This window comes from Mytilus edulis, unplaced genomic scaffold (genome assembly GCF_963676685.1).
Source record: "Mytilus edulis unplaced genomic scaffold, xbMytEdul2.2 SCAFFOLD_216, whole genome shotgun sequence".
Lineage (NCBI taxonomy): Eukaryota > Metazoa > Mollusca > Bivalvia > Mytilida > Mytilidae > Mytilus > Mytilus edulis.
In genome coordinates, this window is record NW_027268934.1 from 1 (window position 1) to 59,814 (window position 59,814).

Consider the following 59,814-nt stretch of genomic DNA (forward strand, 5'->3'; position numbering starts at 1 on the left):
TTGCTTTGTAAACTTGTGCTATAAATAAAAATTACCAATCCATTAAAAAATCCGTGAGCCCAATCTCATCCAGTGAAATAGATTATAGTCTGTTTTCGAAGTTATATGGAAGTAAGTTAGTAGTCCAGATAATTATGACGCAGTGCAAGGCATTTTTTCTAAGGAGAAGTGTAGAATGGGGGAATGGAACCAATAAATTGATCGGATCCGAAATGTTCTTCCCAGTAAAGGAGCACCTATTATTTTGTAGGTAATTATTATTAGTGTCGGTGGTCTCACAAGTAAATCAGAGTGAATATTGCATGCACATTAAAATTAGCAGAGAAGAGACAATTATCAACTTGTGTATTATTCATTTTCTCGCAGTTATTTACGGTAAATCAGCTATATAGACATAGGAAGATGTGGTGTATGTATATATATATATCCGAAAACAGGTGTTCGGTTCTAGTACTATAGTGGCTATATGTATATGACTTTTAAATAACAATTATCAATTATATCTGTATTCTGTGGCGGGTCGAAGGGGATGGAATCCGGGGTTGGCCTCCCCTAGCATTTTGTGAGCAATCATTGCATTTAAATGATAATCTCGGGAATCCTCTCAAGTTCCTATATACAAGGTGATAGGACGTTCCGTTGGAATAGGTTACCTGTGCATCAGGAAAAGTTTTAAGGCATAGCGTGAAAAGGTAACCTATTCCAACGGAACCGAACGTCCTATCACCTTGTATATAGGAACCTTAAAAATATGTGAATAGGTCGGGAAAAACTCTCTTTTGACACTTAGGTATTGCACTGTTGCATTACACACCAATCAAAACGCAAACAATATGGGAAAAGATAACATTTTAACCTACACAATATATGAATAAGGTATACACTTTTGAAATCTAAATTATATGAAAAGGGTGAGGTAACCGTAGAAAACCTGCGGCAACGACACCCCTTATTTAATGGAGACATGTAGTTGGAACCCCCTTTATCATGGCTGGATCCGCCCATGATTTTACATGTAAATCAAGCCCCGGGTATTTGTTGGCATAACGGTAACCACGAAAAGGGGGGGGGGCTAATTAAAAGCACGAGGAATTATAAATATACAATTCAACAGGGGTAGAGTGCATCGAGGAATGGGAATTAAAATTGTCTCTTCACGATGATCGAAAAAAGTATCTTGCACGTTATTTTCATCATCTTGTCTGAAACACTCTGAATAATGAGCTTCAAGGCGAAAACAAGGCATGTGAAATACTAATAACATACACTTCTTTTTTTATACGTTGTATGGACAAACCCATAAATCCCTCAACAAAAATTGCTTGATTCATGTCATATCAAATAAATTACAGCGCGGAAAGGTAACTTTAATTTAATATCAAAACTAAATTTTTGTTATATTTTTCAATAAATTTATAAATCTTAATTAGGCATGCGTTGCGTGAGTTCCATTTCATGAGACCTACACAGATTTCTATAAAACAAATCAAAAATTATAAATACAGTTTTTCAATTCTTTCCGGCATAGATAAAAAAAAATATGTATATAATCTATATACGATTTGGTTGAATTATTTCACTTCATTTTAATGATAAATCCTTTAGTTCTTAAATTCTTAATTAAAATGAATTTATCATTTTGATATCTAACGATAAACTTTTTAAATTGAAGTGACATGGTCAGTAACCTAATTAGTTGCATGGCTGATTACCATCTTACAGGTGACCCAGTAATTTTCCATATGACAGTAGCGTGTACCCTCGGGGTTATATCGGGGTGTGTATAACTTATTTTCTGGGGAACATCCTGTCCACGTGTAGTACTTAGCATATATTGCAACAGATGACATTAAACAAATTTTCTTTGTAGCATCGGAGGCAATTTCATGTTCGACCACACAAAATATTTCACAAAAAAGATATGATAAAATCAAAAGAAAAAGATAAAGAAATATTAACAAATAAAGGTGGAATTGAGTAAACGGGGATTCGTGTTTTTATGAGCTTATTTTCAGTGGACAACAACAAATGGAAGTTTTTAACGACCTTGTGTGACCTATAGTTGTTAATGTTTGTGTCATTTTGGTCTTTTGTGGATAGTTGTCTCATTGGCAATCATACCACATCTTTTTGACTGGCTATATACATGATATAATATATATAGCACTTACACGGTCGGTCCAGTGGACATATTTCATACTAGATAACTTATACAGTAATACTTTTTATATATATGAAAATTATTGTCCGATCTGATACACGTACCTATAATGTACAGAATTTTGAACTGCTTCAAATATATGGGGTCCGTAGAAACACCGCAAAGGACCTCCTTAGTGCACTAAGAACAAAAATGTGCACTAAGGACCTACTCCTTTCATAATTTTAAAGTATATTTTTTCTAATGTTTTCTCGACACGTGCCTCAAAAAGTTGATTGTCACCTTTAGTATAATCGATAGCAATTCATGTTCGCTCAACATTGACCCGTGAATAATCTACTAGTATACTGATTAAACATGTATATGGTATTTCAAATTGTTCTCTATTTTTTTTTCATTTGTTTGTTTTTGCCGTATTTATTCTGTCTGCTATATTTTTTACTTCTAAATTAATAGCGTATTTTCAACTCTTTTCAGTTTGGGATTTTTCATCCTTTTAATTTTAAAAAGACAAATAATTGTGAACACTTCACGGAAAAGTGAGGATTGATATTTGATTGCTTAACGTCCAGTTGCCAATACTTCATTCATTTTTCTAATGTTAAGAACTATGCCATTTATCAATATTTCGATTTGAGCGTTACTGATGAGTCTTGTGTAGACAAAACGCGCGTCTGGCGTACTAAATTATAATCCTGGTACTTTTGATAACTATCACAGCAATGTTTTTAAACATGTTTAGGAAAGGAACATATTTCTGATTCGATGTTTATATACAAATGCATTACAAGTATAAATATGTATAGGTTGATGTTTAGTCCCTTCGATGTTTTAGACTGTAAATAAATTATGACCAATTTATTTCTGACATCTTCTTCATTTTTAACTTTTGTGGATAGGTGTTTCATTGACAGCCGTACCACATCTCCTTTCGCTTATTTTTGTTGTATATATTTTTTAATTCACTTTCCTTGTCTTTTAAAATATAAAGTAAGTAAGTAAGTAAGTAAATTGTTTATTATAGTGACATGTGTAAATCAGCATAAATTTGTACAAAATATAATTACATATATAATACACCCGGCCCAATGGACCAATAAGTCACCTTTTACTGTTAGTTCAATATAAATGTTCTAATATCACGTGTCAATTGCCAATTTAAATTTAAATACAGATAATTATAGATTAAGAATTAACGATTGTAAAAGTTCATATATTATTCAACTAATGTTTGTGAAAAAGTTTAAGAATGTTAACTAGAGTAAACTGTTTGTTTTCTACGGAAAAGTGACGCTGCTAAGTATTTAGCTATTTTCCTTGGATGGTTCACCATGCATTAAAAATGTTAATTTTCCCTGCTCATCTAGTTGCGTAAAGTCAGGCACCATTAATATCTCGCTAAAAACAGTTTGTCTGATATCATTATAAAATGTGCAGTTTATAAGAAAATGCAGCTCACTTTCAACATTTTGAGAATTACAAAATCGGCATAGTCTGTTTTCTACTGGTTCCCCAATATATCTACCAGTCTCAATTCTGATCGGTAATAATCCGCATCTAAACTGGGCTAGCACAGATCGCGCGTGTTTCGTAAGATTTAGTTTTACATAAAAGTGCTCTAGTTCGAAGTTTGTTTTAAAGTTTAAGTAAGATCGTAGCTTTGGTTTATTTATCAAGGACTCTCTCCATATATCACTGTAATAAGTTCGTACAATTTGTTCAAAAGATTTTAAATCCACCATTGTTCTACTTTCGTAATAATGTAACATATTAAGTTTAGTGAAAATATTTTAAGTGTCACTACACCAATTGTTTGTGCAACGATCATAATCCATATTGAACACCACTTTCGTTAATCGGTCGTCTTCAAACGATAAAAGCCTATTCCAGTATCGAATAATGTTCACCCAATGCCGAAACTGACTTGGTATCCATCCAGTATCCCCATACAGTGCTAGAATTGGTGCAAATCTGTGAACGCCTAAGTAATATCGAATTGCTCTGTTCTGTACGTTGTCTATTGATTGGAACTTCCTATATATTTATTCCATTATTTTTATTTGATGCCGAAAATAAGAATACGAAGTTATTTGTTAAATGCTATAAATAAGCGAAGTAAAACAACCGTTAATAATTATGTATATGAGCATTATATCTATTTATAAAATATTTTAAATACAAGCAGACATACCATTTGTGACACCAATTTCATTTATTTCCAAATCTTAAAATCATACATTTCCGTTCGTTAGCGTTTCTTAATAATGGCAGAACGGGCTTAAGAGTCATATGATTAAGTTAACTAAATAATTTAGTTTTCCCACATCATTAGCGGATTTAGGGGGTTAAAGCGAGCCCCCCCCCCCCCCCCCCCCCCCACCCCCGGTTGAAAATCTTAACATATTTTTTGTATTAACCATTTCTTGTTTTAATGTTATCTTTACTATAATTTGAATATCTAGCACTGAATAGGGTGACACGTTGTCGCTACACTTCTTTAAATATACACAAGTCATAATAACATTGGCCAGAGGGTAACTTGATAATTAGAGGACCAAAGGATTTAATTAAGACAATCCAAGGCTGCTATCTCTATATTTTATTATTTTATTATATATATCTTTATTAGCCTCCCTTAGAGTGATACAACAATTGCAAAACGGGTAGATACGATCTGTAATCAAATAATTAACCTTATAAAATTAATACTTAAATTTTTTTATTTAGAGTAACCATATGCCGGATGAACAAAAAGTGTGCCATTTATTGAAAAACATATGGTTTGGTATAACATGAAAACTTCTCTAGTGTTTTAAACATTTCTCACATAACCCCTCCCCAAACCCCTACTTCAAGCTCTGGATCCGCGCCTGCCCATAGTGCTTATTACATTATAAAATAAAATGGTATTCATCTTCAATTGTTGAAATAAAGATGAATTGTTAAAAAAAAGCATTGACACCAGTTTAAAGTTATCGTTCATAGAAGACAGTTATGATTTATTCTATAATTCTCTTTTTAAAACGTAATATAATTTTACCTCTTGGAGTTTTTCTATATGTTACTTCTGTAATCGGATTTTGAAGAACCCCATGGACACCACATACTCTCAAATGTCTTTCAAGGAATAATGATAGTATGTAAACTCTTGTGTTGTTAGTAAGGAAATGAAATATCAAAAGCATTTGTTTCTCAATTTTTATCTCAAAATAGGGTTCTTTAAATAAAAAAAAGCTTGCATAGCAATTTCCTAAAAAACTAAATATATATAACAAAGGCAAAGTTTTAAAACACAAAATTTATTTTTTATTTTTCTTTCATAAACTTGAATTTATACCACGCTAAACCGTTAGGTTAACAACCATTGATTAATCAATAAGTAACGATCAAAAGACAATTGTTTATTGGATTAGGTTGATTGAACATGATGATTCGGGAATCTGCAATAAACCGTTGGTCACGTGGCGAGTGGCAGGCGTTGATTAAAAAGTCATTTAACTTCAAAATTACAAAGTCTATTGATACCTAACTTTATAGATTTGAGGTATTTAATCATATCCTCTTATATTCATGTTCGCTGTGATCTTAAAACATCGTTTTAGTGTCCTTAATGCAAAAACTTTCTTCTTAGTGCACTAAGAAGTCTTTTGCGGTATTTCTACACACCGAAATATATGGCCTTATTATTGGTAATATACCATATTAGTGTCACTAATGGCTTAACGTGTTACCAAATTAAAAAGAAGAAATAGGCTCAAAACCGCATTTTTAACTTTCAATCCCAAAATAGAGAAGAGGTCCGGTATACAGACTTATTAAAAAGTCCAGATGAGAAGTTTAACTTGCTTTTCTATTCCCGGCACTTTTAACTTAACGCATGCAAAAAAATAATTCAGTACCTGGTTACAGTTGCGCATTGACAAATTATAATCTTTCGATTAAATGATCTTCAATCTATATGGTCTTTATTTTAAAAGTTATAAAATCTAAATGTAAAGTGATATAAAATGTTCAATATAAATGAGTATTTTCGCTGTGAAATGAATCTAAGGTCGTCTAAAAGTGTATACATGTGTATTTGACCCGACTACTGACTACATAGTAAACTATTCATTATGTACCTATAAGGGGGGTCTGAGCGGGACTCGGGATTGTCGAGGCGTATTTTTTGTAAACGTGACACATGAAAGTCAAATTATGAGGGAGGGTAGGAGGGGTACTGATCCCGAAATCCCGAACTTAAAAACACGAAATCCCAAAATCCCGGGCTTAAAAAACACGAAATCCAGAGGTCCCGAAATTCGAAAAAAGAATTATCGTATCCCGAAAGGGTCAATCCCGAAATCCAGAGCTTAAAAACACCCGATCCCGCAGTCCCGATAAAGGTCCTATCCTCCCTCAAATTATTGTGCCGTGAAAACGCGAAATGAAGTTTAGCGGGACATGGGAAATTACAAAAATAGCAGAATTGTTCACTTACATAGTGTACGCGGGATGGCATCATGCGAGAATCTAAAAAAATAAGTAGTAACTAAGCGGGATCCGTGAACAGAACCCCCAATGAGACCCCCATTAGTTGTGGCTTATTTTGGTCTTTTTAGTTAGTTTCTTTCCCCTACATTACTTGACCGTTTTTGTAAAACAACAGCACCCGAGGTCTGACAGTTATTTACCAAGAAATGCACAAAATATTCAAAAAGAAGGCCTAGAAAATTTAAATATTGGTATGCACACATACTCCCCTATCAGCACAGACAATTATATTTTTGTAAAGGCGCCAAACTCGTTTCTAATATTTATAATAGAACCGAAAAGAAAATGGAAATGGAAATGGGGAATGTATCAAAGAGATAACAACATGACCAAAGAGCAGATAACAGCCATAGGTCACCGATGGGTCTTCATTGCAACGAGAAAATCCCGCAACCTGAGACTGGGGTGGATCTAGTCATATAAAGGAGGGGTTCCTAACCCAGGACAATTTTTTTGGGGGGGAGGAGGGGGGGGTGTGTCCAACTACATGTCCCCATTCAAATGCATTGATCGTCCAATAAAGAAAGGGGGTTCCAACATGTCCAACCTTCAGCCCCCCCCCCCCCCCCTGGATCCGTGCCTGTGAGGCATGCTTTAGCTTGCCATTAAACAAAAATGTATACTAGTTTCATGAGTGATAATGGACGTCATACTAAACTCTTCAATATAAAAAAAGAAACTAAAATAAAAATCATACAAAGGTCACAAAGGCCATAACTTCTGCCTCCTGAATTAGGAAAAGTGCAAAATGCAGTGAGGATAAAAGCCTTTACTGTAAATTCCTGAAATTACAATTATATAAATCATCTCACATCTTTGTGCATTTCTTGAAATTGGTCATATTAATAAATGCATGCAATATTTTCAGAAAATTTCAATATATAGGCTTTTAAAAGTCAATCTTGTGCATGATTATCAATGATTATACTCGCACAATTAACACATGTGGTTCTCAAAACTCAGAGGTGTCTATGCTATTTATGACAACATTTTAATCAAGTATAAATTTACAAAATATGTTTAGAACTATATGATTTTTAGGTTTTTAAGCATAGATATAGTAGGTCAGGATCTGCGAACTCTCACTGACTGACTGAGCACATGAATTCAACACTAGTTTTTTGGTGATGTTGGTGTTGCTTAGTGTTTTGTTTTGTTTTTCTTTTCTGCATCTTATGTTTTGCCTTGGCATTGTCAGTTTCTCTTTCATTGCCTTTGTTTTTTTTTGTTATGTTAAATAACAAGTCACAAGAGAGAAAAAACAAAAAAAATATGTGAAAAAATGGCTTAGTTCAGTATATATTAAGGACAGAGATAACAAATAGCTAAATAAGAAAAAAGAAAAAAGAAAATTCCTTTTCTATGTACAGTCAATTGTCTGATAATCTAGAAGATAGCCTGATTTGGTCTAATTCTCCTGAATTCTAGCAGGTACTTTATTCCAACTTTTTTAATTCAAACAAACCATGTCTTAGATAGTCTTGGAATTAGAATACATTAATCATAAAATTTTCATAATACTTTGGTGAATTATCTATTGATATAATCATGATAATTAAGCTCCTTTTTAATTTTTAGGGATTTTAAATTTTTAATTTAAAGTTAGGGATTTTATTCATAAAAGCGGGGATTTTTCTAGTACGTATACTATTAATAATGCTTTGAGCAATTTTCATGAAACTTGGTGAATTATTTTTGTATAACATAAACATGATAATTTTCCTTTTAATTTAAAAAAAAATCTGATTTATGTCATTGTACTATCATGACTTGGGATTAGGATAGTCTCAAGAATGCTTTCACAAATTTTTATGAAACTTTGGTGAATTGTTTTTATATCTTGACAAACTCCCTTTTTATTGTTATGACCCAAAGTGGAGGGGTCATAATGTTTAACACTTGTCAGATCGTTTGTCCGTCTGTCCCAAAGTTGTTTTTTGTTCTCTTACAGTACTTTAGTTTGCCTCAACCAAATTCAATTAAACTTTTACAAAAGCTTGTTATCACAATTCTCATATCAAGTTTGAATTTTGGTGATGTCAGTGTTACTGTACTAGAGTATCAGAGTTATGCCCCTTTAGAAATGGGGAAAATATGCTGAATTTTTGGTTTCCTGTTCTCTAAAATTTAGTTTGTCTCAACCAAATGTTATGAAATCAATACACAATGCTTATCATCACAAAATACAGATTAAGTTTGAATTTTGATAGTGTCTCTTTTACTAAATTCTATAGTTATGTTCTTTAAAAATGGAAAAAAAAGTTTCCCTCAACCAAATTTTATTAAACTTTAAAAAAATACTTTTTATCACAATTTTAATCAGATCAATTTCAAATTTTGGTAGTAAAACTTTTACCGTTCTTCAGTTATGTTCCTTTAAAACTTTGAATAATATGCAAGCTGGAGTATCATTCCCTATTTATCATGTATATTTTTTTATAAGATGCAGAGTTAAGGAACTTTAGTTGTTGCAAAGTTATTTTAAAATTGTCCATTTTCAAAAACTTTGAAAGGTTTTAGAAATTTATGGATTTGTTAAAAAAATCACAGCCTTAAACTTATAGTCACTTGAGATATATATCTATAAATGGAGCCAAATTATATACATGTTTTATGTCAATAAATACCACTGTTTGCGCATGTTTTGTTTTTTTTGGAGGGCAGGGGTCTTATTTGCACAGTGCTCATAGTTTTTTAGTCGATCATTAAAATTCATTTAAAGCTTAAAGACCAGCTATAAGGGCAAGAAGCTTATCAAGCACTCATGGTTTAGATTTTTATTAAACACACATTAATATACATAATGTACATTAAACAGAAAAAAATATTGATGCAAGATGTCATTCAACTTTTACTCTTTTATGTATAGGACAAGAACTATAGAAGATACAGAGAAATTATATACAGCAGAAATGATAGGCAATGTAAAATTTGCAGAAGCCAACTAAACCTAAATGGTAAGGCACCTTTTAATTTTAAAAAAGTTATTGAACTTGAAAGATGATTACTAGTATCATGATTACTATAAAAATTAAAAGATGTGGTATATTAAATATGAAAACTATCATGGCTTTGAGAAAGCAATTGTAGGCCTGTTACGACCTTCAATAATGAGAAAATCCATACCCTATACTATAGTCAAAGTAGGCAGCTATAAAAGACCTAAAGATGAAACATTGAAACAATCCAAACTGTAAAACTAATCATGGTAATTGCCTAGTTTATAACAAAATAAATTACAAAAAATAAATATGACCGGTATGAAACAACAACAACAACAACCACTAAATTTTAGTGTCAGACTAAACTGACAAAAGCTACAGGCTCTGAACTTTGGACAGGCACAATAGGAATATGGCAAGGTTATATAAAAATAAGATGTGGTATGATTGCCAATAAGACAACTCTCCACCAGACAACCAATGATGTAAATTTCCTGCAAACAGGGACTTGACTTCTGTAAATCAACTAATTTTTCGTGAATACTTTATTTGGCATTTTATACTTTCTAGTCTACATCGCAGTTATTTATTTTTCTCGAGTTCAAGTTTACTTAATGTATTTTAATAAGGAAAGATACACATGAAAAACATTTATTGCTGTTTCTCTCTCCATTTATAACATTTTATTTGTTTATTTTGTGTATTTATAGGTGATCAGACATCTTGGTTTTCATGATCAATAGGTCATTACTGAAGAGGAAACTTATAGTTGAAATTTATTTACATAGTGCATAATTGGATTAATTTGAAATGGAATGTGTGCTTTCCTGCAAAAAAGAAATAGGAAATTTCAACATTATCACATGATAATGACCATAAACAAAATGGAGTTCTATCATAGATACACAAAAACACTATTGCATAAAAGCAACAACATATCTTAATCAAAAGAAAGGAGAATGCTGAACAAATACTATTTTGTTGTTGAAAAAAGGAACACCAGTTTTATCCACTCATTTACATCGCTCCCTCATATCAAATATACAGAAGAAGATCATTGAAGAACAATTTGCAAAAATGATTTCTCTTAGAATTGAAGGGAATTGTTTAGTGAATGGAATAATGTATTCACTGAATTCTTACGTATTGGATTGAATAACTGTACACAAGCTGAAACAGAAGAAATTCTAATTTAAAATAACACGAAAAGTGTTTATTTTATTATTTAATCTGCAAATATATAAACAAATTCTTTAGAACACCACAAATGGTATGACATTCAAATTGGTTGCTTATTAATGTATCGCATTGAAACAATTACAAAGAAAATAGAAGCATTTGCTCCAAAAAAAATTATAAATCAAAGTTAAATTTATAAAAAAAGTATAAACAATACCTAGATCTAAACAGTCAGACTGTATTATTTTCAATGTCATTAAAATGTTGAGTCAAACATTTATTAAAGTTTTAAATATCATTTGCATCAATTATACAGTCTTGTTATTATTATATTCATACTGTTTGTATACATGGTGTAGTGAAGAAATGTTCAACAAGTAAAAATAAGGGAAAACATTTCCTTAAGGGAAATTTGATCTTCAGAAATTTCCTTAGAGGAAATTTGAAGAACAATGATTTCCCTAGAGGAAATTTGTTGTCTTGAATTTTCCTCCAAGGAAAAGTGTTTGTCAAAAATTTCCTCACAGGAAAAAGTATTTCCTCCAAGGAAAATTTGAAGCTACAAATTTCCTCACAGGAAAAAGTATTTCCTCCAAGGAAAATTTGAAGCTGCAAATTTCCTCAAAGGAAAAAGAATTTCCTCTAAGGAAAAAGAATTTCCTCTAAGGAAATAGAATTTCCTCAAAGGAAATAATTATGCAGCAAATTCCCTAAGGGAAATCTTTTTCCCTTGAGGAAAAAACAATTTCCCTTGAGGAAAAATCTTTTTCCTTCAGGGAAATTTGATTTCCCTTGAGGAAAAGTACTTTTCCTCTGAGGAAATTGTTGAAAAAAGGGGCATAACTTTTTCAACAGTGGTGCTAGATCCAAAAAATTTTAGGACAAATATCAGGGAACCAATACCAACCAAGTTATCAACTTTGTTTTGACTTAACTCCAAAAATTAAGGTGACAACTTTTGCACTCAGCGGAATTGCAAACTTGTCCCGGAGACTGTTAATCACTTAAAAAATCAACAACTTGTAAATCAACGCCGAAAACTGAAAATTCTAAAAAGTATTATAGCTCCCTAGTTCATGAATGAAGTTCAAATTCGCATATTGTACACAGGATAAGGTTAAAGTTGTTGGTGGCCCTTGTATTTCGGCATGATCTATTAAATTTAAGAAGCATGACTTTATTGCTTTTTCATTTTAATTGTAGTTGAAAATGATGTTAGGAAGAATAAGAACAACACCAGAGGTCAATTTTGATTACCTACAGAAGGACGAGAATAAATCTTTTGAAAAAAGAAATTCATAAAGGCAACAAAAACAAGACTGGCAACCAAAACAAGACTTACAACGAGCATAATCAACTTATTGAATTAGTGCAAAAAGAGTCAACCCAAAAACATGAGAAAAATGATTGTGATATAAGTATTGGTAGTGTTAAAGAACAATTTGAAAGTGATTTTTTTCCTCAAGAAACTGTTTTGATGAGTGACAAAATTATTGTATTGGAAGTTGACTTTAATAAAATGTTGTTTTTAATTGTCATTTGTTCTTTGGTTGTATTTTTCTTTACATGATGAAAACAATTAGGGTCATTAATAGTTTTTTCTATTTCAGTGATTGAACTAACATTCACCTGTTAGAATCAGTTATGCTACCTTTAGCTGTCCAATATTTTTAAGAAAGAATAGGGCTATTCTTAAAAATATTGGACAGCTAAAGGTAACATAATGGTTTCTTATAGGTAAATGATAGTCCAATCACTGACATAAAGAACAGGTAAAACAATAGAATGACGTCACAACAATGTTTTAATTATGTTGCCCCTTTTAAAAAGTAGCTCAACGTAAACAATAGACAAAAAGAAAGTACAGCTGAAGGTAAACAACATGTATTGCTACGTGAAGACTAAGACACAGAGTATTCGTATCATTTGATTTCTGCGTAGTAAAGACTACTCATATTTTCCGCTCATAGTTTCCGTGAATACCTTTACATGCGTGTTATGTTTCAAAATGGATAAAGTGATGAAACTATATTTTAACGAAAAAAAGAAGAAAGTAATGTCGTTATTAGATAATTAGTGATTGTGTTGTTTCAAACTTTGGATAAAATCATATGTGTATTCAGAATCTATTCAGCTACATTATTTCAGTGTGGATTACAAACGTGGATTACAAACTACAAAGAGGGTACAGTCAAAGCAGCTAATAATGGCAAGTTTTTTATATATTGTTTTTCAAACTGTAGTCCTTTCCTATAAGTTTCTTGTTTGTTATCGGGTTTAATGAGGTGAATGAGAAAAAAAGAATAGCATATGATCTCGATTTGTTTTTGAAAAATTTCTTTTATAAAACGATCACTGCGAACAAAGTGCGAATAGAACACACGATCGGTTTGTTTGACAGATAAAATGAAGTAATGTCTTCCTTTATTCTGCTTCCCATATTCATCGTCGTTCATAAGTGAAGTGTTGCTTTATACTCACATTTAAGCAATAATATCAGACTTAAAAAACAACAACTTGTAAATCAACACCGAAACCAGAAAATTATAAAAACTATTATAGTCCCCTAGTTCATGAAGGAAGTTCTAGATTCGCACTTTGTACACAGGATTAGGTTTAGGTTGTTCATGGCCCCTGTATTAAGGCATGGTCTATCAAATTTTAAAAGGATTACTTTATTGTTTGTTTTTTTTCATTTTAATTGTAGGTGAACATGATGTTAGGAAGAATAAAGGCATCACCCGAGGTCAATTTTAACAACATAAAGACGGACGAGGATAAATCTTTTGATTAAAAGAAATTCAGAAAAGAAACAAAAACAAGACTTAAGCCTCGGTCACACCGTACCGGATAGCACGAACGGACGCCTAACGGATGAAAATGAAAGTTGTCCGTTGACAAAATTGTTATCCGCTGGGAGTCCGTGATGTTCTGACCAAATAAAACGGACGCGTAACGAATACATAACAGACACAAACCGGATATGCAACGTACGAGAAACGGAAACGTACCGGACCGAACGGATGTCGAACGTACATCCAACGAACGAGTACCGCATAAAACGAACACCTAACGGAAGCGTACCGGATAAAACGGATGAACATTATATATATATACGGAAAAATTAAAGGCGACTATGATATTACTTGTAAATCGCATAAATATTCAAAATGTTTCTGTGTAACTGGTTTTGATTTGTTCTTCAAAATGCGGTCAAAGGGCAGTGTCTGGCCTGAATAAGAGCTGCTTGATTGCGAAGACGTGCCCTTACTCTAAGATCGATTGTAAATAATTAGAATTCGTGAACCTTAAGAAATCTAATTGGCATTTCTGACGCGAAAATTTCAATTGGCATTAATCCTTTTCAGATCCGTTCATCATCCGTTTTATCCGTTATACGTCCGGTAGAAGTCCGTTTCACATTCGTTCAACATCCGTTTTATCCGTTAGACGTCCGTTAGAAGTCCGTTGATGAATTTATCTGCCAGACCTCCGACGGACACGTAACGGATACAAAACGGAAACGAAACGGACGAGTACCGTACAAAACGGACGCCTACCGGTCGTTCAACGGATATTTCATCCGTTGGACGTCCGTTCAATGTTTTGAACATGCTAAAAATTTTCCACCGGACAGAACGGACGTCGACGGATAAAACGTACGCTAAACGGACATGCAACGGATATGGACGGACGTCTAACGGATAAGAACGCACGTCTAACGGACATGAACGGATTGAAAAAAGTTATCCGTTAGGCATTCGTTCGAGCTATCCGTTAAGGTGTGACCGAGGCTTTACAACGAGCATAATTAACGTATTGAACTATTGCTAACAGAGACAACCCCAAAAAAACACGAGAAAATGGCTGTGATATTGGAATTGATAAAGTATTGGTAGCGTAAAAAATTAATTTGAAAATGATTTCTTTGCTCAAGAAAACGTTTGATGAGTGACAAGATTATTGTATTTGAATAAAGGCAACAGTAGTATACCGCTGTTCAAAACTCATAAATCCATGGACAAAAAACAAAATCGGGATAACAAACTAAAACCGAGGGAAACGCATTAAATATAAGAGGAGAACAACGACATAACACTAAAATGTAACACACATAGACAAAATCCCACGAGAATAACAAATATAACATATATATATAACATCAAAACCAAATACATGAATTTGGGATAGACAAGTACCGTGACACGTCTTATCGCAATGTGAATTTACACTAAAAAATAAGAGAAAACAAACGACACAACGTTATAATGTAATACACACAGAAACGAACTATAATATAACAATGACCATATTCCTGACTTGGTACAGGGCATTTTTAAAGGAAAAAATGGTGGGTTGAACCTGGTTTTGTGGCATGCCAAACCTCGCACTTTTATGGCCATGTGAAATATAACATCAAAATGACAACACAGGACTACAATATAAATAAATTGGAGAACACAATTGACAAAGAATCACACGAATTTGAAGGTGACTTTAATAAAATGGTTTTTTTAATAGTGATTTGTTCTATAGTTGTTGCTTTTTTTTTTTTTACATGATGCAAACAATTGGGGTAATTAATAACAAGAACTATCTTTAAAAAAGATATCCGACGTATATTTAAATTTGAGTATATGTTTAAAACTATCATTTCGATAACCTTCAGAAGCACAAAGATACCATTTAGATAACGTTTTCTCTGTTTGTGTTCAGTATTCTCGGTCCTCGTATCTTTCTGTTTACATTCACCAAAACCCCGCGGAAATTGTTTGTACAACAAAGTTTACATTAAAAATTATATAATTGTCCCGAATAAACAGCTGTCACGGATGCAAAGAGCTATTGGAGAAACAATTATTTTGATAAAAATATAAATCTTTGTAAGATCTAGTTCAAATATTTATAGTTTTTCACTAACTTTCCATCACGATATAATTAACGAGACGTTTTTTCAAACACAACCAAATCACCCACCATGACAACATTTGTCCAATCACAGAAAGGATTTTCGAGCATGCGTATTCTGTTGCCATAGTTAAGCGTCCTTAAGTTCAAAGGGCACAAACCGAAACTATACCGACTACGTCGGAAAAAAAAATATTTCAGTGATTGGACTATCATTTACCTGTAAGAATCCGTTATGCTACCTTTAGCTGTCCAATATTTTTAAGAAAGAATAGGGCTATTCTTAAAAATATTGGACAGCTAAAGGTAACATAATGGTTTCTTATAGGTAAATGATAGTCCAATCACTGACATAAAGAACAGGTAAAACAATAGAATGACGTCACAACAATGTTTTAAGTGCATTGCCGTGGCTCCATTCGGTTGTAATATGATCACGTTGTTACACAACAAAAATATGAAAAATCTATCAAATTCATAAATTGCCAACATGGTTCTACGGCATAAATGTGCCATGTGTAGATACTTATTGGGTAGAATTTAAGGATGTTTGCAAAAAGTTCATTTTCGCAAACACCTTCTCTCAGAAAACATTTACATTATTCTGTATATTCAATGTTTGTGCAAGTCGAGTTACTCTGGTTTCTCTTCAAACCACGAATATATCTTTCGCCTTTTACTAAAGATATCCGTGGAGAGGAACAATTAATGAGTCTATAGACAATTTCTCTACACCCACTTAACGTGGGTAACATAAACAACATTAAATATGCAGCTTGGTCCCCCCTTTTCCTCGCTATTAATTTTTTTTTTTATCTCTCTCCATCAAATGTAGCATTACCTAGAACAAAGACCACATGTAAAAAAATATCAAAAACACTGACTATTATAGACTTATTTCTAGTTCGTGCTTAGAGGGGAAGTAAAGAAATTAGAAAGAAGCAGTTGCAGAAGTTTGTCATGCCCAATATAAAGAGAGTGATTTACGGAGATTTCTTTGCGTGCGCCATGCGCCATGACGCTACTCTTCTCTGTATCGTTTCAGTTTGAGTTTATTCACGGCAAAGTAGCGATTAGTTTAAGAGCATGTTTTTCCATCCAATAAATTGTTTTCTATAGCTTAGCGTGTTTTGACAAAGTGAAATACATGGTTTCATTACGCATACGTTGTATATTCGTTCTTATACTGTGTGTATGTGCATTGCCGTGGCTCCATTCGGTTGTAATATGATCACGTTGTTGCACAACAAAAATATGAAAAATCTATCAAATTCAAAAATTGCCAACATGGTTCTACGGCATAAATGTGCCATGTGTAGATACTTATTGGGTAGAATTTAAGGATGTTTGCAAAAAGTTCATTTTCGCAAACACCTTCTCTCAGAAAACATTTACATTATTTTGTATATTCAATGTTTGTGCAAGTCGAGTTACTCTGGTTTCTCTTCAAACCACGAATATATCTTTCGCCTTTTACTAAAGATATCCGTGGAGAGGAACAATTAATGAGTCTATAGACAATTTCTCTACACCCACTTTACGTGGGTAACATAAACAACATTAAATATGCAGCTTGGTCCCCCCTTTTCCTCGCTATTAATTTTTTTTTTTATCTCTCTCCATCAAATGTAGCATTACCTAGAAAAAAGACCACATGTAAAAAAATATCAAAAACACTGACTATTATAGACTTATTTCTAGTTCGTGCTTAGAGGGGAAGTAAAGAAATTAGAAAGAAGCAGTTGCAGAAGTTTGTCATGCCCAATATAAAAAGAGTGATTTACGGAGATTTCTTTGCGTGCGCCATGCGCCATGACGCTACTCTTCTCTGTATCGTTTCAGTTTGAGTTTATTCACGGCAAAGTAGCGATTAGTTTAAGAGCATGTTTTTCCATCCAATAAATTGTTTTCTATAGCTTAGCGTGTTTTGACAAAGTGAAATACATGGTTTCATTACGCATACGTTGTATATTCGTTCTTATACTGTGTGTATGTGCATTGCCGTGGCTCCATTCGGTTGTAATATGATCACGTTGTTACACAACAAAAATATGAAAAATCTATCAAATTCATAAATTGCCAACATGGTTCTACGGCATAAATGTGCCATGTGTAGATACTTATTGGGTAGAATTTAAGGATGTTTGCAAAAAGTTCATTTTCGCAAACACCTTCTCTCAGAAAACATTTACATTATTCTGTATATTCAATGTTTGTGCAAGTTGAGTTACTCTGGTTTCTCTTCAAACCACGAATATATCTTTCGCCTTTTACTTAAGATATCCGTGGAGAGGAACAATTAATGAGTCTATAGACAATTTCTCTACACCCACTTTACGTGGGTAACATAAACAACATTAAATATGCAGCTTGGTCCCCCCTTTTCCTCGCTATTAATTTTTTTTTTATCTCTCTCCATCAAATGTAGCATTACCTAGAACAAAGACCACATGTAAAAAAATATCAAAGACACTGACTATTATAGACTTATTTCTAGTTCGTGCTTAGAGGGGAAGTAAAGAAATTAGAAAGAAGCAGTTGCAGAAGTTTGTCATGCCCAATATAAAGAGAGTGATTTACGGAGATTTCTTTGCGTGCGCCATGCGCCATGACGCTACTCTTCTCTGTATCGTTTCAGTTTGAGTTTATTCACGGCAAAGTAGCGATTAGTTTAAGAGCATGTTTTTCCATCCAATAAATTGTTTTCTATAGCTTAGCGTGTTTTGACAAAGTGAAATACATGGTTTCATTACGCATACGTTGTATATTCGTTCTTATACTGTGTGTATGTGCATTGCCGTGGCTCCATTCGGTTGTAATATGATCACGTTGTTGCACAACAAAAATATGAAAAATCTATCAAATTCAAAAATTGCCAACATGGTTCTACGGCATAAATGTGCCATGTGTAGATACTTATTGGGTAGAATTTAAGGATGTTTGCAAAAAGTTCATTTTCGCAAACACCTTCTCTCAGAAAACATTTACATTATTTTGTATATTCAATGTTTGTGCAAGTCGAGTTACTCTGGTTTCTCTTCAAACCACGAATATATCTTTCGCCTTTTACTAAAGATATCCGTGGAGAGGAACAATTAATGAGTCTATAGACAATTTCTCTACACCCACTTTACGTGGGTAACATAAACAACATTAAATATGCAGCTTGGTCCCCCCTTTTCCTCGCTATTAATTTTTTTTTTATCTCTCTCCATCAAATGTAGCATTACCTAGAAAAAAGACCACAGGTAAAAAAATATCAAAAACACTGACTATTATAGACTTATTTCTAGTTCGTGCTTAGAGGGGAAGTAAAGAAATTAGAAAGAAGCAGTTGCAGAAGTTTGTCATGCCCAATATAAAAAGAGTGATTTACGGAGATTTCTTTGCGTGCGCCATGCGCCATGACGCTACTCTTCTCTGTATCGTTTCAGTTTGAGTTTATTCACGGCAAAGTAGCGATTAGTTTAAGAGCATGTTTTTCCATCCAATAAATTGTTTTCTATAGCTTAGCGTGTTTTGACAAAGTGAAATACATGGTTTCATTACGCATACGTTGTATATTCGTTCTTATACTGTGTGTATGTGCATTGCCGTGGCTCCATTCGGTTGTAATATGATCACGTTGTTACACAACAAAAATATGAAAAATCTATCAAATTCATAAATTGCCAACATGGTTCTACGGCATAAATGTGCCATGTGTAGATACTTATTGGGTAGAATTTAAGGATGTTTGCAAAAAGTTCATTTTCGCAAACACCTTCTCTCAGAAAACATTTACATTATTCTGTATATTCAATGTTTGTGCAAGTTGAGTTACTCTGGTTTCTCTTCAAACCACGAATATATCTTTCGCCTTTTACTTAAGATATCCGTGGAGAGGAACAATTAATGAGTCTATAGACAATTTCTCTACACCCACTTTACGTGGGTAACATAAACAACATTAAATATGCAGCTTGGTCCCCCCTTTTCCTCGCTATTAATTTTTTTTTTATCTCTCTCCATCAAATGTAGCATTACCTAGAACAAAGACCACATGTAAAAAAATATCAAAGACACTGACTATTAGACTTATTTCTAGTTCGTGCTTAGAGGGGAAGTAAAGAAATTAGAAAGAAGCAGTTGCAGAAGTTTGTCATGCCCAATATAAAGAGAGTGATTTACGGAGATTTCTTTGCGTGCGCCATGCGCCATGACGCTACTCTTCTCTGTATCGTTTCAGTTTGAGTTTATTCACGGCAAAGTAGCGATTAGTTTAAGAGCATGTTTTTCCATCCAATAAATTGTTTTCTATAGCTTAGCGTGTTTTGACAAAGTGAAATACATGGTTTCATTACGCATACGTTGTATATTCGTTCTTATACTGTGTGTATGTGCATTGCCGTGGCTCCATTCGGTTGTAATATGATCACGTTGTTACACAACAAAAATATGAAAAATCTATCAAATTCATAAATTGCCAACATGGTTCTACGGCATAAATGTGCCATGTGTAGATACTTATTGGGTAGAATTTAAGGATGTTTGCAAAAAGTTCATTTTCGCAAACACCTTCTCTCAGAAAACATTTACATTATTCTGTATATTCAATGTTTGTGCAAGTTGAGTTACTCTGGTTTCTCTTCAAACCACGAATATATCTTTCGCCTTTTACTTAAGATATCCGTGGAGAGGAACAATTAATGAGTCTATAGACAATTTCTCTACACCCACTTTACGTGGGTAACATAAACAACATTAAATATGCAGCTTGGTCCCCCCTTTTCCTCGCTATTAATTTTTTTTTTATCTCTCTCCATCAAATGTAGCATTACCTAGAACAAAGACCACATGTAAAAAAATATCAAAGACACTGACTATTATAGACTTATTTCTAGTTCGTGCTTAGAGGGGAAGTAAAGAAATTAGAAAGAAGCAGTTGCAGAAGTTTGTCATGCCCAATATAAAGAGAGTGATTTACGGAGATTTCTTTGCGTGCGCCATGCGCCATGACGCTACTCTTCTCTGTATCGTTTCAGTTTGAGTTTATTCACGGCAAAGTAGCGATTAGTTTAAGAGCATGTTTTTCCATCCAATAAATTGTTTTCTATAGCTTAGCGTGTTTTGACAAAGTGAAATACATGGTTTCATTATGCATACGTTGTATATTCGTTCTTATACTGTGTGTATGTGCATTGCCGTGGCTCCATTCGGTTGTAATATGATCACGTTGTTACACAACAAAAATATGAAAAATCTATCAAATTCATAAATTGCCAACATGGTTCTACGGCATAAATGTGCCATGTGTAGATACTTATTGGGTAGAATTTAAGGATGTTTGCAAAAAGTTCATTTTCGCAAACACCTTCTCTCAGAAAACATTTACATTATTCTGTATATTCAATGTTTGTGCAAGTCGAGTTACTCTGGTTTCTCTTCAAACCACGAATATATCTTTCGCCTTTTACTAAAGATATCCGTGGAGAGGAACAATTATCTTAGATGCTCGTAAAAAATAACAAGATTGTTATTGGCAGGAAATGGCCACATCATTTATTAACAGATATGATATGTACTATTATATGAAATACAATTTGTGATATGATATATGCACTATTATATGAAATGCAATTTGTGATATGATATATGTACTATTATATGAAATGCAATTTGTGATACATGTAGATCTTTGAACTAAAATTAACTGATAAAAATGCATATGTGTCTTTGAAAATGTTATATGATGATCGCCGAATATGTTTGAGGTGGCAGACCATATATGAAAAGGGGAAGTTCAAGATAAGCTATTAACCCTGGAAATCAGAGGCTAATGCTATCATACGATTACAATAAGTATGTAAACTGCAAATATGTTATCTAAGCGCAGCGAAATCTGCCATAAATCAAGCGACTAACCCTGGATATCAGAAGTTGTCGCTACCAACGCAAAGTTTACATGTTTGAATGTAGATTTCTTTCCAAGTTATTTATTCAATTTCTATATGCATGCAAGTCCACTCCTCGCCCAGGATTCGTCTTTTTTCTTGAATGACCGTCTCGTCATTAAAACTTTTGTACATCTTTCCACATTGAGTGATGGTTTAATCGATGTAGACAATACAATTCTGAAATAAACAAACAAAACAAAACAGCAGTATCTTCCGTAGGTATTGCATTCTACTAATTTGAGGGAGGGTGGGCGGGTTTTAGAAGATAAATCTATGGCTAAAAATGCGTCTGTTTTTCCTAAATGTCGACGTCAAAAGGAGGATTATGGGTAAATCAATCACTTGCAAATATCGATAATCCAACTAGAAACCAAATACTATTACTTGACGAAGTAGTATAACGACGGACAGTGGTATGAGGTGTCACACCACCAATTACTCCCTCAAATTTAGAACGTATGTGAAAGTAGGCCTACTCGGACAAAAAATAGTGCATTTGATGTCATTGTTTACTTAAAAACTACCCAACAAATTTGCAGAAATGAAACTTTTGGTGAAAGAGAAATATATTAAGACTATTTTGAGCCCAAATTTACTTGTCTATGAGTTGACATTAAAAATTGAGGATTAATGTGCTCCATAGTATACTAATTTAAGATTTCAAGAAAACCAGGGGTTATTTTTAGTGGTACATCCATTCGGAAGGTCTCTTCTTTCTTATATGGCTTTAAAGGTATGCTGAAAATTGGCATGAAGAAAGGTGATACCTGTACGATTCAGGACATACCTGGTTTGTAAGAGGTTAAACTTAAGATAAAAAAATTAGAAAGCTATGAAAATTGCAAAATTTGGTTGAACAGATAGGGACTTTTAATTGGTGGTCTGACACCTTTAAGCAAAATGCGGTGAAACATCAAAATCAGAAAACAATTGGTTTTTTTTGTCTTAACTGATCATTTGAGATAATAGTAGCCACATTTCAATCTTTTTTGGGGCAAAATGTCACATATTGCAAATTTAGAGCCTAAAACTTGAGTTTGTGCTATTTTTAGCTTTTCCCACCCTGACAATATGCTTTTATATAAAAAATGTCCTAAATAATGTTATAAATGCACAGAAAGTTATTCTGTGGTGTTAAACATTGAAACATAGGTTGTTTACTACCCCCAAACAAATTTTGTCATGCAGATTTAATGAAATTATTTGATTTTTACCCCTTATATCATTGCGTCATAATATGTACTTGGCAGATAGCATAGCCTAATGTAAACACTGCAGAAACTCACAAAAGTACCATTTATTATTCCAAATGAAATTTTTATATCTTAAATTTTATTAACTGATGTAAATAAACACAGTTAAATGACCATGACTGCACTTTTGATCAATTTGTAGTACTTTACTGACACCAGATGAAAAAAAGGGGGGTCAATATTCCTTGACACTTCAATACCTTGGATTTTTTACTAAATTCATTGCAAAAATTGTGGAAACTCTTTAAAGAAGTAGAACAAACAAGGAAAAATCAGAAAAAACTGATCTTGATATTGAAAGTTTATGTTCCTGTAGCCCAAAATGAAATTTTCAAGTATTTTCTATCAAAGTCATACATTACAGTCAGTTTAAATTGAGCTGTGAAAATTTTAATATAAGTCGCATAATGCTCAGATAGGCTGTTTTTAACTACATATTGACTAAGGATTAAGAATAAAGCAAAATAAAAGATTTCTAATCAACTTTTTTGTCTCTTTAAGCAAAATGCGGTGAAACATCAAAATCAGAAAACAATTGTTTTTTTTTGTCTTAACTGATCATTTGAGATAATAGTAGCCACATTTCAATCTTTTTGGGGGCAAAATGTCACATATTGCAAATTTAGAGCCTAAAACTTGAGTTTGTGCTATTTTTAGCTTTTCCCACCCTGACAATATGCTTTTATATAAAAAAATGTCCTAAATAATGTTATAAATGCACAGAAAGTTATTCTGTGGTGTTAAACATTGAAACATAGGTTGTTTACTACCCCCAAACAAATTTTGTCATGCAGATTTAATGAAATTATTTGATTTTTACCCCTTATATCATTGCGTCATAATATGTACTTGGCAGATAGCATAGCCTAATGTAAACAATGCAGAAACTCACAAAAGTACCATTTATTATTCCAAATGAAATTTTCATATCTTAAATTTTATTAACTGATGTAAATAAACACAGTTAAATGACCATGACTGCACTTTTGATCAATTTGTAGTACTTTACTGACACCAGATGAAAAAAAGGGGGGTCAATATTCCTTGACACTTCAATACCTTGGATTTTTTACTAAATTCATTGCAAAAATTGTGGAAACTCTTTAAAGAAGTAGAACAAACAAGGAAAAATCAGAAAAAACTGATCTTGATATTGAAAGTTTATGTTCCTGTAGCCCAAAATGAAATTTTCAAGTATTTTCTATCAAAGTCATACATTACAGTCAGTTTAAATTGAGCTGTGAAAATTTTAATATAAGTCGCATTATGCTCAGATAGGCTGTTTTTAACTACATATTGACTAAGGATTAAGAATAAAGCAAAATAAAAGATTTCTAATCAACTTTTTTGTCTCTTTAGGTGTCACACCACCAATTACTCCCTCAAATTTAGAACGTATGTGAAAGTAGGCCTACTCGGACAAAAAATAGTGCATTTGATGTCATTGTTTACTTAAACTACCCAACAAATTTGCAGAAATGAAACTTTTGGTGAAAGAGAAATATATTAAGACTATTTTGAGCCCAAATTTACTTGTCTATGAGTTGACATTAAAAATTGAGGATTAATGTGCTCCATAGTATACTAATTTAAGATTTCAAGAAAACCAGGGGTTATTTTTAGTGGTACATCCATTCGGAAGGTCTCTTCTTTCTTATATGGCTTTAAAGGTATGCTGAAAATTGGCATGAAGAAAGGTGATACCTGTACGATTCAGGACATACCTGGTTTGTAAGAGGTTAAACTTAAGATAAAAAAATTAGAAAGCTATGAAAATTGCAAAATTTGGTTGAACAGATAGGGACTTTTAATTGGTGGTCTGACACCTTTAAGCACTACCGATAACTGATTTAAAATTTAGATTTTAAATCCTATTATCTTAGATGCTCGTAAAAAATAACAAGATTGTTATTGGCAGGAAATGGCCACAGCATTTATTAACAGATATGATATGTACTATTATATGAAATACAATTTGTGATATGATATATGCACTATTATATGAAATGCAATTTGTGATATGATATATGTACTATTATATGAAATGCAATTTGTGATACATGTAGATCTTTGAACTAAAATTAACTGATAAAAATGCATATGTGTCTTTGAAAATGTTATATGATGATCGCCGAATATGTTTGAGGTGGCAGACCATATATGAAAAGGGGAAGTTCAAGATAAGCTATTAACCCTGGAAATCAGAGGCTAATGCTATCATACGATTACAATAAGTCTGTAAACTGCAAATATGTTATCTAAGCGCAGCGAAATCTGCCAAATTGGCGGTGCTGCGACAATTTTAGCCTACAGTTAAAATTTTCACAGAACCGTCAACCGCCAATAAAATTGGGGGGAGCTGCGCATAGCTGTGCCATTTCCAGCAAAATTTGATTAAAATAATTTCTGATAAATGAATATGCCATGGAATAAATTGTAAATTAAAATAAATTGTAAATTAACAAGCAACTATTTGTATTATTTATAAAACAGCCCAATAACGCCGATGTTTCGTTCAACTGTTCACTAAGATCATATATAGGCATTTGTTACTGACAACGAGTCAAAGCATGGAATAGTCGTCTGGAAAAGTAATGCTACCCGTCTTACTAGAAATTATTGTTTCTAGGGCTCCCTGTATTAAGTTCAGAAAAAAATGTTCTTCTCTTTGTAAAATACACCCCATCTTCTGATAGAGACTCGTGTTTAGCTTTTATGTAGCATCCATGCTTTGTCATGTGGACAACAATGGAGCTGTTTAACAGACGCCTGCACTTGTCCATACATTACAATTCCCATTGTTTGAAGACCGTCATTGCAGTCTGGGCAATAAAACTTGAGACCAAATCAAGTTGTATCAGGCAAATCAATATATAACCTTGACATAAATTGAACAAACTGATAATGCAAGTAACCTAGTTTGATATTTTATATATATCATTTCCCACTGTGCACTATAATATAGCTGAGAGGATCTTCAAATCTTCGCATTATATCAATGCGATTCTTCACCTTAGAGATAGTTAATCCATCGGTAAAAACAAACCTACCATCAAATGTTCGCTCTTCCCGGTCGTTGTTTTGCTTCCAAAAACACAATCTTAATAATTGACGACCAAACAATCCAAACCCTTATAGGAGAAACAGCAACATACACACAATTAAATGGGAATTCGTATAATTATGTAACGCAAATATGCACCCGCTTTCAAACGACCTAAATATTTTTATTGGATAATCCATCAACGACACATGCTATCTCCATATATATATATAGGAAGATGTGGTATGAGTGCCAAGAGACAAATCTCCATCCAAGTCACAATTTATAGAAGAAAACCATTATAGGTCCATACCTATGTTGAATGAGTTCGACGAACAACGAGAATATTTAATACCTAAAGCATGTATAGATATTTTGAGTATTGCAGAAAATTGGTATTTAGTCAAACTAGCTAACCATCAAAAGACAAAATAGCGGTCCACCTACTACAAGTCTATCTGGCAAATAGTAAAGCAATAAAAGCCACTGGACAAATTGCCTAAGTGCGCAGGAATGTGTATAGTTAACCTTCTACCAAACTGATCGGTCTTAGATGAAACCAAATGAATTTCTACATATTTCTTGTAAATTTTGACATCATTCTTGTTTAAAGCATGATATGTAGAACATGCATTGCTCATATTTTGAACTGTTAACTCCCGAACCAGGAAAAAACCGCCTGGAATAGCCTAGCTTTGTATGCAGAACTTCGTATACCTGATAATATTGACAAAATACGATGCAATATTTCTCTTAAAAAGTCAGCCTAGTGTCCCTCTGAAGCAACCTTGAACGCTCAAAACCATTGCTTACTATTAATTTTTACTAAAGTCTTCATAATCATTTAGCTTATTGTAAATGCTAAGCCCGAACAAGCCTGATCGATGTGTACGTATTGTTGAATAAGCAAACCTAATTTAACATATATGCAGTAAGAGCAACAATGTCCAGCAAGGAGCCATACTTTGGAAAGACCAAAATCTTTCCTGAAACTGTTTAACAAATTTAAAGCCCGGGTAAACTTTTCTGTACTATCACTACCGAATTGTTTATTTGAAAGCCTATTCCAGTTTCGAAATGACCATATGAAAGTTCATATTAGGAATGTCTGGTATAATAAAATTAATGCTTCCGGTCCCAATGAACGGGAACGGATCACCCGAAAAGGAGACAGAGAATCTGCACCTGCATTACTTGAGCCTGGAATATACAACGCTCGAATCTGAATATATTTACTCTTTAATAACAATACTAGAGGACGAATCAACATCCTTACTAACTTTGTTTTGATATTTGCTGTTAATTATCAAATATAGTGCTTGATTTTAATATATTCTTAATAAATAATAATAAAAAAAATGTTGCTAAATTGAGAGGATCAAATTAACATTTAACAATTTAATACGATTAAAAGTATCCGATCCCAGCTCTTGATTGATTTTCACATAATAATACGAATTTCCGTGCTTAAGACATTAAATTTATTTGCGGCGGTAGTTCATATGATAACCTTAAGCCAAAAGTAAACCCCTCAGTCGGAGCTAGGAATCTACACTTTTGTATAACCCCCAAGTTGCATTCTTTTAATTCAGTTGTGTTTAATGGAGTCCACCCTTTATCCAATAGATGATACATCAGTTTGGATTCGAAATCAATACAATCCAAATTCTATACAAAATTAAACATAAGATAAGTGTCACAAACATTCTCAATTTGATATCTCTTTAAGATCAATTGTAATTGCATTTGCTAAAAATTCACTTCATATTTTGCCCAGTATACGAGTTCGTATTGATGGGATACTGCAACGAGTTTCATACACGAGCCTTAAATCTCGGTCTAAACTGAGGTCTAATTTGCTTCAATCTTACATTTGCCTGCCTTCAGGACAACAGTCTTGTCTGGGGCACTGAATCATAAGTGGGTGCTGATCAAAGCATCTTAAACAAGAATGAGTATAAGCACCTGATTGATTCACGCATGAACTTTGTTAATTGAATGCGTAACATTTTAAGCACCCCATACTTATTGCCAATACCAATACTAGACGGAGGATACATATTGAGCAGCCATAAGTCAGGGTCAACGAAAGCCCAGGAACCAGCTGGATCCTGTGACATTCTGAGACAATATTGTTCATCGTACGACTTCCATCCTAGTGCGCACCGCTTAGCGCCTAGCCGTATACTATGCATGTACTTGAGTAAATCTTGAAAAACAGTCGAGTGAGCAGTAGTACAAAATATACTAATATAGACTAAAAAACGCATCTGTCCAGTTACACAATATACCTATCTGTGTATATTCCGGGGGAGGGGGAAGTAACTGTCTATCTTTTCGGGTATAACTGTGCCGACAGCACTTTCTAAATCATACCCTGATCTAACCAGAAAAAAAAAATTGAAAAAAAATCACTTGTTCGATCTAGACATGCTTAGAATTCGAAAATGTATACCCTGTTCTAGACACACTCGGAAACTGTATACCTTGTTCTGGACAGAGACCTATATTTTCTAGACTAGTTCAGAAATATAAAACCTGTCACCAAACAGTTTATTAAGTAAGCAAAAACATACTTGTGTCAATATCCAGTATCCAATCTGTCCTTTTTAAATCGATTGTTTAAAAATAAACCTGTTCCCGACAGCAGGGCATGAAAAAACAACCCTGTTCTTATCAGCAAGACATGAAAATAAGGGACCCTGTTTTTGCGTCACAATCGTACATACAAAAATATAGGGAGAACCCCCCCCCCCCCCCCCCCCCTCCTTTCTGGGGTATCAAAAGTTCATGTGAAATAACTACTTTCTAATTATCCCCACAAGAGGCCTGTGAATAAACTAGTGGTAAGGTCAGATCAACATATTCTCCTGAATTGTTTTAACTTATCGACAATTCTTTCAAGCTCATCATTGTCCTTAATACTACACGGAGATGAGTTTTGAAAAACTGGAAAATTACCTGATTATCATCAGCTGAAGTAGAATTAGCGGTCGTGAATACCGGAGCCATAGTCATATACATAACCTCTGAACTGTGTAAAGTTGTTGCTACTAGACCCTCTATAGATCTGTTGACACCGGAATCTCAATCAATGTTTGAACGCAAAAAAGTTTTCCTAGCCGATGTAGACCACATTGTCGCCTCTTCCTACCAGATACCCTAAGCAGTTTAAACTGAAAAAGACATGCTATGATAAATTATGTAAGAATTAAAACAATGCAAAAGAAACAAACAAAAACAACGAAAAAACGTTAAAAAAACCCATTACATCTGCTGATTCTGCTGTGGCCGATCGTGTCTCAAAGCACGAGGGAAAAAATGAATATAAGATTTGCAAATGGCCTATCCATCGTAAAACAAACACTATTTTTTATTTAGTATTCAATAATCCAGCCATCTTAATATTTTAACGTGCGTCTCTAATCAACCAAAAATATTGCTAAATTTAGATTTAGAAGTTTGCTCTAAATTTAAACTAAATTCAAATTGTCAAAATTGCATATCGGAAATAGAATTTAGAAATAATTCGATGAAAAGTAATCTATTTTCTTCTCGGAATGACGACAAAACCTGACCATGCCGTCTGCTAAGAATCATAATTTTGCCATGACCCTTCAACAATTGTATCCATCGAGTCAAAATAAACGACAATTAAATCCTTGATAAATATTATTTGAAACAGTTTTTAAAAAATTAAGGTTTTTAACAACTTATGTGTCAGATTGGTGTCGATTTTTTAGAAGATAAATCTATGGCTAAAAATGCGTCTGTTTTTCCTAAATGTCGACGTCAAAAGGAGGATTATGGCCACAGACCACAATTAATTCCTCTATCAGTTCTTTATAACCTTTTGCATCATTAAAAAAATTGCACCATGCACTTTTGTCCAATTTTTTGTGTGTGTAATGTATTGTCCTAGTCCAAATATATATCCAAAATTCAGAAAGATTGAAGCAATCACTTTTACAAATTTAGCCAATACACATCCATACCCCTATTGACAAGTCAAGAGATGTTCCGAAAACTGTAAATATCACCTTTTTGCACTTGACCTAATCACTCATTCCATATCAAAATCAGTTAAAATACAACCTCCAAAAATTTATTTGACCTCTCTTCTTTCATTTCCACCCAAAAAGATTTAAGGAATGAGTGAGGAAAGGAAAGAAAAAAAATTAAGGAAAAATACACTCTAATTAAAAGGAACTATATTCGTGGACAACGAAAAGCGGTGTCATTAATTGTGGTCTTGGGCCTATTAGGGGCCTAAAACTTGACCAATTCTAATAAAACTTGGCATGATTCAAGCTTAGTATATTATAAAACAGGTTACAAAGTTTCAAAGCCATATGATACCAAATAAAAAAAATGTGGCATTTTTTATATCTGAATTTTGGGTGCTGAATTGTGGCGTTGAATTGGAACAATTAAAACTATCAAATTTGAGCTTCTAAAAACCAAAAGATACCAAAACTAACACTTTTTAATGTCTCTATGTATAAGTTAACATCTATTTAAAGCAACAGAAAGCATATTTCATGTATCAGACTTATGCAAAATGGCCAGAAGTTAATTTTATATGAGCCTGTGCCAAAAAATAGAGGTTTTCAATTAGGGTGAGGCCTTATATCAAATGTAATATTTTTCACTTACCACAATTTTCTGAAGTTGTTAAGTTATCAAACAAACTTTAACAGGTTATAAATGTACTTTTGATGGAAATATAAGTTTCAAATAGCATAACGCATGTGGATAAAATGGTCTTTAGCAATGTTATGCTTAAAAAAACAGATTGCCAGTTTAGGCCGTTCCCCACATTTGCATATTTAAAAGCATATAAATGATATGGGAGATGGAGATATACTTCTTTTTGCTAAAATCTGTGCTCAGATATGATAAAACATGGAGCCTGGATGTAACAAGACTGTCACTTTCAACTATATATACAGACAGTATGGTCTGATGCAAAGTTTAATAACTTTACTGTTTAAAAACTGAATGAAATGTCAGCCTCAAAAGGCCAATATTTAAACCACTAGCTATCCAACAGAAGAAAGTAAAGGTAGTCTGTAAAACAGAAATGGTTAAGCAACCAGTAATAAGTGTTTTTGATGTAGGTTCAGTGCAATCTGTTTTGGAATACAACTTTTAAGTGCATAGAACTTCACATTCCACCTGCTGCGTATACTGACCGTTAGACTTAGACTATTAAAACAGCACATTTTGCACTCTTTTTATGTTTTTATCTACTTTTTTTTGTGTTCAGAGTTCACAAATAAGTTAAACAACTGAAATAAATACCACAAACACAAATAGATATCAGAAAAAAACTGTCAGAGAGAAATTAAGCATGCTGTTTTTGAAAAAATAGTGAAAAAAGTGAAAAAGCTACATTTTAGGCATTTAACCTGAAAAGTGACTTTTTCACAAAATTTCTATCAAATGAAAGTGAAAATCATTTCTTCTCATATAGTTTGACAAATCAATACCAATAGATCATTCAGAAAAGATGCCAAAGTAAAAATTCTAAATTTGCTGAAATGCACCTCTTAGGCCACAGACCACAATTAATTCCTCTATCAGTTCTTTATAACCTTTTGCATCATTAAAAAAATTGCACCATGCACTTTTGTCCAATTTTTTGTGTGTGTAATGTATTGTCCTAGTCCAAATATATATCCAAAATTCAGAAAGATTGAAGCAATCACTTTTACAAATTTAGCCAATACACATCCATACCCCTATTGACAAGTCAAGAGATGTTCCGAAAACTGTAAATATCACCTTTTTGCACTTGACCTAATCACTCATTCCATATCAAAATCAGTTAAAATACAACCTCCAAAAATTTATTTGACCTCTCTTCTTTCATTTCCACCCAAAAAGATTTAAGGAATGAGTGAGGAAAGGAAAGAAAAAAAATTAAGGAAAAATACACTCTAATTAAAAGGAACTATATTCGTGGACAACGAAAAGCGGTGTCATTAATTGTGGTCTTGGGCCTATTAGGGGCCTAAAACTTGACCAATTCTAATAAAACTTGGCATGATTCAAGCTTAGTATATTATAAAACAGGTTACAAAGTTTCAAAGCCATATGATACCAAATAAAAAAAATGTGGCATTTTTTATATCTGAATTTTGGGTGCTGAATTGTGGCGTTGAATTGGAACAATTAAAACTATCAAATTTGAGCTTCTAAAAACCAAAAGATACCAAAACTAACACTTTTTAATGTCTCTATGTATAAGTTAACATCTATTTAAAGCAACAGAAAGCATATTTCATGTATCAGACTTATGCAAAATGGCCAGAAGTTAATTTTATATGAGCCTGTGCCAAAAAATAGAGGTTTTCAATTAGGGTGAGGCCTTATATCAAATGTAATATTTTTCACTTACCACAATTTTCTGAAGTTGTTAAGTTATCAAACAAACTTTAACAGGTTATAAATGTACTTTTGATGGAAATATAAGTTTCAAATAGCATAACGCATGTGGATAAAATGGTCTTTAGCAATGTTATGCTTAAAAAAACAGATTGCCAGTTTAGGCCGTTCCCCACATTTGCATATTTAAAAGCATATAAATGATATGGGAGATGGAGATATACTTCTTTTTGCTAAAATCTGTGCTCAGATATGATAAAACATGGAGCCTGGATGTAACAAGACTGTCACTTTCAACTATATATACAGACAGTATGGTCTGATGCAAAGTTTAATAACTTTACTGTTTAAAAACTGAATGAAATGTCAGCCTCAAAAGGCCAATATTTAAACCACTAGCTATCCAACAGAAGAAAGTAAAGGTAGTCTGTAAAACAGAAATGGTTAAGCAACCAGTAATAAGTGTTTTTGATGTAGGTTCAGTGCAATCTGTTTTGGAATACAACTTTTAAGTGCATAGAACTTCACATTCCACCTGCTGCGTATACTGACCGTTAGACTTAGACTATTAAAACAGCACATTTTGCACTCTTTTTATGTTTTTATCTACTTTTTTTTGTGTTCAGAGTTCACAAATAAGTTAAACAACTGAAATAAATACCACAAACACAAATAGATATCAGAAAAAAACTGTCAGAGAGAAATTAAGCATGCTGTTTTTGAAAAAATAGTGAAAAAAGTGAAAAAGCTACATTTTAGGCATTTAACCTGAAAAGTGACTTTTTCACAAAATTTCTATCAAATGAAAGTGAAAATCATTTCTTCTCATATAGTTTGACAAATCAATACCAATAGATCATTCAGAAAAGATGCCAAAGTAAAAATTCTAAATTTGCTGAAATGCACCTCTTAGGCCACAGACCACAATTAATTCCTCTATCAGTTCTTTATAACCTTTTGCATCATTAAAAAAATTGCACCATGCACTTTTGTCCAATTTTTTGTGTGTGTAATGTATTGTCCTAGTCCAAATATATATCCAAAATTCAGAAAGATTGAAGCAATCACTTTTACAAATTTAGCCAATACACATCCATACCCCTATTGACAAGTCAAGAGATGTTCCGAAAACTGTAAATATCACCTTTTTGCACTTGACCTAATCACTCATTCCATATCAAAATCAGTTAAAATACAACCTCCAAAAATTTATTTGACCTCTCTTCTTTCATTTCCACCCAAAAAGATTTAAGGAATGAGTGAGGAAAGGAAAGAAAAAAAATTAAGGAAAAATACACTCTAATTAAAAGGAACTATATTCGTGGACAACGAAAAGCGGTGTCATTAATTGTGGTCTTGGGCCTATTAGGGGCCTAAAACTTGACCAATTCTAATAAAACTTGGCATGATTCAAGCTTAGTATATTATAAAACAGGTTACAAAGTTTCAAAGCCATATGATACCAAATAAAAAAAATGTGGCATTTTTTATATCTGAATTTTGGGTGCTGAATTGTGGCGTTGAATTGGAACAATTAAAACTATCAAATTTGAGCTTCTAAAAACCAAAAGATACCAAAACTAACACTTTTTAATGTCTCTATGTATAAGTTAACATCTATTTAAAGCAACAGAAAGCATATTTCATGTATCAGACTTATGCAAAATGGCCAGAAGTTAATTTTATATGAGCCTGTGCCAAAAAATAGAGGTTTTCAATTAGGGTGAGGCCTTATATCAAATGTAATATTTTTCACTTACCACAATTTTCTGAAGTTGTTAAGTTATCAAACAAACTTTAACAGGTTATAAATGTACTTTTGATGGAAATATAAGTTTCAAATAGCATAACGCATGTGGATAAAATGGTCTTTAGCAATGTTATGCTTAAAAAAACAGATTGCCAGTTTAGGCCGTTCCCCACATTTGCATATTTAAAAGCATATAAATGATATGGGAGATGGAGATATACTTCTTTTTGCTAAAATCTGTGCTCAGATATGATAAAACATGGAGCCTGGATGTAACAAGACTGTCACTTTCAACTATATATACAGACAGTATGGTCTGATGCAAAGTTTAATAACTTTACTGTTTAAAAACTGAATGAAATGTCAGCCTCAAAAGGCCAATATTTAAACCACTAGCTATCCAACAGAAGAAAGTAAAGGTAGTCTGTAAAACAGAAATGGTTAAGCAACCAGTAATAAGTGTTTTTGATGTAGGTTCAGTGCAATCTGTTTTGGAATACAACTTTTAAGTGCATAGAACTTCACATTCCACCTGCTGCGTATACTGACCGTTAGACTTAGACTATTAAAACAGCACATTTTGCACTCTTTTTATGTTTTTATCTACTTTTTTTTGTGTTCAGAGTTCACAAATAAGTTAAACAACTGAAATAAATACCACAAACACAAATAGATATCAGAAAAAAACTGTCAGAGAGAAATTAAGCATGCTGTTTTTGAAAAAATAGTGAAAAAAGTGAAAAAGCTACATTTTAGGCATTTAACCTGAAAAGTGACTTTTTCACAAAATTTCTATCAAATGAAAGTGAAAATCATTTCTTCTCATATAGTTTGACAAATCAATACCAATAGATCATTCAGAAAAGATGCCAAAGTAAAAATTCTAAATTTGCTGAAATGCACCTCTTAGGCCACAGACCACAATTAATTCCTCTATCAGTTCTTTATAACCTTTTGCATCATTAAAAAAATTGCACCATGCACTTTTGTCCAATTTTTTGTGTGTGTAATGTATTGTCCTAGTCCAAATATATATCCAAAATTCAGAAAGATTGAAGCAATCACTTTTACAAATTTAGCCAATACACATCCATACCCCTATTGACAAGTCAAGAGATGTTCCGAAAACTGTAAATATCACCTTTTTGCACTTGACCTAATCACTCATTCCATATCAAAATCAGTTAAAATACAACCTCCAAAAATTTATTTGACCTCTCTTCTTTCATTTCCACCCAAAAAGATTTAAGGAATGAGTGAGGAAAGGAAAGAAAAAAAATTAAGGAAAAATACACTCTAATTAAAAGGAACTATATTCGTGGACAACGAAAAGCGGTGTCATTAATTGTGGTCTTGGGCCTATTAGGGGCCTAAAACTTGACCAATTCTAATAAAACTTGGCATGATTCAAGCTTAGTATATTATAAAACAGGTTACAAAGTTTCAAAGCCATATGATACCAAATAAAAAAAATGTGGCATTTTTTATATCTGAATTTTGGGTGCTGAATTGTGGCGTTGAATTGGAACAATTAAAACTATCAAATTTGAGCTTCTAAAAACCAAAAGATACCAAAACTAACACTTTTTAATGTCTCTATGTATAAGTTAACATCTATTTAAAGCAACAGAAAGCATATTTCATGTATCAGACTTATGCAAAATGGCCAGAAGTTAATTTTATATGAGCCTGTGCCAAAAAATAGAGGTTTTCAATTAGGGTGAGGCCTTATATCAAATGTAATATTTTTCACTTACCACAATTTTCTGAAGTTGTTAAGTTATCAAACAAACTTTAACAGGTTATAAATGTACTTTTGATGGAAATATAAGTTTCAAATAGCATAACGCATGTGGATAAAATGGTCTTTAGCAATGTTATGCTTAAAAAAACAGATTGCCAGTTTAGGCCGTTCCCCACATTTGCATATTTAAAAGCATATAAATGATATGGGAGATGGAGATATACTTCTTTTTGCTAAAATCTGTGCTCAGATATGATAAAACATGGAGCCTGGATGTAACAAGACTGTCACTTTCAACTATATATACAGACAGTATGGTCTGATGCAAAGTTTAATAACTTTACTGTTTAAAAACTGAATGAAATGTCAGCCTCAAAAGGCCAATATTTAAACCACTAGCTATCCAACAGAAGAAAGTAAAGGTAGTCTGTAAAACAGAAATGGTTAAGCAACCAGTAATAAGTGTTTTTGATGTAGGTTCAGTGCAATCTGTTTTGGAATACAACTTTTAAGTGCATAGAACTTCACATTCCACCTGCTGCGTATACTGACCGTTAGACTTAGACTATTAAAACAGCACATTTTGCACTCTTTTTATGTTTTTATCTACTTTTTTTTGTGTTCAGAGTTCACAAATAAGTTAAACAACTGAAATAAATACCACAAACACAAATAGATATCAGAAAAAAACTGTCAGAGAGAAATTAAGCATGCTGTTTTTGAAAAAATAGTGAAAAAAGTGAAAAAGCTACATTTTAGGCATTTAACCTGAAAAGTGACTTTTTCACAAAATTTCTATCAAATGAAAGTGAAAATCATTTCTTCTCATATAGTTTGACAAATCAATACCAATAGATCATTCAGAAAAGATGCCAAAGTAAAAATTCTAAATTTGCTGAAATGCACCTCTTAGGGGCCTAAAACTTGACCAATTCTAATAAAACTTGGCATGATTCAAGCTTAGTATATTATAAAACAGGTTACAAAGTTTCAAAGCCATATGATACCAAATAAAAAAAATGTGGCATTTTTTATATCTGAATTTTGGGTGCTGAATTGTGGCGTTGAATTGGAACAATTAAAACTATCAAATTTGAGCTTCTAAAAACCAAAAGATACCAAAACTAACACTTTTTAATGTCTCTATGTATAAGTTAACATCTATTTAAAGCAACAGAAAGCATATTTCATGTATCAGACTTATGCAAAATGGCCAGAAGTTAATTTTATATGAGCCTGTGCCAAAAAATAGAGGTTTTCAATTAGGGTGAGGCCTTATATCAAATGTAATATTTTTCACTTACCACAATTTTCTGAAGTTGTTAAGTTATCAAACAAACTTTAACAGGTTATAAATGTACTTTTGATGGAAATATAAGTTTCAAATAGCATAACGCATGTGGATAAAATGGTCTTTAGCAATGTTATGCTTAAAAAAACAGATTGCCAGTTTAGGCCGTTCCCCACATTTGCATATTTAAAAGCATATAAATGATATGGGAGATGGAGATATACTTCTTTTTGCTAAAATCTGTGCTCAGATATGATAAAACATGGAGCCTGGATGTAACAAGACTGTCACTTTCAACTATATATACAGACAGTATGGTCTGATGCAAAGTTTAATAACTTTACTGTTTAAAAACTGAATGAAATGTCAGCCTCAAAAGGCCAATATTTAAACCACTAGCTATCCAACAGAAGAAAGTAAAGGTAGTCTGTAAAACAGAAATGGTTAAGCAACCAGTAATAAGTGTTTTTGATGTAGGTTCAGTGCAATCTGTTTTGGAATACAACTTTTAAGTGCATAGAACTTCACATTCCACCTGCTGCGTATACTGACCGTTAGACTTAGACTATTAAAACAGCACATTTTGCACTCTTTTTATGTTTTTATCTACTTTTTTTTGTGTTCAGAGTTCACAAATAAGTTAAACAACTGAAATAAATACCACAAACACAAATAGATATCAGAAAAAAACTGTCAGAGAGAAATTAAGCATGCTGTTTTTGAAAAAATAGTGAAAAAAGTGAAAAAGCTACATTTTAGGCATTTAACCTGAAAAGTGACTTTTTCACAAAATTTCTATCAAATGAAAGTGAAAATCATTTCTTCTCATATAGTTTGACAAATCAATACCAATAGATCATTCAGAAAAGATGCCAAAGTAAAAATTCTAAATTTGCTGAAATGCACCTCTTAGGCCACAGACCACAATTAATTCCTCTATCAGTTCTTTATAACCTTTTGCATCATTAAAAAAATTGCACCATGCACTTTTGTCCAATTTTTTGTGTGTGTAATGTATTGTCCTAGTCCAAATATATATCCAAAATTCAGAAAGATTGAAGCAATCACTTTTACAAATTTAGCCAATACACATCCATACCCCTATTGACAAGTCAAGAGATGTTCCGAAAACTGTAAATATCACCTTTTTGCACTTGACCTAATCACTCATTCCATATCAAAATCAGTTAAAATACAACCTCCAAAAATTTATTTGACCTCTCTTCTTTCATTTCCACCCAAAAAGATTTAAGGAATGAGTGAGGAAAGGAAAGAAAAAAAATTAAGGAAAAATACACTCTAATTAAAAGGAACTATATTCGTGGACAACGAAAAGCGGTGTCATTAATTGTGGTCTTGGGCCTATTAGGGGCCTAAAACTTGACCAATTCTAATAAAACTTGGCATGATTCAAGCTTAGTATATTATAAAACAGGTTACAAAGTTTCAAAGCCATATGATACCAAATAAAAAAAATGTGGCATTTTTTATATCTGAATTTTGGGTGCTGAATTGTGGCGTTGAATTGGAACAATTAAAACTATCAAATTTGAGCTTCTAAAAACCAAAAGATACCAAAACTAACACTTTTTAATGTCTCTATGTATAAGTTAACATCTATTTAAAGCAACAGAAAGCATATTTCATGTATCAGACTTATGCAAAATGGCCAGAAGTTAATTTTATATGAGCCTGTGCCAAAAAATAGAGGTTTTCAATTAGGGTGAGGCCTTATATCAAATGTAATATTTTTCACTTACCACAATTTTCTGAAGTTGTTAAGTTATCAAACAAACTTTAACAGGTTATAAATGTACTTTTGATGGAAATATAAGTTTCAAATAGCATAACGCATGTGGATAAAATGGTCTTTAGCAATGTTATGCTTAAAAAAACAGATTGCCAGTTTAGGCCGTTCCCCACATTTGCATATTTAAAAGCATATAAATGATATGGGAGATGGAGATATACTTCTTTTTGCTAAAATCTGTGCTCAGATATGATAAAACATGGAGCCTGGATGTAACAAGACTGTCACTTTCAACTATATATACAGACAGTATGGTCTGATGCAAAGTTTAATAACTTTACTGTTTAAAAACTGAATGAAATGTCAGCCTCAAAAGGCCAATATTTAAACCACTAGCTATCCAACAGAAGAAAGTAAAGGTAGTCTGTAAAACAGAAATGGTTAAGCAACCAGTAATAAGTGTTTTTGATGTAGGTTCAGTGCAATCTGTTTTGGAATACAACTTTTAAGTGCATAGAACTTCACATTCCACCTGCTGCGTATACTGACCGTTAGACTTAGACTATTAAAACAGCACATTTTGCACTCTTTTTATGTTTTTATCTACTTTTTTTTGTGTTCAGAGTTCACAAATAAGTTAAACAACTGAAATAAATACCACAAACACAAATAGATATCAGAAAAAAACTGTCAGAGAGAAATTAAGCATGCTGTTTTTGAAAAAATAGTGAAAAAAGTGAAAAAGCTACATTTTAGGCATTTAACCTGAAAAGTGACTTTTTCACAAAATTTCTATCAAATGAAAGTGAAAATCATTTCTTCTCATATAGTTTGACAAATCAATACCAATAGATCATTCAGAAAAGATGCCAAAGTAAAAATTCTAAATTTGCTGAAATGCACCTCTTAGGCCACAGACCACAATTAATTCCTCTATCAGTTCTTTATAACCTTTTGCATCATTAAAAAAATTGCACCATGCACTTTTGTCCAATTTTTTGTGTGTGTAATGTATTGTCCTAGTCCAAATATATATCCAAAATTCAGAAAGATTGAAGCAATCACTTTTACAAATTTAGCCAATACACATCCATACCCCTATTGACAAGTCAAGAGATGTTCCGAAAACTGTAAATATCACCTTTTTGCACTTGACCTAATCACTCATTCCATATCAAAATCAGTTAAAATACAACCTCCAAAAATTTATTTGACCTCTCTTCTTTCATTTCCACCCAAAAAGATTTAAGGAATGAGTGAGGAAAGGAAAGAAAAAAAATTAAGGAAAAATACACTCTAATTAAAAGGAACTATATTCGTGGACAACGAAAAGCGGTGTCATTAATTGTGGTCTTGGGCCTATTAGGGGCCTAAAACTTGACCAATTCTAATAAAACTTGGCATGATTCAAGCTTAGTATATTATAAAACAGGTTACAAAGTTTCAAAGCCATATGATACCAAATAAAAAAAATGTGGCATTTTTTATATCTGAATTTTGGGTGCTGAATTGTGGCGTTGAATTGGAACAATTAAAACTATCAAATTTGAGCTTCTAAAAACCAAAAGATACCAAAACTAACACTTTTTAATGTCTCTATGTATAAGTTAACATCTATTTAAAGCAACAGAAAGCATATTTCATGTATCAGACTTATGCAAAATGGCCAGAAGTTAATTTTATATGAGCCTGTGCCAAAAAATAGAGGTTTTCAATTAGGGTGAGGCCTTATATCAAATGTAATATTTTTCACTTACCACAATTTTCTGAAGTTGTTAAGTTATCAAACAAACTTTAACAGGTTATAAATGTACTTTTGATGGAAATATAAGTTTCAAATAGCATAACGCATGTGGATAAAATGGTCTTTAGCAATGTTATGCTTAAAAAAACAGATTGCCAGTTTAGGCCGTTCCCCACATTTGCATATTTAAAAGCATATAAATGATATGGGAGATGGAGATATACTTCTTTTTGCTAAAATCTGTGCTCAGATATGATAAAACATGGAGCCTGGATGTAACAAGACTGTCACTTTCAACTATATATACAGACAGTATGGTCTGATGCAAAGTTTAATAACTTTACTGTTTAAAAACTGAATGAAATGTCAGCCTCAAAAGGCCAATATTTAAACCACTAGCTATCCAACAGAAGAAAGTAAAGGTAGTCTGTAAAACAGAAATGGTTAAGCAACCAGTAATAAGTGTTTTTGATGTAGGTTCAGTGCAATCTGTTTTGGAATACAACTTTTAAGTGCATAGAACTTCACATTCCACCTGCTGCGTATACTGACCGTTAGACTTAGACTATTAAAACAGCACATTTTGCACTCTTTTTATGTTTTTATCTACTTTTTTTTGTGTTCAGAGTTCACAAATAAGTTAAACAACTGAAATAAATACCACAAACACAAATAGATATCAGAAAAAAACTGTCAGAGAGAAATTAAGCATGCTGTTTTTGAAAAAATAGTGAAAAAAGTGAAAAAGCTACATTTTAGGCATTTAACCTGAAAAGTGACTTTTTCACAAAATTTCTATCAAATGAAAGTGAAAATCATTTCTTCTCATATAGTTTGACAAATCAATACCAATAGATCATTCAGAAAAGATGCCAAAGTAAAAATTCTAAATTTGCTGAAATGCACCTCTTAGGCCACAGACCACAATTAATTCCTCTATCAGTTCTTTATAACCTTTTGCATCATTAAAAAAATTGCACCATGCACTTTTGTCCAATTTTTTGTGTGTGTAATGTATTGTCCTAGTCCAAATATATATCCAAAATTCAGAAAGATTGAAGCAATCACTTTTACAAATTTAGCCAATACACATCCATACCCCTATTGACAAGTCAAGAGATGTTCCGAAAACTGTAAATATCACCTTTTTGCACTTGACCTAATCACTCATTCCATATCAAAATCAGTTAAAATACAACCTCCAAAAATTTATTTGACCTCTCTTCTTTCATTTCCACCCAAAAAGATTTAAGGAATGAGTGAGGAAAGGAAAGAAAAAAAATTAAGGAAAAATACACTCTAATTAAAAGGAACTATATTCGTGGACAACGAAAAGCGGTGTCATTAATTGTGGTCTTGGGCCTATTAGGGGCCTAAAACTTGACCAATTCTAATAAAACTTGGCATGATTCAAGCTTAGTATATTATAAAACAGGTTACAAAGTTTCAAAGCCATATGATACCAAATAAAAAAAATGTGGCATTTTTTATATCTGAATTTTGGGTGCTGAATTGTGGCGTTGAATTGGAACAATTAAAACTATCAAATTTGAGCTTCTAAAAACCAAAAGATACCAAAACTAACACTTTTTAATGTCTCTATGTATAAGTTAACATCTATTTAAAGCAACAGAAAGCATATTTCATGTATCAGACTTATGCAAAATGGCCAGAAGTTAATTTTATATGAGCCTGTGCCAAAAAATAGAGGTTTTCAATTAGGGTGAGGCCTTATATCAAATGTAATATTTTTCACTTACCACAATTTTCTGAAGTTGTTAAGTTATCAAACAAACTTTAACAGGTTATAAATGTACTTTTGATGGAAATATAAGTTTCAAATAGCATAACGCATGTGGATAAAATGGTCTTTAGCAATGTTATGCTTAAAAAAACAGATTGCCAGTTTAGGCCGTTCCCCACATTTGCATATTTAAAAGCATATAAATGATATGGGAGATGGAGATATACTTCTTTTTGCTAAAATCTGTGCTCAGATATGATAAAACATGGAGCCTGGATGTAACAAGACTGTCACTTTCAACTATATATACAGACAGTATGGTCTGATGCAAAGTTTAATAACTTTACTGTTTAAAAACTGAATGAAATGTCAGCCTCAAAAGGCCAATATTTAAACCACTAGCTATCCAACAGAAGAAAGTAAAGGTAGTCTGTAAAACAGAAATGGTTAAGCAACCAGTAATAAGTGTTTTTGATGTAGGTTCAGTGCAATCTGTTTTGGAATACAACTTTTAAGTGCATAGAACTTCACATTCCACCTGCTGCGTATACTGACCGTTAGACTTAGACTATTAAAACAGCACATTTTGCACTCTTTTTATGTTTTTATCTACTTTTTTTTGTGTTCAGAGTTCACAAATAAGTTAAACAACTGAAATAAATACCACAAACACAAATAGATATCAGAAAAAAACTGTCAGAGAGAAATTAAGCATGCTGTTTTTGAAAAAATAGTGAAAAAAGTGAAAAAGCTACATTTTAGGCATTTAACCTGAAAAGTGACTTTTTCACAAAATTTCTATCAAATGAAAGTGAAAATCATTTCTTCTCATATAGTTTGACAAATCAATACCAATAGATCATTCAGAAAAGATGCCAAAGTAAAAATTCTAAATTTGCTGAAATGCACCTCTTAGGGGCCTAAAACTTGACCAATTCTAATAAAACTTGGCATGATTCAAGCTTAGTATATTATAAAACAGGTTACAAAGTTTCAAAGCCATATGATACCAAATAAAAAAAATGTGGCATTTTTTATATCTGAATTTTGGGTGCTGAATTGTGGCGTTGAATTGGAACAATTAAAACTATCAAATTTGAGCTTCTAAAAACCAAAAGATACCAAAACTAACACTTTTTAATGTCTCTATGTATAAGTTAACATCTATTTAAAGCAACAGAAAGCATATTTCATGTATCAGACTTATGCAAAATGGCCAGAAGTTAATTTTATATGAGCCTGTGCCAAAAAATAGAGGTTTTCAATTAGGGTGAGGCCTTATATCAAATGTAATATTTTTCACTTACCACAATTTTCTGAAGTTGTTAAGTTATCAAACAAACTTTAACAGGTTATAAATGTACTTTTGATGGAAATATAAGTTTCAAATAGCATAACGCATGTGGATAAAATGGTCTTTAGCAATGTTATGCTTAAAAAAACAGATTGCCAGTTTAGGCCGTTCCCCACATTTGCATATTTAAAAGCATATAAATGATATGGGAGATGGAGATATACTTCTTTTTGCTAAAATCTGTGCTCAGATATGATAAAACATGGAGCCTGGATGTAACAAGACTGTCACTTTCAACTATATATACAGACAGTATGGTCTGATGCAAAGTTTAATAACTTTACTGTTTAAAAACTGAATGAAATGTCAGCCTCAAAAGGCCAATATTTAAACCACTAGCTATCCAACAGAAGAAAGTAAAGGTAGTCTGTAAAACAGAAATGGTTAAGCAACCAGTAATAAGTGTTTTTGATGTAGGTTCAGTGCAATCTGTTTTGGAATACAACTTTTAAGTGCATAGAACTTCACATTCCACCTGCTGCGTATACTGACCGTTAGACTTAGACTATTAAAACAGCACATTTTGCATTCTTTTTATGTTTTTATCTACTTTTTTTTGTGTTCAGAGTTCACAAATAAGTTAAACAACTGAAATAAATACCACAAACACAAATAGATATCAGAAAAAAACTGTCAGAGAGAAATTAAGCATGCTGTTTTTGAAAAAATAGTGAAAAAAGTGAAAAAGCTACATTTTAGGCATTTAACCTGAAAAGTGACTTTTTCACAAAATTTCTATCAAATGAAAGTGAAAATCATTTCTTCTCATATAGTTTGACAAATCAATACCAATAGATCATTCAGAAAAGATGCCAAAGTAAAAATTCTAAATTTGCTGAAATGCACCTCTTAGGCCACAGACCACAATTAATTCCTCTATCAGTTCTTTATAACCTTTTGCATCATTAAAAAAATTGCACCATGCACTTTTGTCCAATTTTTTGTGTGTGTAATGTATTGTCCTAGTCCAAATATATATCCAAAATTCAGAAAGATTGAAGCAATCACTTTTACAAATTTAGCCAATACACATCCATACCCCTATTGACAAGTCAAGAGATGTTCCGAAAACTGTAAATATCACCTTTTTGCACTTGACCTAATCACTCATTCCATATCAAAATCAGTTAAAATACAACCTCCAAAAATTTATTTGACCTCTCTTCTTTCATTTCCACCCAAAAAGATTTAAGGAATGAGTGAGGAAAGGAAAGAAAAAAAATTAAGGAAAAATACACTCTAATTAAAAGGAACTATATTCGTGGACAACGAAAAGCGGTGTCATTAATTGTGGTCTTGGGCCTATTAGGGGCCTAAAACTTGACCAATTCTAATAAAACTTGGCATGATTCAAGCTTAGTATATTATAAAACAGGTTACAAAGTTTCAAAGCCATATGATACCAAATAAAAAAAATGTGGCATTTTTTATATCTGAATTTTGGGTGCTGAATTGTGGCGTTGAATTGGAACAATTAAAACTATCAAATTTGAGCTTCTAAAAACCAAAAGATACCAAAACTAACACTTTTTAATGTCTCTATGTATAAGTTAACATCTATTTAAAGCAACAGAAAGCATATTTCATGTATCAGACTTATGCAAAATGGCCAGAAGTTAATTTTATATGAGCCTGTGCCAAAAAATAGAGGTTTTCAATTAGGGTGAGGCCTTATATCAAATGTAATATTTTTCACTTACCACAATTTTCTGAAGTTGTTAAGTTATCAAACAAACTTTAACAGGTTATAAATGTACTTTTGATGGAAATATAAGTTTCAAATAGCATAACGCATGTGGATAAAATGGTCTTTAGCAATGTTATGCTTAAAAAAACAGATTGCCAGTTTAGGCCGTTCCCCACATTTGCATATTTAAAAGCATATAAATGATATGGGAGATGGAGATATACTTCTTTTTGCTAAAATCTGTGCTCAGATATGATAAAACATGGAGCCTGGATGTAACAAGACTGTCACTTTCAACTATATATACAGACAGTATGGTCTGATGCAAAGTTTAATAACTTTACTGTTTAAAAACTGAATGAAATGTCAGCCTCAAAAGGCCAATATTTAAACCACTAGCTATCCAACAGAAGAAAGTAAAGGTAGTCTGTAAAACAGAAATGGTTAAGCAACCAGTAATAAGTGTTTTTGATGTAGGTTCAGTGCAATCTGTTTTGGAATACAACTTTTAAGTGCATAGAACTTCACATTCCACCTGCTGCGTATACTGACCGTTAGACTTAGACTATTAAAACAGCACATTTTGCACTCTTTTTATGTTTTTATCTACTTTTTTTTGTGTTCAGAGTTCACAAATAAGTTAAACAACTGAAATAAATACCACAAACACAAATAGATATCAGAAAAAAACTGTCAGAGAGAAATTAAGCATGCTGTTTTTGAAAAAATAGTGAAAAAAGTGAAAAAGCTACATTTTAGGCATTTAACCTGAAAAGTGACTTTTTCACAAAATTTCTATCAAATGAAAGTGAAAATCATTTCTTCTCATATAGTTTGACAAATCAATACCAATAGATCATTCAGAAAAGATGCCAAAGTAAAAATTCTAAATTTGCTGAAATGCACCTCTTAGGCCACAGACCACAATTAATTCCTCTATCAGTTCTTTATAACCTTTTGCATCATTAAAAAAATTGCACCATGCACTTTTGTCCAATTTTTTGTGTGTGTAATGTATTGTCCTAGTCCAAATATATATCCAAAATTCAGAAAGATTGAAGCAATCACTTTTACAAATTTAGCCAATACACATCCATACCCCTATTGACAAGTCAAGAGATGTTCCGAAAACTGTAAATATCACCTTTTTGCACTTGACCTAATCACTCATTCCATATCAAAATCAGTTAAAATACAACCTCCAAAAATTTATTTGACCTCTCTTCTTTCATTTCCACCCAAAAAGATTTAAGGAATGAGTGAGGAAAGGAAAGAAAAAAAATTAAGGAAAAATACACTCTAATTAAAAGGAACTATATTCGTGGACAACGAAAAGCGGTGTCATTAATTGTGGTCTTGGGCCTATTAGGGGCCTAAAACTTGACCAATTCTAATAAAACTTGGCATGATTCAAGCTTAGTATATTATAAAACAGGTTACAAAGTTTCAAAGCCATATGATACCAAATAAAAAAAATGTGGCATTTTTTATATCTGAATTTTGGGTGCTGAATTGTGGCGTTGAATTGGAACAATTAAAACTATCAAATTTGAGCTTCTAAAAACCAAAAGATACCAAAACTAACACTTTTTAATGTCTCTATGTATAAGTTAACATCTATTTAAAGCAACAGAAAGCATATTTCATGTATCAGACTTATGCAAAATGGCCAGAAGTTAATTTTATATGAGCCTGTGCCAAAAAATAGAGGTTTTCAATTAGGGTGAGGCCTTATATCAAATGTAATATTTTTCACTTACCACAATTTTCTGAAGTTGTTAAGTTATCAAACAAACTTTAACAGGTTATAAATGTACTTTTGATGGAAATATAAGTTTCAAATAGCATAACGCATGTGGATAAAATGGTCTTTAGCAATGTTATGCTTAAAAAAACAGATTGCCAGTTTAGGCCGTTCCCCACATTTGCATATTTAAAAGCATATAAATGATATGGGAGATGGAGATATACTTCTTTTTGCTAAAATCTGTGCTCAGATATGATAAAACATGGAGCCTGGATGTAACAAGACTGTCACTTTCAACTATATATACAGACAGTATGGTCTGATGCAAAGTTTAATAACTTTACTGTTTAAAAACTGAATGAAATGTCAGCCTCAAAAGGCCAATATTTAAACCACTAGCTATCCAACAGAAGAAAGTAAAGGTAGTCTGTAAAACAGAAATGGTTAAGCAACCAGTAATAAGTGTTTTTGATGTAGGTTCAGTGCAATCTGTTTTGGAATACAACTTTTAAGTGCATAGAACTTCACATTCCACCTGCTGCGTATACTGACCGTTAGACTTAGACTATTAAAACAGCACATTTTGCACTCTTTTTATGTTTTTATCTACTTTTTTTTGTGTTCAGAGTTCACAAATAAGTTAAACAACTGAAATAAATACCACAAACACAAATAGATATCAGAAAAAAACTGTCAGAGAGAAATTAAGCATGCTGTTTTTGAAAAAATAGTGAAAAAAGTGAAAAAGCTACATTTTAGGCATTTAACCTGAAAAGTGACTTTTTCACAAAATTTCTATCAAATGAAAGTGAAAATCATTTCTTCTCATATAGTTTGACAAATCAATACCAATAGATCATTCAGAAAAGATGCCAAAGTAAAAATTCTAAATTTGCTGAAATGCACCTCTTAGGCCACAGACCACAATTAATTCCTCTATCAGTTCTTTATAACCTTTTGCATCATTAAAAAAATTGCACCATGCACTTTTGTCCAATTTTTTGTGTGTGTAATGTATTGTCCTAGTCCAAATATATATCCAAAATTCAGAAAGATTGAAGCAATCACTTTTACAAATTTAGCCAATACACATCCATACCCCTATTGACAAGTCAAGAGATGTTCCGAAAACTGTAAATATCACCTTTTTGCACTTGACCTAATCACTCATTCCATATCAAAATCAGTTAAAATACAACCTCCAAAAATTTATTTGACCTCTCTTCTTTCATTTCCACCCAAAAAGATTTAAGGAATGAGTGAGGAAAGGAAAGAAAAAAAATTAAGGAAAAATACACTCTAATTAAAAGGAACTATATTCGTGGACAACGAAAAGCGGTGTCATTAATTGTGGTCTTGGGCCTATTAGGGGCCTAAAACTTGACCAATTCTAATAAAACTTGGCATGATTCAAGCTTAGTATATTATAAAACAGGTTACAAAGTTTCAAAGCCATATGATACCAAATAAAAAAAATGTGGCATTTTTTATATCTGAATTTTGGGTGCTGAATTGTGGCGTTGAATTGGAACAATTAAAACTATCAAATTTGAGCTTCTAAAAACCAAAAGATACCAAAACTAACACTTTTTAATGTCTCTATGTATAAGTTAACATCTATTTAAAGCAACAGAAAGCATATTTCATGTATCAGACTTATGCAAAATGGCCAGAAGTTAATTTTATATGAGCCTGTGCCAAAAAATAGAGGTTTTCAATTAGGGTGAGGCCTTATATCAAATGTAATATTTTTCACTTACCACAATTTTCTGAAGTTGTTAAGTTATCAAACAAACTTTAACAGGTTATAAATGTACTTTTGATGGAAATATAAGTTTCAAATAGCATAACGCATGTGGATAAAATGGTCTTTAGCAATGTTATGCTTAAAAAAACAGATTGCCAGTTTAGGCCGTTCCCCACATTTGCATATTTAAAAGCATATAAATGATATGGGAGATGGAGATATACTTCTTTTTGCTAAAATCTGTGCTCAGATATGATAAAACATGGAGCCTGGATGTAACAAGACTGTCACTTTCAACTATATATACAGACAGTATGGTCTGATGCAAAGTTTAATAACTTTACTGTTTAAAAACTGAATGAAATGTCAGCCTCAAAAGGCCAATATTTAAACCACTAGCTATCCAACAGAAGAAAGTAAAGGTAGTCTGTAAAACAGAAATGGTTAAGCAACCAGTAATAAGTGTTTTTGATGTAGGTTCAGTGCAATCTGTTTTGGAATACAACTTTTAAGTGCATAGAACTTCACATTCCACCTGCTGCGTATACTGACCGTTAGACTTAGACTATTAAAACAGCACATTTTGCACTCTTTTTATGTTTTTATCTACTTTTTTTTGTGTTCAGAGTTCACAAATAAGTTAAACAACTGAAATAAATACCACAAACACAAATAGATATCAGAAAAAAACTGTCAGAGAGAAATTAAGCATGCTGTTTTTGAAAAAATAGTGAAAAAAGTGAAAAAGCTACATTTTAGGCATTTAACCTGAAAAGTGACTTTTTCACAAAATTTCTATCAAATGAAAGTGAAAATCATTTCTTCTCATATAGTTTGACAAATCAATACCAATAGATCATTCAGAAAAGATGCCAAAGTAAAAATTCTAAATTTGCTGAAATGCACCTCTTAGGCCACAGACCACAATTAATTCCTCTATCAGTTCTTTATAACCTTTTGCATCATTAAAAAAATTGCACCATGCACTTTTGTCCAATTTTTTGTGTGTGTAATGTATTGTCCTAGTCCAAATATATATCCAAAATTCAGAAAGATTGAAGCAATCACTTTTACAAATTTAGCCAATACACATCCATACCCCTATTGACAAGTCAAGAGATGTTCCGAAAACTGTAAATATCACCTTTTTGCACTTGACCTAATCACTCATTCCATATCAAAATCAGTTAAAATACAACCTCCAAAAATTTATTTGACCTCTCTTCTTTCATTTCCACCCAAAAAGATTTAAGGAATGAGTGAGGAAAGGAAAGAAAAAAAATTAAGGAAAAATACACTCTAATTAAAAGGAACTATATTCGTGGACAACGAAAAGCGGTGTCATTAATTGTGGTCTTGGGCCTATTAGGGGCCTAAAACTTGACCAATTCTAATAAAACTTGGCATGATTCAAGCTTAGTATATTATAAAACAGGTTACAAAGTTTCAAAGCCATATGATACCAAATAAAAAAAATGTGGCATTTTTTATATCTGAATTTTGGGTGCTGAATTGTGGCGTTGAATTGGAACAATTAAAACTATCAAATTTGAGCTTCTAAAAACCAAAAGATACCAAAACTAACACTTTTTAATGTCTCTATGTATAAGTTAACATCTATTTAAAGCAACAGAAAGCATATTTCATGTATCAGACTTATGCAAAATGGCCAGAAGTTAATTTTATATGAGCCTGTGCCAAAAAATAGAGGTTTTCAATTAGGGTGAGGCCTTATATCAAATGTAATATTTTTCACTTACCACAATTTTCTGAAGTTGTTAAGTTATCAAACAAACTTTAACAGGTTATAAATGTACTTTTGATGGAAATATAAGTTTCAAATAGCATAACGCATGTGGATAAAATGGTCTTTAGCAATGTTATGCTTAAAAAAACAGATTGCCAGTTTAGGCCGTTCCCCACATTTGCATATTTAAAAGCATATAAATGATATGGGAGATGGAGATATACTTCTTTTTGCTAAAATCTGTGCTCAGATATGATAAAACATGGAGCCTGGATGTAACAAGACTGTCACTTTCAACTATATATACAGACAGTATGGTCTGATGCAAAGTTTAATAACTTTACTGTTTAAAAACTGAATGAAATGTCAGCCTCAAAAGGCCAATATTTAAACCACTAGCTATCCAACAGAAGAAAGTAAAGGTAGTCTGTAAAACAGAAATGGTTAAGCAACCAGTAATAAGTGTTTTTGATGTAGGTTCAGTGCAATCTGTTTTGGAATACAACTTTTAAGTGCATAGAACTTCACATTCCACCTGCTGCGTATACTGACCGTTAGACTTAGACTATTAAAACAGCACATTTTGCACTCTTTTTATGTTTTTATCTACTTTTTTTTGTGTTCAGAGTTCACAAATAAGTTAAACAACTGAAATAAATACCACAAACACAAATAGATATCAGAAAAAAACTGTCAGAGAGAAATTAAGCATGCTGTTTTTGAAAAAATAGTGAAAAAAGTGAAAAAGCTACATTTTAGGCATTTAACCTGAAAAGTGACTTTTTCACAAAATTTCTATCAAATGAAAGTGAAAATCATTTCTTCTCATATAGTTTGACAAATCAATACCAATAGATCATTCAGAAAAGATGCCAAAGTAAAAATTCTAAATTTGCTGAAATGCACCTCTTAGGCCACAGACCACAATTAATTCCTCTATCAGTTCTTTATAACCTTTTGCATCATTAAAAAAATTGCACCATGCACTTTTGTCCAATTTTTTGTGTGTGTAATGTATTGTCCTAGTCCAAATATATATCCAAAATTCAGAAAGATTGAAGCAATCACTTTTACAAATTTAGCCAATACACATCCATACCCCTATTGACAAGTCAAGAGATGTTCCGAAAACTGTAAATATCACCTTTTTGCACTTGACCTAATCACTCATTCCATATCAAAATCAGTTAAAATACAACCTCCAAAAATTTATTTGACCTCTCTTCTTTCATTTCCACCCAAAAAGATTTAAGGAATGAGTGAGGAAAGGAAAGAAAAAAAATTAAGGAAAAATACACTCTAATTAAAAGGAACTATATTCGTGGACAACGAAAAGCGGTGTCATTAATTGTGGTCTTGGGCCTATTAGGGGCCTAAAACTTGACCAATTCTAATAAAACTTGGCATGATTCAAGCTTAGTATATTATAAAACAGGTTACAAAGTTTCAAAGCCATATGATACCAAATAAAAAAAATGTGGCATTTTTTATATCTGAATTTTGGGTGCTGAATTGTGGCGTTGAATTGGAACAATTAAAACTATCAAATTTGAGCTTCTAAAAACCAAAAGATACCAAAACTAACACTTTTTAATGTCTCTATGTATAAGTTAACATCTATTTAAAGCAACAGAAAGCATATTTCATGTATCAGACTTATGCAAAATGGCCAGAAGTTAATTTTATATGAGCCTGTGCCAAAAAATAGAGGTTTTCAATTAGGGTGAGGCCTTATATCAAATGTAATATTTTTCACTTACCACAATTTTCTGAAGTTGTTAAGTTATCAAACAAACTTTAACAGGTTATAAATGTACTTTTGATGGAAATATAAGTTTCAAATAGCATAACGCATGTGGATAAAATGGTCTTTAGCAATGTTATGCTTAAAAAAACAGATTGCCAGTTTAGGCCGTTCCCCACATTTGCATATTTAAAAGCATATAAATGATATGGGAGATGGAGATATACTTCTTTTTGCTAAAATCTGTGCTCAGATATGATAAAACATGGAGCCTGGATGTAACAAGACTGTCACTTTCAACTATATATACAGACAGTATGGTCTGATGCAAAGTTTAATAACTTTACTGTTTAAAAACTGAATGAAATGTCAGCCTCAAAAGGCCAATATTTAAACCACTAGCTATCCAACAGAAGAAAGTAAAGGTAGTCTGTAAAACAGAAATGGTTAAGCAACCAGTAATAAGTGTTTTTGATGTAGGTTCAGTGCAATCTGTTTTGGAATACAACTTTTAAGTGCATAGAACTTCACATTCCACCTGCTGCGTATACTGACCGTTAGACTTAGACTATTAAAACAGCACATTTTGCACTCTTTTTATGTTTTTATCTACTTTTTTTTGTGTTCAGAGTTCACAAATAAGTTAAACAACTGAAATAAATACCACAAACACAAATAGATATCAGAAAAAAACTGTCAGAGAGAAATTAAGCATGCTGTTTTTGAAAAAATAGTGAAAAAAGTGAAAAAGCTACATTTTAGGCATTTAACCTGAAAAGTGACTTTTTCACAAAATTTCTATCAAATGAAAGTGAAAATCATTTCTTCTCATATAGTTTGACAAATCAATACCAATAGATCATTCAGAAAAGATGCCAAAGTAAAAATTCTAAATTTGCTGAAATGCACCTCTTAGGCCACAGACCACAATTAATTCCTCTATCAGTTCTTTATAACCTTTTGCATCATTAAAAAAATTGCACCATGCACTTTTGTCCAATTTTTTGTGTGTGTAATGTATTGTCCTAGTCCAAATATATATCCAAAATTCAGAAAGATTGAAGCAATCACTTTTACAAATTTAGCCAATACACATCCATACCCCTATTGACAAGTCAAGAGATGTTCCGAAAACTGTAAATATCACCTTTTTGCACTTGACCTAATCACTCATTCCATATCAAAATCAGTTAAAATACAACCTCCAAAAATTTATTTGACCTCTCTTCTTTCATTTCCACCCAAAAAGATTTAAGGAATGAGTGAGGAAAGGAAAGAAAAAAAATTAAGGAAAAATACACTCTAATTAAAAGGAACTATATTCGTGGACAACGAAAAGCGGTGTCATTAATTGTGGTCTTGGGCCTATTAGGGGCCTAAAACTTGACCAATTCTAATAAAACTTGGCATGATTCAAGCTTAGTATATTATAAAACAGGTTACAAAGTTTCAAAGCCATATGATACCAAATAAAAAAAATGTGGCATTTTTTATATCTGAATTTTGGGTGCTGAATTGTGGCGTTGAATTGGAACAATTAAAACTATCAAATTTGAGCTTCTAAAAACCAAAAGATACCAAAACTAACACTTTTTAATGTCTCTATGTATAAGTTAACATCTATTTAAAGCAACAGAAAGCATATTTCATGTATCAGACTTATGCAAAATGGCCAGAAGTTAATTTTATATGAGCCTGTGCCAAAAAATAGAGGTTTTCAATTAGGGTGAGGCCTTATATCAAATGTAATATTTTTCACTTACCACAATTTTCTGAAGTTGTTAAGTTATCAAACAAACTTTAACAGGTTATAAATGTACTTTTGATGGAAATATAAGTTTCAAATAGCATAACGCATGTGGATAAAATGGTCTTTAGCAATGTTATGCTTAAAAAAACAGATTGCCAGTTTAGGCCGTTCCCCACATTTGCATATTTAAAAGCATATAAATGATATGGGAGATGGAGATATACTTCTTTTTGCTAAAATCTGTGCTCAGATATGATAAAACATGGAGCCTGGATGTAACAAGACTGTCACTTTCAACTATATATACAGACAGTATGGTCTGATGCAAAGTTTAATAACTTTACTGTTTAAAAACTGAATGAAATGTCAGCCTCAAAAGGCCAATATTTAAACCACTAGCTATCCAACAGAAGAAAGTAAAGGTAGTCTGTAAAACAGAAATGGTTAAGCAACCAGTAATAAGTGTTTTTGATGTAGGTTCAGTGCAATCTGTTTTGGAATACAACTTTTAAGTGCATAGAACTTCACATTCCACCTGCTGCGTATACTGACCGTTAGACTTAGACTATTAAAACAGCACATTTTGCACTCTTTTTATGTTTTTATCTACTTTTTTTTGTGTTCAGAGTTCACAAATAAGTTAAACAACTGAAATAAATACCACAAACACAAATAGATATCAGAAAAAAACTGTCAGAGAGAAATTAAGCATGCTGTTTTTGAAAAAATAGTGAAAAAAGTGAAAAAGCTACATTTTAGGCATTTAACCTGAAAAGTGACTTTTTCACAAAATTTCTATCAAATGAAAGTGAAAATCATTTCTTCTCATATAGTTTGACAAATCAATACCAATAGATCATTCAGAAAAGATGCCAAAGTAAAAATTCTAAATTTGCTGAAATGCACCTCTTAGGCCACAGACCACAATTAATTCCTCTATCAGTTCTTTATAACCTTTTGCATCATTAAAAAAATTGCACCATGCACTTTTGTCCAATTTTTTGTGTGTGTAATGTATTGTCCTAGTCCAAATATATATCCAAAATTCAGAAAGATTGAAGCAATCACTTTTACAAATTTAGCCAATACACATCCATACCCCTATTGACAAGTCAAGAGATGTTCCGAAAACTGTAAATATCACCTTTTTGCACTTGACCTAATCACTCATTCCATATCAAAATCAGTTAAAATACAACCTCCAAAAATTTATTTGACCTCTCTTCTTTCATTTCCACCCAAAAAGATTTAAGGAATGAGTGAGGAAAGGAAAGAAAAAAAATTAAGGAAAAATACACTCTAATTAAAAGGAACTATATTCGTGGACAACGAAAAGCGGTGTCATTAATTGTGGTCTTGGGCCTATTAGGGGCCTAAAACTTGACCAATTCTAATAAAACTTGGCATGATTCAAGCTTAGTATATTATAAAACAGGTTACAAAGTTTCAAAGCCATATGATACCAAATAAAAAAAATGTGGCATTTTTTATATCTGAATTTTGGGTGCTGAATTGTGGCGTTGAATTGGAACAATTAAAACTATCAAATTTGAGCTTCTAAAAACCAAAAGATACCAAAACTAACACTTTTTAATGTCTCTATGTATAAGTTAACATCTATTTAAAGCAACAGAAAGCATATTTCATGTATCAGACTTATGCAAAATGGCCAGAAGTTAATTTTATATGAGCCTGTGCCAAAAAATAGAGGTTTTCAATTAGGGTGAGGCCTTATATCAAATGTAATATTTTTCACTTACCACAATTTTCTGAAGTTGTTAAGTTATCAAACAAACTTTAACAGGTTATAAATGTACTTTTGATGGAAATATAAGTTTCAAATAGCATAACGCATGTGGATAAAATGGTCTTTAGCAATGTTATGCTTAAAAAAACAGATTGCCAGTTTAGGCCGTTCCCCACATTTGCATATTTAAAAGCATATAAATGATATGGGAGATGGAGATATACTTCTTTTTGCTAAAATCTGTGCTCAGATATGATAAAACATGGAGCCTGGATGTAACAAGACTGTCACTTTCAACTATATATACAGACAGTATGGTCTGATGCAAAGTTTAATAACTTTACTGTTTAAAAACTGAATGAAATGTCAGCCTCAAAAGGCCAATATTTAAACCACTAGCTATCCAACAGAAGAAAGTAAAGGTAGTCTGTAAAACAGAAATGGTTAAGCAACCAGTAATAAGTGTTTTTGATGTAGGTTCAGTGCAATCTGTTTTGGAATACAACTTTTAAGTGCATAGAACTTCACATTCCACCTGCTGCGTATACTGACCGTTAGACTTAGACTATTAAAACAGCACATTTTGCACTCTTTTTATGTTTTTATCTACTTTTTTTTGTGTTCAGAGTTCACAAATAAGTTAAACAACTGAAATAAATACCACAAACACAAATAGATATCAGAAAAAAACTGTCAGAGAGAAATTAAGCATGCTGTTTTTGAAAAAATAGTGAAAAAAGTGAAAAAGCTACATTTTAGGCATTTAACCTGAAAAGTGACTTTTTCACAAAATTTCTATCAAATGAAAGTGAAAATCATTTCTTCTCATATAGTTTGACAAATCAATACCAATAGATCATTCAGAAAAGATGCCAAAGTAAAAATTCTAAATTTGCTGAAATGCACCTCTTAGGCCACAGACCACAATTAATTCCTCTATCAGTTCTTTATAACCTTTTGCATCATTAAAAAAATTGCACCATGCACTTTTGTCCAATTTTTTGTGTGTGTAATGTATTGTCCTAGTCCAAATATATATCCAAAATTCAGAAAGATTGAAGCAATCACTTTTACAAATTTAGCCAATACACATCCATACCCCTATTGACAAGTCAAGAGATGTTCCGAAAACTGTAAATATCACCTTTTTGCACTTGACCTAATCACTCATTCCATATCAAAATCAGTTAAAATACAACCTCCAAAAATTTATTTGACCTCTCTTCTTTCATTTCCACCCAAAAAGATTTAAGGAATGAGTGAGGAAAGGAAAGAAAAAAAATTAAGGAAAAATACACTCTAATTAAAAGGAACTATATTCGTGGACAACGAAAAGCGGTGTCATTAATTGTGGTCTTGGGCCTATTAGGGGCCTAAAACTTGACCAATTCTAATAAAACTTGGCATGATTCAAGCTTAGTATATTATAAAACAGGTTACAAAGTTTCAAAGCCATATGATACCAAATAAAAAAAATGTGGCATTTTTTATATCTGAATTTTGGGTGCTGAATTGTGGCGTTGAATTGGAACAATTAAAACTATCAAATTTGAGCTTCTAAAAACCAAAAGATACCAAAACTAACACTTTTTAATGTCTCTATGTATAAGTTAACATCTATTTAAAGCAACAGAAAGCATATTTCATGTATCAGACTTATGCAAAATGGCCAGAAGTTAATTTTATATGAGCCTGTGCCAAAAAATAGAGGTTTTCAATTAGGGTGAGGCCTTATATCAAATGTAATATTTTTCACTTACCACAATTTTCTGAAGTTGTTAAGTTATCAAACAAACTTTAACAGGTTATAAATGTACTTTTGATGGAAATATAAGTTTCAAATAGCATAACGCATGTGGATAAAATGGTCTTTAGCAATGTTATGCTTAAAAAAACAGATTGCCAGTTTAGGCCGTTCCCCACATTTGCATATTTAAAAGCATATAAATGATATGGGAGATGGAGATATACTTCTTTTTGCTAAAATCTGTGCTCAGATATGATAAAACATGGAGCCTGGATGTAACAAGACTGTCACTTTCAACTATATATACAGACAGTATGGTCTGATGCAAAGTTTAATAACTTTACTGTTTAAAAACTGAATGAAATGTCAGCCTCAAAAGGCCAATATTTAAACCACTAGCTATCCAACAGAAGAAAGTAAAGGTAGTCTGTAAAACAGAAATGGTTAAGCAACCAGTAATAAGTGTTTTTGATGTAGGTTCAGTGCAATCTGTTTTGGAATACAACTTTTAAGTGCATAGAACTTCACATTCCACCTGCTGCGTATACTGACCGTTAGACTTAGACTATTAAAACAGCACATTTTGCACTCTTTTTATGTTTTTATCTACTTTTTTTTGTGTTCAGAGTTCACAAATAAGTTAAACAACTGAAATAAATACCACAAACACAAATAGATATCAGAAAAAAACTGTCAGAGAGAAATTAAGCATGCTGTTTTTGAAAAAATAGTGAAAAAAGTGAAAAAGCTACATTTTAGGCATTTAACCTGAAAAGTGACTTTTTCACAAAATTTCTATCAAATGAAAGTGAAAATCATTTCTTCTCATATAGTTTGACAAATCAATACCAATAGATCATTCAGAAAAGATGCCAAAGTAAAAATTCTAAATTTGCTGAAATGCACCTCTTAGGCCACAGACCACAATTAATTCCTCTATCAGTTCTTTATAACCTTTTGCATCATTAAAAAAATTGCACCATGCACTTTTGTCCAATTTTTTGTGTGTGTAATGTATTGTCCTAGTCCAAATATATATCCAAAATTCAGAAAGATTGAAGCAATCACTTTTACAAATTTAGCCAATACACATCCATACCCCTATTGACAAGTCAAGAGATGTTCCGAAAACTGTAAATATCACCTTTTTGCACTTGACCTAATCACTCATTCCATATCAAAATCAGTTAAAATACAACCTCCAAAAATTTATTTGACCTCTCTTCTTTCATTTCCACCCAAAAAGATTTAAGGAATGAGTGAGGAAAGGAAAGAAAAAAAATTAAGGAAAAATACACTCTAATTAAAAGGAACTATATTCGTGGACAACGAAAAGCGGTGTCATTAATTGTGGTCTTGGGCCTATTAGGGGCCTAAAACTTGACCAATTCTAATAAAACTTGGCATGATTCAAGCTTAGTATATTATAAAACAGGTTACAAAGTTTCAAAGCCATATGATACCAAATAAAAAAAATGTGGCATTTTTTATATCTGAATTTTGGGTGCTGAATTGTGGCGTTGAATTGGAACAATTAAAACTATCAAATTTGAGCTTCTAAAAACCAAAAGATACCAAAACTAACACTTTTTAATGTCTCTATGTATAAGTTAACATCTATTTAAAGCAACAGAAAGCATATTTCATGTATCAGACTTATGCAAAATGGCCAGAAGTTAATTTTATATGAGCCTGTGCCAAAAAATAGAGGTTTTCAATTAGGGTGAGGCCTTATATCAAATGTAATATTTTTCACTTACCACAATTTTCTGAAGTTGTTAAGTTATCAAACAAACTTTAACAGGTTATAAATGTACTTTTGATGGAAATATAAGTTTCAAATAGCATAACGCATGTGGATAAAATGGTCTTTAGCAATGTTATGCTTAAAAAAACAGATTGCCAGTTTAGGCCGTTCCCCACATTTGCATATTTAAAAGCATATAAATGATATGGGAGATGGAGATATACTTCTTTTTGCTAAAATCTGTGCTCAGATATGATAAAACATGGAGCCTGGATGTAACAAGACTGTCACTTTCAACTATATATACAGACAGTATGGTCTGATGCAAAGTTTAATAACTTTACTGTTTAAAAACTGAATGAAATGTCAGCCTCAAAAGGCCAATATTTAAACCACTAGCTATCCAACAGAAGAAAGTAAAGGTAGTCT

General features: G+C 32.2%; 1 long non-coding RNA gene, 6 other non-coding genes and 1 pseudogene across 7 annotated transcripts; all 8 read left to right on the forward strand.

The window, feature by feature from the left end:
* Positions 1 to 8,976: 8,976 nt before the first annotated feature.
* On the forward strand, positions 8,977 to 11,126 carry LOC139509125 (uncharacterized). The gene is made up of 2 exons (XR_011661568.1): positions 8,977 to 9,651; positions 10,347 to 11,126. It is a non-coding gene; the product is annotated as an uncharacterized lncRNA (long non-coding RNA).
* A 5,230-nt stretch (positions 11,127 to 16,356) lies between these two features.
* On the forward strand, positions 16,357 to 16,474 carry LOC139509130 (U5 spliceosomal RNA). The gene has a single exon (XR_011661573.1). It is a non-coding gene; the product is annotated as a U5 spliceosomal RNA (small nuclear RNA).
* A 679-nt stretch (positions 16,475 to 17,153) lies between these two features.
* LOC139509126 (U5 spliceosomal RNA) lies at positions 17,154 to 17,271 on the forward strand. The gene has a single exon (XR_011661569.1). It is a non-coding gene; the product is annotated as a U5 spliceosomal RNA (small nuclear RNA).
* A 679-nt stretch (positions 17,272 to 17,950) lies between these two features.
* Positions 17,951 to 18,068, forward strand: LOC139509131 (U5 spliceosomal RNA). Its single transcript, XR_011661574.1, has one exon. It is a non-coding gene; the product is annotated as a U5 spliceosomal RNA (small nuclear RNA).
* Positions 18,069 to 18,746: 678 nt separating this feature from the next.
* Positions 18,747 to 18,864, forward strand: LOC139509129 (U5 spliceosomal RNA). Its single transcript, XR_011661572.1, has one exon. It is a non-coding gene; the product is annotated as a U5 spliceosomal RNA (small nuclear RNA).
* A 678-nt stretch (positions 18,865 to 19,542) lies between these two features.
* Positions 19,543 to 19,660, forward strand: LOC139509132 (U5 spliceosomal RNA). Its single transcript, XR_011661575.1, has one exon. It is a non-coding gene; the product is annotated as a U5 spliceosomal RNA (small nuclear RNA).
* A 676-nt stretch (positions 19,661 to 20,336) lies between these two features.
* LOC139509127 (U5 spliceosomal RNA) lies at positions 20,337 to 20,454 on the forward strand. The gene has a single exon (XR_011661570.1). It is a non-coding gene; the product is annotated as a U5 spliceosomal RNA (small nuclear RNA).
* A 678-nt stretch (positions 20,455 to 21,132) lies between these two features.
* Positions 21,133 to 21,243, forward strand: LOC139509128 (U5 spliceosomal RNA; annotated as a pseudogene).
* The last annotated feature ends 38,571 nt before the right edge of the window (positions 21,244 to 59,814 follow it).